We start from the raw sequence: 71400 nt of genomic DNA, 5'->3' as shown, positions 1-71400 counted from the left end.
AAACAGATCGATTCGTTCTAATTCAAACATTGGTTGAAAATTAACATTTTTGACATAAAAATTGATATTTTCATGGGTCAGGTCGGATAAAATATATGTTACACAAAATTTACACGTGAGATAATCTTATAATTATTTTTTATATTAATTTTAGTTTCAATTCATATATATTAAATAAAATTGTTTAAATGCTGTATGTTTATATACATGAAAAATGGAATGACATATAGAACAGAATTCTATACTTCTAGATGTTGAAATTGAATCTATAAAATCGAAATCGAATCTCTGAAATCCAGATTAAATTTTGTTATTGTCAAACAAGGGGAAATGACATACATGAAAAATATGACCTCAAGGCATCAAAATAAAGCGCAAGGACTTGTTATCTATCGCACGTAATTTAAAACAAGGTGCAACTAAATGTATATTTAATGGGTAGCTCTACTATGAGGTTGAATCACAATCTATATTTGTGAAACTGATCGACTCGATTCATATTTATGGTAAAATATAATATTTTTTACATAAAAATAATAATATTTTTTCCATGAATTAGTTCAGTTCCAAGACCCGTGATACAAATTTGACATATTAATAATATTATTCTTGAAATAAGGGTTTTTTTTTCTTCTTGTTTGTTTATTAAAATCATGTTCTTAAGATTGTACTAGGTTTGAATAAATTTATATGGGAAAATAAATTTAATTTGGAGCTGCTAAACTAAAATGGATTTTAAATGAATTAATTCAAACATAATAAGATATGACGATATACTCTGCTATATTTTATGCTTCAAATTGTCTCATAATTTGCTAATAAAAAAAACACCTTTGCACAAATGCTAATGAATTTACGTGGAAGGATTTATAATTCATCATTCCCATAATTTATTCAGATGTAATTATGCAATGGTGATTAGTTGAAGAGTAGGTCTCTTGTGAGACGGTTTCACGAATCTTTATTTGTGAGACAGGTCAATCCCACCGATATTCACAATAAAAAGTAATATTTTTTCATGGATGACCCAAATAAGAGATCCGTTTCACAAAATACGACTCATGAGACCGTCTCACTGAGTTTTTGCCATAGTTGAAATACATTCTAGGTAATTAGCATCTCAAATCTATCAAAAAATTTCGTTTTCAAATCAAATTATTTGATTGAAATAAAAGATCAACAAATAAATATAATGTTTGTAAAAGATTATTTTAAGTATTTTTAAATTTATGACCATTATAATATTTAAAAAATTATTATGTAAAAGGTACACTGTAACGTACCGTACTTTTACTATTCAAAATTTGCGGAAAAATTTAAAATTTTCTTAATTGAAACGTGAACATTCAAAATTCGATAAAGGAGATAAACTGTACGTCCCACAAGTTGTTGCAACAAAAGATTTGAAATTTAAAGTTTGACAAAAGTATTGAATGTTTTCATAAAACTTAAAACATGGCGGTCCTCGGGTCTAGCATCCCGCTCAGTCCAAGCCTGCTCCTTGGTCCCCACCTCCAGCCTCCTCATAAACATCCTCACCTGCATCGATCAAGTCTAGTGAGTCTAAAGACTCAACGCGTATAAACTTGGAGTAACAAATAATACGTAATAAAACCACATGCAACTTTAAAATAGAACGTACATACTTGAAACTTGAACTTACACTAAACATGATCATACGTACATAACTTAGACGTGCCATAACGTGAAAACTTTCATAAACATACTTGCATACTTGAACATACATAAACATACATAAACTTCATTATTTTGCGTAGAGGCATGTTTCAAAGCAAGTGACCCACAACATAAATCGTCTGATCAGACTAAACCACAGTACTGGGCTGACAGGGGCGAACCCACTGCCACATACATTAGATCCCCGTTCATGCTTTAACGGGTGGATTGGTCCCCGTTCATGCTTTAACGCTTTCCAATCCTGATCTTAACCCGTTCATGCTTTAACGGGGTGGGTTGGTCCCCATTCATGATTTAACGCTTTCCAACCCCATACATAAATTGGTCACAAGACATTTAGCATACCTCAAAAACCTAAAAATATTTTCTTGCACGTCAACATACTTACTTGGCGTTGAGGGATTCGTTGGATTTCATTTGGGGCCGCTGCTGCACATACTAACATGAATTTAAAAGCTTAACTTGCATAAATTAGACGTAGGTATTCGTACTTACGTTCAAGCTCAATCTTTTCCTTAGGACGTTCTAAATTCCCGTGACTCGACTTTGTTAAACATTGCACTAAACCATGACCTGAAATCCCAACTGACCCCTAAGAAAATTCCCAAAAGACTGGAGTACACGGACCCCGTGCACCCCTCCGGGTCCGGGTCCGTGTAGATATTGTGTCTGTATACTCGAAGAAAAAGAAGGGCACGCACCTCGTGTCAGGATCCGTCTAAGGGTCCGTCTAGGCTAGGTAAAAAGACACCGAAAAGAAGTGAGGACACGGACCCCATGCTAGGGTCCGTCTACGGGTCCATCTAGTCTCTAGAATTTGGCACCGCGAAGGAAATAAAGACATGGACCCCGTGCCCTGGTCCGTGAGGGGGTCCGTGTACCTACGGGAAGTGCAAACTCACGAAATTTCAATACACGCGATGCTTATCATTCTAGACTCGATTGTACAGGCCATGAACCGACACCCCGAGACCCATCCTAATATACCCTAATATTGAACCAACCTCGTACAAACACCCCAAATCCACAATATCCAACCTACGACACGATACAACTCAAAACATGGAATTTGACACCAAATTGTTTCCTACGACTCCTAACGAGTTCAAGTGCCTATTGACACTCACCAGCATACCAAATATCAACCCAACGTCATACTAAGCATACCTATATGCAGCAACGATCACCATCGATCCCCAACGAAGCCTGCAACAGTAAAATCTCAAGAACACGTTAATAAACATATTTTTCTGAAAATGCAGTTTGAGCAGTCCCACAAAAAACCTCATAAATCACTCAATTTTTATCCAAATGTTTCGAGTTTACTGTCAAATCGAAGGTATCGAAAAGTTCTACAATTTTCGTGTTGAAATTTTTCTCAAAAACACGATCAAAAAATCGCAATATTTAAAAAGACAGCAAAATTGAAAATTTTAGATCTAAAATGGTTTCAAAAGTGTTCTAAACATAATTGGTCAAACTTCTACGCATCACACATGTATTTTTACGTATAAATAACAACACAACACATAATATAACGAAACCAATGCAGCAATAACAGAATATACATGCCTTTTGATGATTTGAAATACCGTAACGACAATATCGAAGCGGGAACGAAGCGAGGCTTGATCCGGGACGATAGTGGCTCGATTTTTATTGCACAAAAATGACGAAAACTCGCTGGAAATTACAGAGGGAAGGGGCGGCTGCTGTATGAGGAAGAGCCCTAGGTTTCTTCTCTTTCAAAATAATAAAACTGAATTGGAATAGGTGTGTGTGTGTGTTGAACAGTTTCAGTGTGTAAAATGTGTGATTAGATAATTAGGGAGAGTAAAATTTGCTTAATCAATAATTAGCAAGGTAATTAAAATATTACTCCCCACTAACCTCTAATAAAATTATTTAATTTAAATAAAATGCACAAGTTTTAAATCTTTAAAAGTTTAAAATTCATAAAATCATTAATTAAATAAATTAGACTTTAAAATGCTTAAACTGTAATTAAACCTTTTAAAATGCCCCATACCCAACTTAAAATAAAATGACACGTTTTAAAATTATAAAAAAAGGTCCCCGTCTCATCTCCTCGACCCCGCCTCGAGTAATCGCCTGAAACATGAAACTTGAAAAAACATTTTAACGTGTATCACATAAACATTAAAATAATACAATTTAAATAAATCATGCATCACTAAAATTAATTTAATTTAAATAAATGATTTGAGCATTAAATAAATGCATGGATTTTACGTGTACTGATTTTTGAATGGGTTTTACTTGTAATGATTTTTGGACACCACGGTACACACATTAGCTAATTGTTACCAATAAAGACTGATGACCGAATAGCGACTTCAGAAGCCGTCGGTGATCGGACTTCGCTAATCGCAACTTCGAGTGTGCTCTTTATCCAAATTGGTGATGTTACAGCACGTCACCAACAGTATCCATGACGTCGTGATCAACGTCATGATTGATGTCTGTTTGGACATGGAAATTATCTATTCCGACGTTAACCTAAATCGATTTATTTTATTTTTCAAAATTGAAGTGGAGAAAATTTAATGAATATTGTTCAATTTGTAACCATGATATTGATGTGAAAATTTAATTAAAAAATATAGAAATCCAATTTGTCATTCAATTTATCCGTAAAACCCAACTAGCAAGTTGTCTGTGGGGTATGTTTTTCAAACTTCGAAAATATGATACTATGCCAAAAGTTCAAAATAATATGTTAAAAAATTATTTATGTGTCTTTTCTCACTCAATTTCAGTGAGACTTTCCTGTAAAAATTATCCAAAAATATTAACTTGATTTTTTTTCCTTTTTTCACGTACACTCATTTAATTATATATACATGAAATAAAAAAAATTGTTGCAAAAAATAAATTATGCAAATAACTTATTTTCTGAAGCTAATATTTTAAGGCAAAAACTTGTATGAGACGGTCTCACGGGTCGTATTTTGTGAGACGAATCTTTTATTTGGGTCTTCCATAACAAAATATTACTTTTTATGCTAAGACTACTACTTATTATTGTGAATATCGGTAGGATTGACTTGTTTTACAAATAAAGATTCGTGAAATCGTCTTAAAAAAACCAACTTTTATTGTATATAAATATAGATAAATATTTCATATAAAGGAAGCAATTTTATAATAATATAATAAATTTTTTTTGAGAGAATAATATAATAAATAATTCCTTTGTAAACTCCTATATATATTCACGCCACCACACAGCTATCCATCTCCCCTGTTTGCTCCCTCTCCCACAATAACATCAAGCCATGGAACAATCAATCTCGCACGGAATATTGTTTCCCACAGACACCGCCGTGGCCAATTGCTCATCAACACCTCCGCCAGCGACGGCCGACCCATGGGGTGAGGCGATAAACACCGAAAGTATTAGAAAAGTGGTGGCCGAGAATGCGGTGGTGGTATTTGCTAGAAAGGGCTGCTGCATGTGCCACGTGATCAAGCTTTTGCTGCATGGACATGGAGTCAAACCCGCGATATTTGACGTTGACGAGCAGAATGAAGCTGCCGTGACCAACGAGCTGTTCAAGCTCATCGGCGAAGTGGGATCTGGAAAAGCCGCCTATCCGCAGTTGCCGGCGGCTTTCGTCGGAGGAAAATTGATCGGTGGGCTAGAGAAAGTAATGGGCGCCCATATTTCTGGAGAATTGGTGCCTATACTAAAGGAAGCCAGAGCTCTATGGCTTTGACTCGGTCCTTTTTTTCGGCCGTCTGATAATAATAAAAAAAAAAAGTGTGAAGAAAACCCAAAATCATACCTTGGTTTTGTAATCTCGCAATTTAAAGAAGTCTCGAAAAAATTGAAGGGATAAGAATTGTGAAGCTGGGTTGGTGAAAATCATATCATCCGCATCTCTTTTCGATTTTGCTTTGTATTTGCAACTGAACGTACAGCAATAGTGGGCCTCGTATTATTATTCATGGTTTTGCGTTATTGCTTTATGTTTTGGATTATTGATTAATTTTATCGAGTTTGCTATATTCATGGTAAAAAAACTTCAACTCTCTCAGAACTTTTGCTTTCATTATATTAATTAAAATGTTTATCTGACTTCCAATATTTTTTTATTTTTATACATCAATTATTTTAAGCCTTGTACATTTTGAGGTCATGATGAAACTGGTAGTCAATACATTGGAAACTCGTTTTCTCTCAAAACTCATAATCAATACAGTGCTGTTCCACTCGGATTCGTGCTCCCAAGTTGGAGATATTTCTAACACTTAATATACTTACTCTGCTTATGAAAATCATGCGTTTAACATGTGCAACAACATCAAGCTTCTCGATGAGAAATATATCCACTTACAAATATGTTAATAGAATTAAAGAGAAATAAAAAGTTAGAAAAAAAGGAGAAGAAATCATATGTTATTTCGTGTTTGGGAAATTTGTAAAAATCTTCTTTGTATGGTTTTTAATTTTTGTTTCTTGTCCTGTAATTAAGCAAATATGTGTATGTACAATTTTACTTTTAGTCATTTTTTTTCGTCATAATAGGAATACGACATTGAACATTGTTGACGTGGTTGTCTGGCTATCATTTTGTCGGCACTCCAAATTAATCAAATATGTATATATATAATTTTACTTTTAGTCTTTTTTATCATAATACGAATATGTCTTTGAATATTGTTGATGTGGTTGTCTGACTGACATTATGTCAGCACTCCAAATTAATCAAATATGTATATATATAATGTTACTTTTAGTCATTTTTTTCATCATAATATGAATACGACTTTGAATATTGTTGACGTGGTTGTTTGGCACCACTCCAAGAAAAAAATGAAAAGTTTTTTTAGAAAGAGAACATATTATTTTACTATACCAGATTTTGACTACTTCCGATAAGCATGACAAAGGAACGACGAGTCTGGGTAATTCCAAGACCTGGTCCACCAAGAAAACATTGAACCCGCAGATCTGTTACACATTAAAAAAAATCTTAGAATCAATATATTCATCAAATTTAAATCCTAACCAAAACATTTTAAACAACAAAGACGGAAATATTGTGAATTAAAGTTAATTATTAGGACATTCATTATTTTAAACTCCACTAGAACTCGTTCTGTCAAGACCTGTTTGTAAACCTGTTTGATCAGGTTTCGACCTATTTCGTTTAATGCGTGGTTCGGTCATCCCTAATTACATAACTAAATATCAAAACAACTCAAATTACAAGTCTTTTCTTTTTCTTTTTTCCCAATTATTTGTCTTTTTATGTTCCTCTTTATTACGTAGTTTTTTTCAGGATATAATAGGGGGTATGAGATTTTTTCCTAACCAAACCCATACATATGTAAGCGAGAGGTGATTTTGTGAAGGCCAAATAAAAAATCACCAAGAAAAACAAACAAAATAGCATCACAACATCACATTTCATGCATATATACGTACTTAAAATTCTTTATCGACATATTTGATTACTACTACGTTAAAATTTTCAACCCTAAATTTCAACTATGTTACTGACACAAGAAACTGATCAAGTGGCTTCATGCGCATGTAATTTCGATTGTTATATTTTAATATTTTTCAATACCAAAATTTATGTCCGAATTTATACATTAATGTACTTTATTTTCTCATAAAATAAGGATAATTCGAGAATGAATTTGATTTGTTTTACATATTAGAAATAATTTTTGTAAATTCTCGTACTAAATAATATATGTTTAATTTTTTAGGGCATGTGTGGATTTATTTATTTATTTTAAAAATGAAGCTCAAGACATAAAGAAGTTTGCAGAGATGGCTGCCTCAACAATCAAATATGGAGACAGATAAAGATTGTTGAGTGTAACAAGAGAATGCTTTATATTTTCCACCATAGCACATTTTATGGCCAACAACACTGCCTTTCTCCATCATCTACACTTCTACTATCTTCACAATTATTTCTGTTTCTGTGCGTAAAATTGTAGATGAAATATAATTTTATATTATTCATTAATATTTAATTTTTGCGCTTTAAAATAAATAGAAATATATTATTACTGAAAATATAGTATTTCAAATTATAAAATAAAATTATAAACTATGAATTATTATAAATAATACAAAAAAACAACAATATTTACTCCTTTTTGAAAATCTGAGAGAAAATTTAAAAATAACAGGGATATTTTAGGTAAATAAAAATGAGCATGTCTCTTGTGAGACGGTCTCACGAATTTTTATCTGTGAGACGGGTCAACCCTACCGATATTCAAAATAAAAAGTAATATTTTTTCATGGATGACCCAAATAAATATCCGTATCACAAAATACGACCCGTGAGACCGTCTCACACAAATTTTTGTCAATAAAAATATATTCCACCGACCATATCAAGCTTATGTAATATAGATGTATTATTTGAAACCATTTTTTTAATTTATATATACATAAAAAAAAAACTTATTTGAAACCTTTTATTGTACAACTCCCACTAACATTCATCGACAACTTGTAGTTGACAGCACCACATGCTGTGAGATAAACCTGACGTCACAATAAAATTATTAAAATTGATACATTGTGCAATATTATATAAAATACGACAACATTGTGAGCAAAGAAGATGGCACACATGAGGTAGGTCCACAATTAACCTAATTTTTTTTCAACACTTATCTATGTGGTATAATAACATTAGACAAAAACTCGTCTGAGACGGTCTCACGGGTCATATTTTGTGAGACAGATCTCTTATTTGGGTCATCCATAAAAAAAGTATTATTTTTTATGCTTAGAGTATTACTTTTTATTGTGCATATTGGTAGGGTTGAATCGTCTCACAGATAAAGATTCGTGAGATCGTCTCACAAGAGACCTACTCATAACATTATCTTCGAGCATGTTTATAATTCATATGATATAATAATCCCGAGTTTAACATAAGATATCAGGTCGATATTCAATTATAACAAACTAATCTCTTGATAAATAAAAGATTACATTCGACGACACAAGAATCTCATAAATTTCTCAGCATTCTAATCGAACATTTAACAAGGTAACTAAACAAATTATATGTAGTAGATGTAATAACTCACAGCACATTGACCACCACGAGTTTTAAAACTCATAATGCATGCTGCTAATATACCGTCGACAAAAAGAACACTCAGCTCTAACCAAATCTGATCCGCTCGTTCAAATTCGACGTTGATGTCAAACAACCACCATTTTATAGCATAGATGGTAAAACGTAAAAGGGGATAGGAGCCAAAATCAGCTAATTGACGATGAAAATAGTGGTTCGAGATACGTCACATTGTCGAACATGTAAAAAAAAAAACCACAGAAATAGAGCAGATTTAAAATTCATTTGAATTATTTTCATCGGAACTAAATATAACAAGTAAGAAGCAAATTTAGTGGAAGTGTTAGACTATAGTAGGCCATGCCCAATTTCTGCAGAACCGAACTAGTCGAAGGAAGCCCAAAATGTTGGCATCTCTTTGACTTTTTGACAATGCACGTGAAATCAATTCTTTCGATCAACTAAAAAAAATTGGCCAATTATAATCGTTACAAGGATTTGAATAGTAAGGAATCGGATTTTTTTGGTTTAAAAATTGAAAAATAATGGTGGTAGAGTTACGGTATCCATACTGCATAGAAACTTTATTGTTTGAGCATATCTGGTAAAGCATATTTGTGGTATGGTATGGCAGTGATAAAGTCAGAAATATGGTTTTGTCCGGGTTAGAATTTTAAATTCTAAAATTTTTTAATATTTTAAATTGATCTACCTGATCTAATATCATATTTTTTCAAAATTATACAAAATTTACATATATATTTATTTTAAAAAAAAATTAGGTTGCCCGGGTATACATGCATGTGGCCACTGTTTGAGGGTATGGATAAATGATGTGTGTATTATAATTTTATACATATTCAATGTTAGTCTCGTTTTTGGGTGATTCCAAATTCATTTTATGACGTATCATAAGTTAGTCTTGGAACGAGTACGACATCACATATTTCCAATCAACATTGCGATAAATTTTGTCATTATGCTCATTAAAGGTAAACAAAAAAAATCTTACAAATTCAAAATTTCCAAAAAAAAAAAAAAAGAAATATAAACCAATGTAGAGATAATAATGTACAAAGATGGATAATATATTGTTTAATATGTTTTTATTTTGCAAGATTATAATGTTTAATATTTTATAAAAAATTTAAGTATTGTTGCAAAATCTAAATCAATCATAGTTGTCAAATGATCCGTAGAATTTCATTAATATTATTCTTATCATATGTTTATCATATTAGTGGAGAGAGAGATTTAATGCAACTGATATATGATGTTATTACTGTCGGCAGATCAAGTTGGAAATAATTATTGATGGGGTCAGGTAAATAAATTAGCACATATTTGTTGAATTCATCCCGTCAAAGAAACGTGGGTTGACCGCAGGAAAATTTGAAGATGAATTTTCATACACGTTTTTAACGCGTATTCACACTGACACAAAGTTCTATAAATAGAGCTTCATTCCTTCATTTCAAATTATCCCTTCTTCGAGTTTTCCCTCATCTTATAAGCATTTGAGTGCTTAGTTCTATAATATTTGTGAGGTGTTTTGTTCTCCTGTTTTAAGAGAGTGTGTTTTCTTTTTGGAAACACAGTGAGTGAGTTGTACACCACAAAATATTATAGTGGAAATCTTTTCATCTTGCCCGTGGTTTTTACCCTAATAATTTTTAGGGGTTTTCCACGTAAATCTCGGTGTTCAGTTTATTCTTTATTTTCGGCTTTTATTATCTAAAATTCCGCACGTGGGACCAACAAGTGGTATCAGAGCCTTGGTTTAAAATTTTTTAAAATTCTGAGTATGCTCTGTGGTTGCAGCCTAGACTGATCTTCCACATCAGAAAAGATTTTTTGAGATTTTTTATTTAAGGCGGGATTATTTTGTCCAGTCTACTAAAATTGTTGTAGACATAATGGCGGGAAGGTACGAGATAGCAAAGTTCAATGAAAGCACTTTTATGCTGTGGAAAATAAAGATACAAGCAGTTTTAAGAAATGAAAATTGCTTGGCGGCTATTGGAGATAGACCGGTGGAAGTTACGGATGATGGAAAGTGGAATGAGATGAATGATAATGTTGTTGCCAATTTACACTTGGCTATAGCAGATGAAGTTTTGTCAAGTATCTCTGAGATAAAATCAGCCAAAGTTATATGGGATACTCTGACAAAGATGTACGAGGTCAAGTCCCTACACAACATGATTTTCCTAAAGAGAAGGCTTTATACTCTTCGGATGGCGGAATCCTCATCGATGACCGACCATATCAACACACTAAATACTCTATTTGCCCAACTCACTTCCATTGGGCATAAAATAGGGGAAAATGAACGTGCGTAGCTTCTACTTCAAAGTCTACCAGTTTCATATGATCAACTTATCATCAACATTACCAACAATATTCTTATGGGCTTTCTAAGATTCGACGATGTCTTAACTGCGGTTCTCGGAGAAAAAAACCGGCGCAAGAATAAGGAAGATAGGTTGGTAACTTCGAAGGAGGCAGATGCTTTACCGATGATAAGAGGAAGATTTATGGGCCGTGACTCCAGTGGGAGCCAAAGACGAGGTAGATCAAAGTCCAGAAGTAAGAAGAAAAATTTTTACTGCTTCAAATGTGGCGGTAAAGGGCACTTCAAGAAAGAGTGTACGAGTATCGAGAAGAGTTCTCAAGGAAATGTGGCCAGCACTTCAGGCGGTGGTGAAATATTATTCAGCGAAGCGGCAACTGTTGCGGAAGGCAGGCACAAATTTTGTGACACATGGATTATGGATTCATGTGCGACGTGGCACATGACGTCTCGGAGAGAATGGTTTGATCATTATGAACAAGTCTCAGGAGGATCTGTATTCATGGGAAATGATCATGCCTTGGAAATCGCTGGGGTCGGTACTATCAAAATTAAAATGTTTGATGGCACAATTCGCACGATACAGGAGGTACGACATGTGAAAGGACTGACAAAAAATCTTTTGTCCTTGGGGCAATTGGATGACATCGGGTGCAAAACTCGTATCGAGAACGGGATCATGAAAATTGTGAAAGGCGCGCTTGTGGTTATGAAGGCGGAAAAAGTTTGTGGGGCCCTTAGCTCCTAATCGTTATTACAATGCAATCTGATTAGGGTTAACTAATTACAGCGGAAAACGAGTTTAAAATTTCTTTACAATGAGCCCAAAATATCTCTTCTATAACTTAAATACTGAAAATAGTATTTAATCTCAAATCATAAAACATGCCCACACGTAATCGAAACCAATCACATACAAACAACTCATATCCTCGGGACATGCCCCGGTATATAGATACATATACATATATACTGGGAACAATACATAAACATAAAACCTCAGCCCAAGCTGTGGCTCCCTCCAGAAGTACCCACTCCGGTCTCCTGAAATCCTGGAGTACCTGCCATTGTCCACACACAAAGACAACAACAGCCCCCCTTGGGGGTGAGCAAAGCTCCGTATGGAACAACCAATCATATATACCACAAGTATCTTAACAATGATATATGGTATGCAATGCATGTATGTCGTGGAGGTATCAGGTCAAATGCCCATCCACTGAGCATATGTCAGAATCAATCGAATCGCTATCAAATCAATGCTCGAGCTGGCACACCGGCCAATATGGGATACTCGTATGATAGCGTCGGCAAAGCGCCATCAAATCCCAAATCTCATATCCAATAATATGGGGCCACAATTTTCTATGCTTTATGGGTCATATAATACCGGCATAGCGATTGTGTTCACAAACCCCGGAATCCAATCCAATCATATCAGGGTATCCAAGGATCATAGCTCAACGTGCATGTCATGTATCGATGTATGCATAAAATGATGTGTGTTAACAAAACATTTATTTTATACATCGATATCTCAATCTCAATGTCATGTTTGCCACATCAATCGACAAATAAGGCATATAGACACATAATCTCATTCCAATCAATCAAATCAATCCGACATATATCATATAATACAGATACATGTCGTATGTTACCCGGTCGCAACATTCCTCAATTCTTCATTTCTAGTTGATGTAGCCTGAAGATATTGATATTACACTTTATCTACATCAATAACATACTCATTCCAATCAATAACATACTCCAAAATCATTAATATGAGTTTCAAATATCATTTGAAACTTCAAAAATTCATATCAAATTAAAATCAGATCATAATTCAATTCCGACTTCGAATATAAGTTTCTTGTCGGTTATTCTACTACATATAGGAAATTCAACTTCAAATACATGCTATTCCAGTAGTTTGATATTTAGAGCTGCTGGAACTAGAAGAAAATTACCTCAGTCAGAAGCCCTCGACGCGAAGATCACAAATATATAATTTGTTTCGCGTTTAGACAGCGTTTTGAAGTCGATTTGGAAGAAAGAAAATCAAAATCTCTCGTTCCTTCGAAGTTATGAAAAGATACAATGAAGAAATCGAATAGCAAAATCATTATTATCCTTCCACCGTTTCGGCGCTCGGGCGGTAGACTTCTCGCGCCCGAGCGCGAGAGGTTCTGCCCCCGAGTTTCAAATGCATCGCGCTCGGGCGGTCAAAAACTACCGCTCGGGCGCGGCATGTTCTGTCCGATTATCACTTGCATCGCGCTCGGGCGGTCGCAAACTACCACTCGGGCGCGACGTCTTCTGCCCGAATACTCAAAATTACTACCTTGGCGCTCGGGCGGTCACTTTCTACCGCCCGGGCGCCACATCTTCTGTACAAATATTGGCGTCCGGCTTCTCTACTCGAGCTCTTACCACGTCAACTCATATTCAATATTCATTTTCTCAATTTCATTGTCATAATATACATCAAATGTATAATCACATATCAAATACCTGAATTATCGATAATCATATGAGATTTACGATAATACGATACACGGTCCTTACAAAGTTGCTGCAAATCTGTACGTACTTTTGGGAGAAACACACAAAGAGGCAGAATTAGCAGTTGCATCAATTGATTCAGGAGAAGAATTAACAATGTTATGGCATAGAAAGCTCGGGCATATGTCAGAACGAGGGTTGAAAATTCTCTCAGAACGGAAGCTGCTGCCGGGACTTACAAAAGTGTCACTACCCTTTTGTGAGCACTGTGTCACCAGTAAACAACACAGATTAAAGTTTGGCACTTCTACTGCCAGGAGCAAAAGCATATTGGAGCTGATTCATTCGGATGTTTGGCAAGCACCGGTTGTATCCCTAGGAGGAGCGAGATACTTTGTCTCGTTCATTGATGATTTCTCTAGGAGATGTTGGGTGTATCCAATCAAGAAGAAATCAGACGCTTTCCAGATCTTCAAAGATTTCAAAGCGCGGGTTGAATTTGATTCAGAAAAGAAAATCAAGTGTCTGAGGACTGACAATGGAGGAGAATATAACAGTGACGAATTTGATGCATATTGTCAACATGAGGACATCAAAAGACAGTTTACGACGGCTTACACACCTCAACAGAATGGAGTGGCGGAGCGGATGAATAGAACCTTGTTGGACAGAACAAGAGCTATGTTGAGGACTGCAGGTCTAGAAAAGTCATTTTGGGCAGAAGCAGTCAAAACCGCTTGTTATATTATCAATCGTTCTCCTTCAGTGACGATTGATCTGAAGACTCCGATGGAGATGTGGACTGGGAAGCCGACAGATTATTCTCATTTGCATACATTTGGAAGTCATGTGTACGTTCTGTACAATGAGCAAGAAAGATCGAAGTTGGATTCGAAATCCAGAAAATGTATCTTCTTGGATTATGCTGATGAAGTAAAGGGGTTTCGCTTGTGGGATCCTACTGTTCACAAGCTTGTCATCAGCAGGGATGTTATCTTCGAGGAAGATAAAGTAAAGGGAGACAAAGGCACACCGAATTCAGAAACTACTATTTTTCAGGTGGAAAATAAGACGGACGAAGGTCAAGTTTCTTGTGAAGCAGTACCAGAGCACGAAGAACAAGAACATGTTGAGTCTGAGGTTTCTAATGTGAGGCAGTCAACTCGAGACAGAAGACCACCAGGTTGGATTTCAGATTATGTCACTGAAAGTAACATTGCATATTGTCTATTATCAGAGGATGGTGAGCCATCGAGTTTCCACGAGGCTACTCAAAGCTCGGATGTATCTTTGTGGATGATAGCAATGCAAGAAGAGTTGGAGGCATTAGACAGGAATAAAACTTGGGATCTTGTTACACTACCACGAGTGAGGAAATCCATTGGAAACAGATGGGTCTATAAGATCAAGCGTGATGGCAATAACCAAGTGGAACGGTATCGTGCTAGGTTGGTGGTAAAAGGGTATGCTCAGAAAGAAGGTATTGACTTCAATGAGATATTTTCTCCTGTGGTTCGGCTTACAACAGTCAGAGTGGTGCTGACATTATGTGCGGTATTTGACCTACATCTAGAACAGCTAGATGTGAAAACGGCATTTCGTCATGGAGATCTTGAAGAAGAAATCTATATGCTCCGGCCAGAAGGTTTTGCGGAAAAAGGCAAAGAGAACTTGGTTTGCAGGTTGAAAAAATCTCTGTACGGTCTCAAACAGGCGCCGAGGTGTTGGTACAAGAGATTTGATTCCTATATCATGAGCCTTGGATACAACAGACTGAGTGCAGATCCTTGTACATATTTCAAGAGGTCTGGTGATGATTATATTATTTTGCTGTTGTATGTGGACGACATGTTTGTAGCAGGCCCCAACAAAGATCATGTCCAAGGATTGAAGGCACAGTTGGCTAGGGAATTTGATATGAAGGACTTGGGACCAGCAAACAAGATTCTAGGGATGCAAGTTCACCGAGACAAAAATAACAGAAAGATTTGGCTTTCCCAGAAAAATTATTTGAAGAAAGTTTTGCAACGCTTCAACATGCAAGATAGTAAGTCAATTTCGACCCCTCTTCCTATTAACTTCAAGTTATCCTCCGAGATGTATCTTAGCAGTGAAGCAGAGAGGATAGAGATGTCTCGAGTACCATATGCATCAGCAGTGGGAAGTTTGATGTTCGCCATGATCTGTACAAGACCGGACATTGCTCAAGCAGTGGGAGCAGTTAGTCAGTATATGGCGAATCCTGGACGAGAGCATTAGAGCACTGTTAAGAGGATCCTTAGATACATTAAGAGTACCTCGAATGCTGTATTATGTTATGGAGGATCGGATTTTACACTCAGGGGCTATGTCGATTCAGATTATGCAGGTGATCCTGATAAGAGTAAATCTACTACTTATTATGTGTTTACACTTGCAAGGGGTGCAGTAAGCTGGGTTTCAAAACCACAGACAGTTGTGGCGTTATCTAAAACAGAGACAGAATACATGGCAGCTACTCAAGGTTGCAAGGAGGCAATATGAATTAAAAGGTTATTGGAGGAAATCAGACACAAACAAGAGAATGTTCCTTTGTTTTGTGATAGTCAGAGTGCCTTGCACATCGCAAGGAACCCAGCCTTTCATTCCATGACAAAACACATTGGAGTACAATTTCACTTTGTGCGGGAAGTAGTAGAAGAAGGAAGCGTGGATATGCAGAAGATCCATACGAAAGAAAACATAGCTGATTTTCTGACCAAGCCAGTGAACACTGATAAGTTTGAGTGGTGTAGATCCTCAAGTGGCCTAGCAGAAACGTAAGCAGCATGGAATGACAAGATTGAAAGGATGTGTGGAGATATGTTTGATTCTCAATCAATCTCCAAGTGGGAGAAATGTCGGCAGATCAAGTTGGAAATAATTATTGATGGGGTCAGCTAAATAAATTAGCACATATTTGTTGAATTCATCCCGTCAAAGAAACGTGGGTTGGCCGCTGGAAAATTTGAAGAGGAATTTTCATACGCGTTTTTAACGCGTATTCACACTGACACGAAGTTCTATAAATAGAGCTTCATTTCAAATTATCCCTTCTTCGAGTTTTATCTCATCTTATAAGCATTTGAGTGCTTAGTTCTATAATATTTGTGAGGTGTTTTGTTCTCTTGTATTAAGAGAGTGTGTGTTCTCTTTGGAAACACAGTGAGTGAGTTGTACACCACAAAATATTATAGTGGAAATCTTTTCATCTTGCCCGTGGTTTTTACCCTAATAATTTTTAGAGGTTTTCCACGTAAATCTCGGTGTTCAGTTTATTCTTTATTTTCGGCTTTTATTATCTCAAATTCCGCACGTGAGACCAACAATTACGAGTCAATCAATGGAACTGAGATAATATTAACCCAATTAGGGTTTTTTCCGACTCCTCGGCAGCGATTCAAGAAGTGCTAGCGGTGAATGAATTTCTAGGACCAAAAGATGTTTTGATTGCTCAAATTAAAGATTGCTTAGGGACAAAGCTTTTCTCGGTTTTTCTCATATGCGGCGCGAAGTTAATTCGGCAGCTCATGATAGACTAGCCATGTTTGCTTTTGATTGTGATCATGAAATGATCTGGAATGTTTGGACGGGTTTCCATGTTTGCTTACAGGAGATTGTACTAAATGACATGATGCATAATTTTTTATGGCAAAAACTTGTGTAAGACAGTCTCACGGGTCGTATTTTGTGAGACGGATCTCTTATTTGAGTTATCCATGAAAAAATATTAATTTTTATGTTAAGAGTATTACTTTTATTGTGAATATCGGTAGGATTGACCCGTCTCATAGATAAGGATTTGTGAGACCGTTTCGTCTCACAAGAGACCTACTCATTTTTTATTAGTTTCATGTTAATATATTTTTTAGTCATCTTAATTTCATTAATTTTCATTTGAAACGACACTAAATATAGATAGTATTAGACATCTTTTTTCGCTCTCATGATGAACATATGTTAAATATTATTTTAATGAAATTTTACAGTTACACTGTTTGACAATCATTGTAGATTTAGATTTTGCAAATACATTTAAAATATTTTAAAATAGCGAACACAATAATTATGTAAGTTTAAAACATTTCAAACAATACACTATTCATCTATATTATTTTCCATGTTTTATTACCCTTATTGCTCGTCTATTATTTTCCCAATTACGTTTTTTTTATGCACTTGATGAATGTGAGATGAAGTTTAGTTTTTATTCATATAACATGTCTCATTTTTTAGGCATCTGAATTCACCATTTGACATGTTATGACACTATATATAAGTTACATTAGACATTCATCATCGACCACATGACGATCATATGATAAATATTATACGAATCAAATTTTACAATTACACTATTTGGCAATCATGATTCATATAAATTTTACAAGGACATTTAAATTATTATAAAATAATAAACACATAATTATGTAATTTAAAAACATATTATTTATACATATTTATCCCTAATTTATCTTTTTATCACACTTATTTTTCATCACTTCCATATCATAATTGGAAGTAGAAAAGGTGTATATACTTTTATTTCCTGTAACTAAAAAAATTATATTACATTCCTTGTATACGATTACAAACAAGTCAACAAAAAATGTAGCCCAAATATCATAGACAAACAAATACTTAACGAAACAACTGATTTTCAGTTATTGTTTCTGAAATTAAAAAGGCTACTGATGAAACCTTTTCCGGAATTTATAATATGTTTCTTGAAAAATAAAAATAAATAAATTTAGAGGAAAAACAAGAAAGTAATATTAAAAATTTGACGCAGATCAGGTATAATTTTTATAATTTGGTTAGAGGCAACTAGGGATGTAATTGAGTCGAACCGAACTCTTGAATGCTTGAATTTGACTCGTTTATAATCGAGTTGAGCTCGAATTTTATTTAACAAATATATCCATGGCTCACGAGCTTTTATCGAGCGTAAACGAGTTGAATAAATACAAATTATAAATTTAAATTAAAACTGTAAAATTGAATTTGTTCATGAGCTAAAATAGTTTAAAGCTCGAATTTTTTTCATTTAACTTAACAAACCTCGTTAAACAAACTCAAACAAATTTTCATTAAATGGAGCTCCAAATTAATAACGGGTCGACTTGATTTATTTAGGCAACAGTCACTAGAACCAATCACACACTATTTTCTTTGTTTTTGTTATTGATGATACCCTCGGGATAGCCCAGGTTGTGCCCGAGTCATAGACGATTCTTGTGCACGGGGCATGGACGACCCAGGATACTGGATGGATGGCTAGAATCAGGACAAGTCGGCAGGAAGGGTTCATCAGGAGTCGGGCGGGTGAATGCCCGGGACGTCTCCTCCCCGGGTCACCGGACGCCCGGGCTCTCGTTCAAACTCCCGAGAACTTTCTGCCCGGGCCACCTCGATATGAGCACCGCACTCGAGTATACTAGCAGAATTGGATGTGGGCGACTGTTCCATCTCTGACACTAGGCCGATGGGTTGACAAAATGGATTAATGTCCCGAGCCATTGGACCACCCGGGACATGATTTCTCCAAGATGTGGAATACCCGAACTCTTCTGTAAATTAACCTGAGAGACATTCTGCTCGATCACCTCGATATGATTGAAGTATTTAATGCCGCCGATAAACAGTGTGTATAGCCGACCTCTCTCCGACACTAATGCAAGTGGTCAATGAATCAAGTAGTCTGGATGTGACAAGTGTGCGATTTGACATGTCAGAACAATAGGGTACAATCAGCCACCCTATTATAATTAATGCTCACACACAAAAAACGAGGTCATCATTGCATCATCTACTATAAATACCAGGTTCTTTACTTGTATTTACTCTCAATTCAGAAATTGAATACATATTAAATACTCTTATTGTTCCACACCAATTTCACAGTCATCACTTGGCTACATTGGTTTTATTGCTTGACTACCCTGCTGACTTAAGCACCGGAGTGGTCACGCCGGACACCCCTCCGACGCCCATTCACGTGGTCACTTTCTGTTTGCAGATCTCACGAATCGGACCGAGGAGTTGCGAGATTCAAACCAGGCGTCCAACTCATATTTCCTTTGATATTTTGATAGTTTACCCGGCAGAGTTCCCGACCCGGCTTGTCCATTTCGCCCGGGTTGCATCAGTTATGTTATTATTATTTTTTATATTATATTATATTATAATATTAAAAAGAGAGGGTGAAGGGTAAAAAGGGAACGCTGGTGATAAAAATTACAAGGATATGGGAAATTGGATTCCAAGGATTGGACAGGAGCAGCGCTTCCTCACGGACCTCTCGCTTCAGAGGATAAGATAAGAAAACCCCACTGGATTGGGCTTCTCGGCAAACGAAATTACATTTTTAACCCACATGCTTCATTATATAAAATAAAATAAAATAAAATTAGCGTTTCTTTAGATAATATGTATTTATTTTATCAGAAAACGAACATAAATAAATCATAACCTAACCATACTTTTAGCATAGTAAATTTTGCTGTAAATTATTTGAAATAGTTTTTCATGAAATTTTTACCATATTTGAAATATTTTTTCATGAAATTTTTACCTTTCACTTTTTTTATTTTTTTTAAATAAAATAATATTTTGGGAAAATAATTTGATATGTAGTTGAGATACTATAAATCATGATTAATGTAATTTTAATTTATGAAAAAAAGCACATATTCAAATCCCAAGTCATATTATTATATTAAAAATATATTTACAAAAATATTAAATATTCCAACAATGGAAGCCGTTTCAATATATGTGATCCGCTTCTGTGGATAGGTGTCACTCGAAGCTGCTCAGTGCAAGCTACGATTCCCGGCGGCACCACCCATCGTTCCTCTTTATGCAACTAACTTTTTGTTTCTCAAAGTTCTAATGGAGTCTCGCGTGATCAATGGAGTAGCCGTCCGGGGTGGTGTACTTACCCCAAAGCCGGCGGCGCGACTCTATGGAAACTGTGTTTTACCCACCATGAGGCTCAGCGGGAAGCTCACTGATGGAGGTAATTTGATATGGGGTAGGCAGCTCCGACCAGCGGTTCTGCTTGAGGCTTCTCCGACGACAGTGCCGATTTCATTGGTGGCCAAGAGGGAGGGTTTCCAACCGTGCCACGCGGCGGCTTCTTCTCCCGCAGAGGGTGGCGATTCAGTCGGGTGAGGTCCGTTTTTCGGTTTCTCTGACCAGGAAAACCTTGGGTTTTCTATCTTTTTTTGTTTCTGACCCGTTTTCTTCGCAGGGAGGCCAAGGTGGGATTTTTGAAGAAGTACCCGGCTCTAGTCACGGGCTTCTTCTTCTTCATGTGGTACACCTGTTGTTGTGTTTGACTAAGGCCGCGGAAACCATTATTTATCTGTTAGCGGGTTTTCTTCAAATGGTCGTGTCCTTGTTTTGTTGTAGGTATTTCTTGAATGTGATTTTCAACATTATGAACAAGAAGATCTACAATTACTTTCCCTATCCATAGTAAGAATTTTGTTAACACTGCAATAGCTCCGATATTGATATTATCGCACTTAAGTGAATGGGTGGAAAATGAACTGAATACGTTTTTGTGCAGTTTTGTGTCTGTGATACATTTATTTGTTGGTGTTATTTACTGCTTGATGAGCTGGACCGTGGGCCTTCCTAAGAGAGCTGTAAGTGATCTCTTACCGGTTTCTAACAGAATTAAGTTTTTATCGAGGGAAGAATCTCTTTTCATGAAAGATTAGTTTATTTGCCAAACCTGTGAAGCATGTGATAATCATTTTCATAACTTAACACTTTATGTGTAAAGCAGGGATCGGGAATAAAGGGACCTAATTAATATGCAAAGCTTAAACATGTATGTTCATCGAGTATTTAGGCTGTGAAGATGTTAAAAATTAGCCACTGAGAACAAATTAATGATATATAAAGGTGGAATACTCAAAAGAGAGTTTTAAACAAACTTGTGACCTAACTTTAGTTAGTTATAGAAACTACTTATCCCTGAACTTAGAGTCCTGCTGGAGGCGGCCTATCAATAATTATATATTATAACAAAGTCATGATTTACAGATACTGTAATGGAAGTGATTTGGTATCAAATTCAGTGGCTTCTGATTTTAAAGATGCAGTTGATTGGTAGTAAAGGAGTTTTGAGTTCCGTAAATTTTACTTCCTCTGTTTTTATTACTGTTCCAACGTTGGCGGTTATGTTTGCATAGCCAATGGACTCAACCCTCTTGAAGCTTCTCATCCCTGTTGCTGTATGCCATGCCCTCGGCCATGTAACAAGCAATGTGTCGTTTGCTGCAGTTGCGGTCTCGTTCACTCACACAATCAAAGGTCTCTATCAATTCTCTCAAATGATTAACTATGGAACTTTTGTGATACTGAAGCAAATTGTAATTTATACCCGTGGGACCTGTCATATCTCCCTATTGTTTTTATTTTGGATCAGCGCTCGAGCCTTTCTTCAATGCTGCGGCCTCACAATTCATTCTTGGACAGCAGATACCTTTTGCTTTGTGGCTGTCACTGGCTCCAGTCGTCATTGGTAAGATCTGTGTTCTTTGACTAAATGCTTCCTATTTATGATCGCGTATACTCATAGGCACCACTTGATTGTGTGGTGTGATGATAAAAAATGTATAATATGGGATAATAAATCGAAAGATATGGATAGCAGATCGATTCGAGCCGAACACTGATGAAACAAGGACGGGGAAACAATCCATGTCTAATTATTTTCACCAAATGGTGTCATAATAAATATTTCACGATGACTTGCCAAAGTAACTTCAATCTCGCTGGACACGAGTTTTAGCATGATCATGCATATTAAGCTCGAGATATTGAGTTCAGAACATGTATATATTGTACCACTCTCACTGTTAATTTTACAAATTAATGCAGGTGTATCAATGGCATCACTGACTGAACTGTCATTCAACTGGCTTGGATTTATTAGCGCTATGATTTCCAATATCTCATTCACCTACCGGAGCATTTATTCGAAGAAAGCTATGGTTATGAGATAATTTTTTACAGTATTATCTTATCAGGATGCTCTCACAAATTATGATACAGTTGGAACCTATCTACCTTTAATGTGATAATTGATTTTCCCGTCGAATGCTTTTTTGCAGACTGACATGGATAGCACTAACTTGTATGCCTACATTTCTATAATTGCCCTCATTGTTTGCATTCCACCAGCCATAATCGTAAGTACTAGAAGATAAATGACACTATTCTTCACCTAATACCCTTGTCTAGGTTGTATTTCCTCGGATATTTCTTTCTTCTTAATATTGTTCTTGCATCTTCTCTTCTAAGCAATCCCATAGTTGGAGGGACCTCAACTGATGAAGTATGGGTTTAACGATGCGATTGCTAAAGTAGGTTTGACCAAGTTCATCACGGACCTTTTCTGGGTTGGAATGTTTTACCATCTCTACAATCAGGTTAGCATCTTTGACAATCTCGAAAGGCTTTTATCTGTTGACTGAATGTCATAATAAGTTATTTTGGCATCACAGACGACCAAATGTGTACTTGTTTATCGAATAGTCACCTTTCACAAGCTCTAATAGCTTTATTTTTCTCCTATCTCAGCTGGCAACCAACACTCTAGAGAGAGTGGCTCCGCTCACACATGCAGTTGGAAATGTCTTGAAGCGTGTTTTTGTGATTGGCTTCTCAATCATAGTCTTTGGTAAGCTTACTACTCTACCTGAACTTGGCTCTTTATAGTCTATGAATTGATGTGATACGAAACTTATTCGTATTTCAAATCATACAGGTAATAAAATTTCTTTGCAAACTGGTATTGGAACTAGCATTGCAATTGCCGGAGTTGCGCTCTACTCCTTCATCAAGGCCAAGATTGAAGAAGAGAAACGAGTAAGCACGAATCTGTGAAATTTACAGTACACGTGGTAGTTGTTGGAATCTTTTGACACGCTTTGGCAAAACTTCTGATTAAAGAAAAATGAGCTAGTAATGCAGCAAATTTCTTAGAATAGGCTAGCAAACACAAACGTAAATTACCTGTGGGTAGATTAATAACACCAGGCCTAACTCCTAACCTTGAGATTCAAAACTCCTACTTGTTAATTTGTACGGGTTTTTTAGTTTGTGTCATTATATGATCAATGTTCGAAAATGTCTGACCAAGAAGAAAGGAAAAGTGTACTGCCTACTGATAATCGTTTGGAAATTATTGAGTACTCTTTGCATGACCCTGTATGGAAAAGCCTTGAATCTTTAAACGCCATGTGTTTTTCATCTTTAGCATGAAACAAATATACGGTTTACTTTCGATATGTTCTGTCAGTACCTTAATTCAATTTCACTCTTGTGGCAGCAAATGAAATCTGCTTGAATACTGATGTGAGGCTCGTGGTGGAAACCTCGATGTATGTTGCAACATTCTTTCATGCAAAACCGAATGAGCCATCAAGAACATTCTGCCATGTTGTGCAATTAGTTCTTGTATCCAGTCTCTCTATCTTCAAAGTTTCGGATATCCTGTAATTTCCGATGATTTCCTAATGTTCAGAATAATCTATGAATACCTCAAGTGGTTGGCATTTTGTAATCACTAGTTTTAATGAGTTTAAGTTATTTGAATGCTTATTTTGTTTCCTGTGCGTTTACCAATTTCTGTGAAATTCATTTTGTATACTAAAACTTGATTCAATATAAGCACGCTCCTCAAGAAATAATTAAAACTAAACGATCGAAAGTTGAGTTGATTGGTGGGTGGTACAAATAATATTTCCATCTGTTCGTTTTTTATAGTTCAATTTTATGAAAAATTAAATAACTGAATGCTATCCAATTTGAAAATCGCATCTGATCCAAGTAAAACAATGTGAAAGATTTGTGAAGATGAAACATACTCTTAGGTGAAGGTGGACATGCCATTTGAACAAACTCGGCTCGATATATATATATTTCTTTAATTGGAAATCAAATAGACTTTAAGTTCATACCTACCTACCTATATATATATATATATATATATATATATATATATATATGCAAAAACAGAAAACCAAATGAAGAAAAGGAACTGAGCTAAAACCTCCACTAAATAAATTAAAATCATAACTTTTTTCATAGGAATTAGTGTTCTCTAGGCAAAAGAAAACAAAGTCATTTAAAATATTAGACTGATAGATGCAAAGCCCAAAACATCTGGTTAGACCAGAGCCATTGAAATATGAGATTACAAGTCAAGAAAACCCCAAAATACCCAGAAAACAGATATGAACTTTCCGATCTCTTGGAATGAATCAAATCAAATCAAATCAAATCTAAAATAAAAAAGTGTCCGGGAGTCAAGTCAATTACACCACCCCATGTTAATTTTGAATCGTAAAATTTTTTTTAAAAAGAAGAAAAATGTTTCGTGTTAGAGGCAAGAGAGGCTATTCCTATTTCTACTATAATTACTGTTCCTTTTGTGTTGCTTTTAATTTCTAACATTTCGATTTATGTTATTATTATTCTTTTTAATTCAATTCATCATTGGATCTCGATATTCTATCGTTTGCATCTGCAATCACAACCGTCTCTATAAATTTCCAATCTTTATTCTTATTTACTTGCGATGATGTTCTTATTATTACTTTATCTCGCGTGGGTTGAATTCCAATCGTTTTTGTTTTCCTTCCTACCAAGATAGGGACGAATTTTATCGTTTCTTTGTTTTTTGGGCATCTCTAAAGTTCTAGGGTTTGATTGGATCCGGGATGGAGGCGGGTTCTGAAGGAGAGATCGATAGGAACGTCGATCAGAGCCAGACGGAGGGTTCCAAGAGGCCTAAGCGTCAGATGAAGACGCCCTTTCAATTGACAGTTCTTGAGAAAACTTATTCAGGTTTTTTGTTTTTTTTATATATTGTTCTTCATGGTGGTTTTGCTTTGTGTGTGAATGTGTGAATTGTGGGTTTTTATTTGTGGACTTTCTTGATGTTTCAAGTATTTTGTCCCTCTTTCTAAATTTGTATTTTTCTTTCTTGTTTTTTTTTTGGATGAAGATGCACAATTGATGGTATGTCTATTATTATGTCCTTATTTTTTTGTTCCCAATTTGATTGAGTTGTTCACAATGAGATTAAGTTAGCTACAATGTATATGCTAAATGTTTATTTTTTTGAGTCACTTGTGTATATACTGACTATGAGTTGGGCTGTGCGGATGAAAATCTATTTTTGAGTAATGTCATTTTGTCTTTCCTATGGATCTTTAATGCAGTGGAGATGTACCCATCTGAAGCAACCCGTGCCGAATTATCTGAGAAACTCAGCTTAACTGACCGACAATTGCAGATGTGGTTTTGTCATCGGAGATTGAAGGATAAGAAGGAGGCAGTAGGAATGGGAGCCACAAAGACAACGCCATCTGGGTCAGTTGGTGGTCGGAAGGATTTGTCCGAATCCCCAAAAGAAGAAAGGATGGCTGTTGAGCCAGGCAGTAGGCATGGCTCTGGCTCCGTCTCGGGCTCGGAATCGAGTTCGAGCCAGTTTGATAATGGTGGCGATATGCCTATGGTGGCAACAGGGTATTATGAGGCATCTAGGACAAAAATGGAGCACAGAGTGATAGCTTGTGTGGAGGCACAGTTGGGAGAGCCACTAAGAGAAGAGGGACCAATGCTTGGCATTGAGTTTGACGAACTTCCTCCCGGTGCATTTGGGGCACCCATTGGTATATTTATTTCCTACGGCTACTTGTCATCTTTTGAGAGATTATGTGTTGTCTAAATCGGTGCCTAGTAAATGATTTGATATTGTTTATTGAAGCAGCAGGTTCCTTTTTTGTAAATTACTCACTGTTGTAGAGTCTGTTAAAGCAAGATATTCTTAGACATGAGAGTCTGGGAGTCTCTCAAGATTCTTACTCTCTGTACAAATGTCAGATGGACCATTTTAATGCATAAGAATTAGCAAAAGATATTTTTACTGTTTAATGAAATAAGAGTCTAAGACTCAGCGCTAAATGATGGTTGATGTAAACTTGATTTCTTAAATCTTGCGTACAAGATTGTTGAATAAGATGAATGTGAGCAGTGCCAAAAAACAGATGCAGTGTACCCTGAATTGGCTCTGTACTTCAGCCGATGTTTTATACCATGTTCTAGTTTTATACAAGTATAGAAGAGTGTCCTGATGTGTATTGCTGATGTGACTCTTTGTTGTAAAACAGCGCCGGCAGAGCTGCAACATAGATATAGACATTCATACGACAGCAAGTCATATGGAAAATATGATGCGAAACACATCAAAGTTCGTTCTCTATCTTTATATTTGGATTTACATTTGGTTTATTAATATAATTTTTAAATGTGTATAGATAATGTTGGTTTACCTTCCTAAGTGAAGTCAGCTGACTCTCTTGATTGATGCACATAATCTATGTTTTTCCTCTGACCTGAAGGTCACACAATGTTGGTTTCTCTCTCCTTAATTGGACCATTTGTATTACGTGCATTTTTTTTAATCATGCCTGTTTCTTAAATAAGTTCCTTGCATTATTAGTGGAACTGTTATGTATGCATTTTTTTGTTACATTAATTTTTTCTACTGAAAGGAACACTGCAAGGCAAAAAAAAGAAGAATAATGGAGCATGTATGTTCCACTAGACTGCAGAACAACACATGCCAATCGAATGAACTGATGGCTTAAGTTTTGTCAATTTGATTTGCAGGCTTCATCAAATGGTCCCCATGAAATCATAGAGTCTCAAGTTAGGTCCGATGCGTACAGGAATGCGGCGCCTTCTTCCTACTATGACTCGCCTTTTGATGATGGCAGTACAGCAAAAAGTCTTTCAGTTGGCCATGAGAATGGGCATATACCCAGGGAATATGGTATTGGGGGACTGGTGTCAAGTGTTGACGTAATTTCTCAGTCAGACAGGCAGGTCAAGTTTGCCTCATCTCCGAGGAATTCTGGCTTCATTGCACATAATGATGATAATATGCAAATTGACAGAAAACGCAAGGTACTTTCTAGAAGATGGAATTTTTTGTTGCCAAAAATTTCTACATGATTCTACTGCGAATCATAGTTAGTTACCTTGTACAGAGTGATGACGTTCGAATCGGAAGAGAAGTTCAATCCCATGAAAAGAGGCTTCGGAAAGAACTTGAAAAACAAGAAATTTTAAGGCGTAAGGTTAGGACTTTGCAATTTATGCACTGGACAAATTATTATTTACTATTTTGCAAAACAGTATGTTAAAAGATTCTTCTTTGGCATAAATCTGGCACTGCATGTTTCACTTTCCAGAGGGAGGAACAATTGAAGAAAGATACGGAGAGGCAAGACCGTGAAAGACGAAAGGAAGAGCTGCGAATGATACGTGAACAGCAGCGGCAAGAGGAGAAATTCCAGCGTGAAGAAAAGCGTGAAATGGAACGGAGGGAGAAATTTCTGCAGAAGGAGCGATTACGAGTATTGTTGAACTATCTACTACTTTGTTTGCCTCTTCATTTTTACTTAATGTTATCTTTATTGGGTTCGTAATTGACTTGCTTCCTATATTCTCTCTCTCCAGTTGGAGCGGAAGAAACAAAAAGAAGATCACCGCAAGGAGAAGGAAGCAGCGAGACAGAAAGCTGCAGTGGGGAGAGCAGCAGCACGCAGAATAGCTAAAGAATCCATGGAGTTAATAGAGGATGAACGTCTGGAACTTATGGAACTGGCTGCTTCCAGCAAAGGACTACCTTCAATTGTTTCTCTTGATTATGACACTTTGCAAAACCTTGAGTCGTTTCGAGGTTGGTGTTGCTTTACTTGAATGTGAGATAATATCCTTTGAGTAATGATCCTAATGAGTGTTTTCGAGAACCACTTCGCTCTTTTTGCATTGTAAGCTCTGAAAGATTGGGATTGAAGGATTTTTTATGCATGTACTTTAATTTTCCATCTTTCACAGAATTTGAATTTCTTGTTTTCACAATCCGAACTTAACCAGGAATAACCTTGTCTCATACATTTTTGGAAGTTGTCTGAGATTCAACAACGCTGATAAGATATTTATTTTTAAACCTGTGAGTTTTTTGTGTTATGAGTCTCTACTGGACTTATGGAATGCCCTGTAAAACAAATCAAACATATGTTGTGCTGCTGTCACTTTTTCTTAAGACTAATAAGCTGATCACAGTCGTGTCCCACGAACTAGAAATGTTTATTTAACTTATTTATTGCCATGCTGACTTCTTTTTACGCTATAGATCAATACTTTGTAACAGGTTTCAGATTTGTAGCTGCATTACAAAATTGTATTCGTATTAAACTTCCAAGGGTGGCCTAGGTCCTTTATTTTATGTGTTTTCATTTCAGCTGTGTTTCTTTAAATGGATTTTTCTTGCCTTTTTTGCTCGTTTTAGTTTCTCAAAGTTTGTTGTTTTTAGTTTTTGAAATTTTGTGTGATTCAGATAACATGTGTGAGTTCCCTCCAAAGTCTGTTCAATTGAGACTGCCTTTTGCTACTGAACCTTGGGTTAACTCAGAAGAAAATGTTGGAAATCTCCTGATGGTACGCAAATTTGATTTTGTTGCAATCTGTTCTCTTAAAAAACACATGGATGCAATTTATCTGCTTTGAAGTACTGAAATGATATTGCTCCTTCAGGTCTGGAAATTCTTTGTTACATTTGCTGATGTTCTAGGACTGTGGCCTTTCACTTTCGATGAATTCTTGCAGGCTTTCCATGACTATGTGAGTTATTTGAATGCGCTTTGACTTCAATCCGATCTCCAGTTGCCCTTTGTCTTTTTCCCCCCTTTCATTTTAATTATAATGGTCTGTAGGATGTGTATTTCCCAGTATTCTAAAAAGCGGTAGGTGGTAGGCATCATCCACATCAGTTTACTACTTTACTACAACCGTTGTACAATGAACGGGCTGGGCTGCAGACAAATCACAAATGTCAAATATGTTTCCAACATTATTCTTTAAAGTATAATTATTATTTATTAATGTTATTATTTTGGTTTTTTTTTTAAAGTAGAAATCCGGCTAGGCGGTGATATGCATATATACTATAATTAGGAATATCATAATTTGTTTTTTTTAAGTGTAAACCGCCTAGGCGGATTTTTAATTGTAAAATCGCCTAGGCGGCTTTCGGCGGTCCGGGCGCCGCCCGATTAATATGGTGGCGCCTAGAAGTTTCGACTAGCCTAAAATCGGGGCGGTTTTGGACCGCCCAGCGCTTAGGCGCCGCCTAGGCGGTCCTAGGCGGGGATTTTTAGAACACTGGTATTTCCTGTGTGTAGAAAAGTGCGAGCTCCAATTTTTTCCCCTTCATCTCCCCTTGGTTTGGGTGCAACCCTCGCCTATGTTCTTTCCATCTGTCTCTCTCTCACTCGTTTGTATGTGGTCCAATCTCAGTTGTTTATGTTTCCTTCCATTTCTCAGGATTCAAGACTGCTTTGTGAGATACACGTTGCTCTTCTCAAACTCATTGTAAAAGATATTGAAGATGTAGTGAGAACTCCATCTGGCGGACCTGGTACAAATCAATACAGTGCTTTTAATCCTGAAGGTGGACATCCTCGTGTTGTTGAAGGGGTAATTGTTCCATCCTCTTCCATAGCTTCTAATTTCACTGTGTAATTCTTTTTGTTTTTTAACCCTATTGGTCTAATTATCATCGCAGGCATATTTGTGGGGGTTTGACATACGTAACTGGCAGAAGCACCTAAATCCATTGACATGGCACGAAATATTACGACAATTTACACTCTCTGCTGGATTTGGGCCCCGGTTGAAGAAAAAAATCAACGACCGTGTTTCTGTAAACGACGTTAAAGAGGTAAATGATTTGCTACGTTTATCTCAAGAGTTCTATAAATAATGGCCCCTTGTGTTTCAGTTTCATTTTCTTTCCTTGAAATATATTTTCAACTAATCTTCATACTTCGGAACATAATTATGGTTTCCATCAACTTTTCTTCACTTCCGGCAAATCATTTATATTTTAAATATTCTAAATTCTAATCCAACTTCTAATTTATTTATTTTTATATTATTATGTGATGCCACTATCTGATATTTTTTTGATAGTATTAGAAATCTACAGTAAAATTCTCTACAGTAATACAATATCAAGCATTCATCTTGTTTGCACAACATTTTCCTTAAACTCTTTCCCTAGAAGGCCCTGATGTTTTATTGTGTTCTCGGCCTAGAACATGACCCCTTTCTCATGAAACCCCTGCATTACCTCTGCACAACCATAGAAGCACACTGTTGAATGTGTAATCGTCACCATGATAACACTTGTTATCCTCAGAGTAAAAGCTGTGAAGACATAGTGTCCACTTTGAGAAATGGTTCAGCAGCGGAGAATGCCATTGCAATTATGCAAGAAAAAGGATTCACCCTTCAACGCAAATCAAGGCACCGATTAACGCCAGGAACTGTTAAATTTGCTGCTTACCATGTTCTTGCTCTTGAAGGAAGCAAAGGCTTAAACGTTATTGATCTTGCAGAGAAGATTCAAGTAAATAATAGCTAGTATTGTTGTGTGCTATATTTCCTCCCCTGTTTATCTAATTGTATATCTGTTGTAGAAATCTGGGCTTCGCGACCTGTCAACAAGCAAGACTCCTGAGGCCTCTATATCTGTTGCCCTATCAAGGGATCCCATACTCTTTGAAAGAATCGCTCCTTCAACATATTGTGTGCGGCCAGCATTTAGAAAGGATCCAGCTGATGCTGAATCGATAATTGCTGCTGCCAAAGGGAAGATACAGAAATATGCACATGGCATTCTGTCTGGTCAAAATGTTGATGAAGAAGAAAGAGATGATGATTCGGAAAGTGATGTTGCTGAGGGTGCAGAAGTTGATGTTGTGGCTACCCTATTTGATGGAAATGAAAACGGCGAATGCAACAATTTTGGATCCTTCCCTAAGAAAGGTAAAAACAATTCACCAATTTTGAATCGATAATTTGTTACTACTGCTGATAATCGAATAATCGTGTTCATGATTGAACAGTCAGTCTTGATCAAGATGTTGAGATTGATGAAAGCGGATCAGGTGAGCCCTGGGTCCAAGGAGTGACTGAAGGAGAATATTCTGATCTATCTGTTGAAGAGCGTCTCAATGCCCTTGTTGCATTAATTGGTGTTGCAAATGAAGGAAATTCAATTCGTGTAATTCTTGAGGTATGACATATTAGGATATTCTAGGTTGAACGGGAAATCGAATTCTAGTCTTATCTTGTTTCTCCCAAAAAAAATTTGTTGTAGGATCGGATGGATGCGGCAAATGCCCTTAAGAAGCAAATGTGGGCAGAAGCACAAGTAGATAAAAGGCGAATGAGGGAGGAGACTATTTATGATCTACAAACAACCACTTTAGAAAAGGATGTGTCTTCTGTTGTGGCTGGGGATGCTCATATTTCCATTGAAACTCTGGCTCAAGATGCAGCTATGGTTCAGTTTGTAACCCCTCTTCAGCAGAATGGGTGTTCATCAGAAAGGTCTTGTTCGCAGCTAAAGTCTTATATAGGTCATAGAGCAGAAGAAATGTATGTTTATAGGTCCTTGCCTCTTGGTCAAGATAGAAGGAGAAATCGCTATTGGCAGTTTGTTGCTTCAGCCTCTAGCCTAGACCCTGGTTGGGGCCGAATCTTTTTTGAATCATCTACCGGCACTTGGAGACTTATTGATTCTGAGGAGGTTTGTAAATTTTCAAATTTCTTTTATTATGTGTTTTTCCATTTTCCTGTTCTTTAAATGGGTTGGGAAAAAGGAGAGAAGCTGTTTTAGATAATAGGTATGATCAGCGTTTTTTTCTTTTATGTTATTATGTTTTAATTTTAATTACAGCTCTTATTTGTGTAGGCATTTGACACTCTTCTGAAATCTTTGGATGCTCGCGGGACTAGAGAATCTCATTTGCATATCATGTTGCAAAAAATTGAGGTCTACTTCAAGGAATGTGTTCAGAGTAATCAGTTCCTTAATCTTACGGACCAGAGTAGAAACGAGGGTGAAGATGTAGCTTTTGAAGTTATTTCTAGTGTAGCTAGTGCAAGTACTGAGAGTCCTAGGAGTGAATTTTGCGGTACTCAATCTGATTCCTGGGAACCATCTACTTCCTTCAAAATAGGTTGCAGAAAGAATGAGTCAAAAGAAAATAACCTTTTGAAGAGGTATGAAGAGCTGCAGATTTGGACATGGAAAGAATGCCTCAGTTCTGCAATTTTACGTGCCCAGAGGTATGGAAAAATAAGGCGCTCGCCTCTTCTGGGAACTTGTGATGTGTGCCTTGATACGCATGATGCTAAAAACGACCTCTGCCCTCACTGTCATTGGATGCATAGCCATGTTGACGACAGGGGAAATTTCACTGAAAACAATTTAATAGATAGGATCAATATAGGCCGTTCAAACTCAACTTCACCGATTATTAGACTGATCAAGGCCGTTCTAACTTTGCTTGAGGTACAGATCACATTGTTTCACATGAGTTTTATTTTGTTCTCGACTTGCCTAGCAGGCTGTGTGACTAATTACTCCCATTCTACTACTGCAGGCATGCATTCCCTCTGAGGGTCTTCATTCTTTTTGGACTGAAGAATGTAGGAATTCTTGGGGATTGAAGCTGCAGAATGCTTCATCCGTGAAAGATCTTTTACAGGTTTTCAATTGTATCAATGCTAAATTGGCTTATTTTTGAGGCTAACACATGCCTCATTTCGTTACATATTATGCCATAAACTTGTATCATATGCGGCAATCTTCACTCTCTTCTGTTTTATTCTAATTATTGTCAAGTAGAGAATGTCAGAAGGAGACTTATTGTGTTCCAACTTTTGTTTCAGCTCCTGACTCAGTTTGAGGGTGCCATAAAGCGTGACTACCTATCAGCTGATTTTGAGACAACAGAAGAATTATTGTGCTACTGCGCCTCATCTAGGGGTGCTACATATGAATATGTCTGTTCTGGGTCTGTTCCTCAGCTTCCTTGGATACCAGAAACAACTGCTGCTGTGGCTCTGAGGCTTTTTGAGTTAGATTCATCTATCTTCTACACTCCAAATCAGAAGGCCGAGTCTCATGAGGAAAAGAAAGTGGGAACTCTTACAGTTGAGTTTCCTCAATCTCTCTCCCTCTTCCCCCTCCCTCTTTCTCCTGTGCATTTTTTCTAAATGTTTTTTTGACTTTGACCTTTACTCTTTTTATGGATTTCAAATCTGTTTTGGGATTTTTATTTTCAAAGGAGTTTCAAAATCTTCCTCTCTCAATTTAAGTTCTTTTATTCATATTTGTGTGATGTACAAGTACACTCGATGTTGATTTCATTTGAAATTCAAACTCGTAATGATTCTCGAATCATAGCCCTTCTAATTATTTTCCGTCCATCGCAATGCAACCTTTGAAGAACTATAGGATAGTCCATGCAGTCACCAGGATTATATTTACTGCAATCACAAAAATTGCTTTGAGGTTTGCCATTTTAATGACCGACCTCAATATGCAAAACTTGTGGGTCCTAATGTAAAATTTTCTGGTTCTACCCATGACTTGCCTCCGTTTTCTGTACATCTTAGTTGGTAAAGAAAAGTAAAATTTCTCGTCTTTTCAACTATTTTCCTGAATTCATGTTTTCATCAACTTATTCTCCTGCATTCAGAAGTCAGCTTTAGGGCAAGCTTTCTCGAACGATGTTGAAAGGACTGAAAGGTTGGAATTCGATAAATATGGTCTCATAAAGGAGGATAGCTGTGATCGTCTTCCTGACACTCCGAGTAGCTTTGGATATAGGGACGTGCGAAAACGTGGGGGTGGTCGCCAATGTAAAAAGTCTCAAAGAGGAGTCAAACGTCCAACATCTCAATCTAGCAGGCGGAGTATGAAACAAGGTGAGACATTGACTATTCTTATGCAGCAGCAGGGAGTAAGAACAAATGGACAGAGGCATGGGCGTGGTCCAAGGACAATCAGACGAAGGAGAACAGAGAAGAAGGCTGTTGCAGAGATTCTACAGGATTGCTTAGATAATGAGAGCACCCTCAAGAATAAGGCGGAGAAACCTAGAAATTCTGAAAGAGAGGAGTTGGTTAATTTAAGCATTAAAAACGTTGGGATTGAAAATGATGACAATAGTATTGGCATGGAAGCTGGTGATACTGATGATGATTCCAACGAAAATCTGTATGAGATGGCAAGGTGGGGAACATCACCTTATGATGCTACTCCTAACAGAAGTAATGAAATGATGGAAATGAACGAAGAGGAAGAGGACGAGGAAGCCGAAGAAATTGAAAATGAAAATGGTTGTTACGAAGAGGAAGGTGAAAATATGGAACTCAATGATGATTCGGACAGAGATGGAGATGAGAACGGTGATGAGGAATCAGAATCTGCAGTTTCAGGAGATTACAGTGACTGAGGTCACAAAATCTTGGAGATCAAATCGTAGAACTTAACTGGGTGGTCAGGCAAGGTAAATCTGACGTTCCTTTTTATCGATCGCAAACTACCGATGAGTTTCTTGATATGTAAATTTGTATATAAGGCGAGGGATCAGATGCATGGTAACAGCAGACGCTACTAGCACAAAGCCATGGCTGGCTGCACTATTTGAGAGACTGTCGGTGTTGATCTGTTAATATGTCGGAACATCCGTCAGTTGGCTGCAACAAAGGTGAACTATTTGTTGTAAACCTGCTTTGATTATTTCGGGGCTATGTATAATATTTATAACTATAATGATGCAGTGAATCATATAACGTTTGTATCATATAAATTTTGATGGTATTAGAATATTATATAGTTTGACTCCATTATAGTTGAGAAGACAATGTTGGGGTATGGCCTCTTTCTTCTTTTTTTTTTTTATAAATAAACATCTTTAAATTTTACTACTAAAGAACTATAAATTATACATATTAAGAAATAACAAAATCAATTCCAAAAGGTTCAAATTTATGATTTTTTAAAATTTTGGTTTTGATTTAAAGTTATTGTAAAATGTTAATAATTAGAAACTATTTGTATCCGAATCGGCAAAAAATGAAAAATCTATTCAGGAGAAGAGAGAATGACATGACATATAAAGATTTGTCTTTTGAAAGAAAAGCGAGGGATGAAAGAAAAGTTTTTTTTTTTTCCATATTTTATAATTGTAATAATTTAAATTTTATTGCATTTAACGAATGAATTCCACAAGTCAGTAAAAACCTATTTAAAATTTGACTACTTCTGCACTTTTATTAAAAAAAATTAATTAATTTTTAAAAGTAACTATAAATATCACCTAATTTTTTAAAACTCTATAAAATTCTATTTTAGACTACAAATCTTTATCTATTGAAGATATCGCCCATATTGAGATTTCAAACTTGAAAGTATAAAGTACGTGTGTGGCCACTATGTTGCTCCGATCACAAGGTATATTCCTTGGCTTTTATACTCTCTATCTACAAAGCATAATCAGGGACTATAAGGTGCAACCGCTAGCAGTTACAGAAGAAAATATACAACAATAGATCACACCGAGTGCAAAAAACTAAAAGTTAAAAAAGAACGGCGAATTAAGGAGAGAGTAGTTTCTTGATTCCAGATTTCTGTTCGGCTGTCAACCTAGACGGAAACTTTATGATGAATTTGATCCTCAGATTACCCCTTTTTGTGGGTTCTTTAGGAATTGGCATTCCTTCACGAGGCACCACCTCTTCATAACTTGGATGAATCACATTGTTAATAGGTATGGTCAAGTTCCTACCGTCCAATGTTGTTAAGTGAACGGTATAACCTGTTAATGCTTCTGCAAGCGATATTTTCTGTGTCGTGACAAGGTCGTTACCATCTCTAGTGAACACGCCGTGTGGGTTCTCATCTATTATGAATACTAAATCCGAAGGAATGACATTTGGCTGTTCATTTCCTTTCTCTGGAAATGTGATCTTTGTTCCCTTCTTCCAGCCAGGTTTAATGTCAATTGTCAGAATCTCTTGCACTGGTAAAGTCTTCCTGTATAAAGAGAAAAATAAACATTCAGAATACCAACGAGGAATGAATGAAAAAATATTTCTGGAAAAATGCCAAGAACAATTAAAGATCTGTCAATTTTTACATGCTGGCAAGTTGGTTGTAAGGGACTTCATTATTTATAACAGCCTGTATTTTGCATTTTCCTTTTCAGGTACGGTAAAAAATACAATTTATTACAATTCATGGGGGTATACCTGACTTATCACAAGTTCCAAGTAACGTAAGAGCTTGAGTTATCCCTGGTGTAATCTGATTTTTTTTAAAAAAAAATTACATTGGAGGTGAGGTTTTTTGCTTTGACCTGGATTCGAACTCAGACATCTCCTCTATTGGGGGAATGACAGTCTTATAACATTGCGCTATAATCTGATGCTACAAAGTAGTGCAACGCCTAAACGAAAGGCTCGGAGAAAATGTTTCTTTATGACAATCAGGGATTTTTTTACATCTCGTAAGCCGGCTAGATTGCCAGAAGGCTAAACAACTTCCTCAAAAGGATAGTGCAACGACTAACCGAAAGACTTGGAGAAAATATTTCTTTATGACAGTCCTATAAAATTGCTTGGCAGCACTCTAATGACTAAAATGATTTTCGAGACATAAAACATTGTGGATGCTATCAAATCTACTAGTCTCACACCACTGTTCATACTTTAGAATGCCAGGACAAAACTCAATGTATAACCAACTGGTTTTCAATGTTCTCTCTATCCTGCTTGAAGGCAGATATTATTTTAAAACACGTTCCTTCCCACTAAGATGTCATAAAATAGAATTTTGTTACGACTCGGGCTTGGGGATCTTGTGGATTGGGCCAAAACAGTCTTGAGGAATTTAAAAGCCTCCTATATTGAAGGTTTAAGAAAAATAGGGTGCGGCGCTCGTGCAAGGGGACAAATAGGAGAACAGTTCACACGACGAATTTAGTAGTAACTGTAGTGATCACTAGCACTGCTAGGGTAAAGAGAAAACAGTCAATTAGTATATTTTTCCCTGCTCTTGTGACCATCTTCTCCAGAACAAATTTGGTCATTGATCCAATTGTTTGTCCTCTTTCTTTTACCGATTATATTTGGAAGAAGACCTAAGCTTCTATCAAACTTATCTCGGAACTCACTGCGCTTCCCCCTTGACTCTGGTAGCTCGATTCATTTATTTATTATAAATAAATATATAGACGTAAATTTACAGACCAATAATGTCTGTAAAAAAACGAGAAAAAGGAACAAAAACGTAAATAATGACATAACATGACAAACTGAGAAGCATAAGCAATTAATAGAAAATAACATACCCGCTAGCATCAGCTATCTCTCGAGAGATTTTCATTTTTCTCGTAGATCCTTTGTATAGCTCTTCTAAGCTGCAAGCCAACGTCTGCTCAATTGGAGGAGCCTTCCTTGGACCTGAGCTCATTGGTCTGCTTTCGCCTCCGAATGAACTAAACATATGGTCCCCAAACAGGGAACTAGAAAACCTCGGACCACCCCTCATTCCATTACCACTTCCCATGCCACCAAATGGACTTGATGAGCCAAAAAACTCTGCAAAAATGTCATTGGCATTTCTAGGATTGAATCTAAACATATTTGGATCCCGTTGGAAAAACGTTGCACCACCAGGTCCAGCAGCATCAGGCGGCGGCATTTGGCCTTTTAGGCCTTCTTCCCCATACTGATCATAAATTTGCCTCTTGTGGGAATCACTGAGAACCTGAAGAAAAAAGTCTAATATTAATGATGAAACTTTAAAATAGTTGCAAAAATACATGGAATCTTTACAAGCAATTACAACAGTAAAGCAAATGAATAAAAAAGGTAGATATTCCAGAAGGAATCCACAGATCTATAATAACCAAATTAATCTCAATCCCCAAACCCTTTCAGTACTTCTCTACATGCAAAATTTGAATGTCCGTGATCAACCCCAATATAATGATATTATCGTATTCTCCTTCAACCAAACCGAAATCGAGCATCGAGATCAAAATGCGAAAACATATGCGGTAATCGATCGTGATAGGTAGTAATAGCAGGTTCGGATTTTGATCAAGGAGCCAGGAATCCCAACATTCATGTACATACACCAGAAATTAATCCATACCTCATATGCTTCAGAAATCTCTTTGAATTTAGCCTCAGCCGCCTTCTTATCGTTAGGGTTCTTGTCGGGGTGCCACTTCATCGCCAGCTTTCGATAAGATTTCTTCAAATCATCATCGGTTGCATTCCTGTCCACCTGTAAAACCTTATAGTAATCCACACCCATCGCAAACCCTTATTTTTCCCCTCTAAAACTCCAATGAAAAATATCCGATCCGATCAAGCAAAGGAAAATCTGACAAATCTAAGAACTAATTATTGATTTGTCGAAAATATCAAAAATATCCGATCGGATAAAAAAAAGGAAAATCTAAGAACTAATTATTGGTTTGTCGAAGAAATCGCGTAAAAGATTGTTTAATATTGAAAATGAGGGGAGAGGGATATAGACGACTAGAGGAGATGGATCTGGAAATAGCGGTGGCCGACGGTCGAAGGATCTCGAACTTTCTAGATTCCGGTTTTATTTACCTACATCCTTCCAATTTTTTATTTTACAAACTTAGTGTTTTTTTTTTTTGGGTTCCAAATATGTAATCCTGTTTTTTTTTTTTTTTTTTTTATTTTAAAGTATTATTTTTGTTTTTTTTAATTAATGTTCATTTGTTATCTAAATCTTGGAAAAATTGTAATATTTTATGAATGAATTTAAAAAATAAAATAAAAAGTTTGTTTAAATAATCTCTATAAAAAAATAAACAAACTCATATATTTAAAAACATAGATAATATTTCTCAAACACATTAATATTTTTTCGTTTTTAGTAGCATTTGGTTATTTTTTTACATAAACTTTTAATTAAAAATACTTGTGATTGTCTTCTTATATCATATGATTTTTTTTAAAAAAAATAATGATACAATTGTATTAAGAAAATACTTGTGATTGTCTTGTTATATCATATTTTTTTTAAAAAAATAATACAACTGCATTAAGAGTATGTTTTTTGTGAGATGGTTTCACGGATCTTTATTCGTTAGACAAATCAACTATGTCCATATTTACAATAAAAAATAATTCTTTTAACATAAAAAATAATAATTTTTCATGAATGATAAAAATAAAATATATGTATCACAAAATTGATTTATGATATCTTTTCACTAGAATTTGTGTTGTATTAAACATACTAGTATTTAACCCGTGCGATGCACGGGATGATATTATTAAAAATTAAATATTATTAAAAAATAATAGATATTTAAATTGTAAAAAAATAATATAATTATAAAAAATAAAAATAAGAAACTATTTTTTCGTTAATTTTGAAAAAATTTCTTAATTATAAATGTATGTCGATTAATTGTGTTATCATAAGGCAATGACATGGTTCTTATCGTGTTTAAAGTATTAATGTCGACCACCAACCTAAATACATATTTAATTTTTTAATTTCTGAGGAACTATATATATTATTGTTTTTTAATATGTGATAAATAAATATTTTTAAATCAAATTTAATAAAACTAATGAGAAATACTTTTTTCAAATCATATCACAAATTAAATTGATTGATATAATCAATGCAAAAAATTTTAGTGTAGTAGACATGCCATTGAAAAACGAATTTACAATTTAACCCATCGCCCACAAAACAAATTCAACCGTTTCATAATATTTATTCAAATAATATGCATGCGTACCATGTACAAAAACATGCACCACCAACTTAGTTTCGCCCTCACATCGACAAAGATTCATCTGACAATATAGTAAGCAGAGAATATTTCACCTTGATCCTTATCATCCCTCCCTCGACACATAGCTTCGCGCCACTGACGACCCAACACCCTGGTAGATCTTCCGGGCCTCTCACCATTTCTTTCGTGTCGATAAAATGTGACATTCTGGGGGTTCGTGCAGGCAAAGGCGGGCCTCCCGGATAAACGGCCGAATTTAGATCCACCTTTGTTGGCTTCTCAGGTGGCTTCAGAGTAGTACTAAATGGTGTGCTCATCAACATTGAGATCAATCCTGATTTCTTGGATGAACTAGTGGGTCCATCCCATTCTGATCTACGGATTTTAGCCAATGCCACCATCGAGAATCCAAGCCTTAGGAAAAGAACCTTTTTCATGCTAATACTCTTGACCTCAAACCAGGCCATTGTCACGATTGAGGCGGAGTCATCTATGAGTGCTCCTTGATGCTCGACTGGAGCTGTGCATATGTGTGAGAAGATGCTCCATTTGACTGGTTCATAATATGCTCGGTGTGTTGAGTCATCGACGGGCTTATAGCTATGATCGTGTGAAAGGTGAAGAGACTGAGGAAGAGATGATAAATGCTGCAGATGGATAGCAAGGTGATTGCTCCTCCTTCCTTCCAAGTACAAGCGAATTCCAGTCACTGGCCGATTGACAGTATCAACCTGCATATGATTTTAGTCGGGAATAGTTGGATGGAAATATGAATAGCTAGTCCATAAAAAACCAGAAATGAGAATTCACCTTTACGGTATTCACATATAGCTTAGGACCCAATAATGTTAATTGAAGAGATGGAGACGATTTTTTCCTGCGGCGAGGTCCAAGAGGAAGATCATTGTAAGCTGGAGCCCATTGCCTAGGCAATTGATATTCAAAAAATTGAGCAAGTTCCTCTAATAATGGTTTATCTGCACAAAAATAAGCTCATCAGACACAAGCTTGTGATTTCCAGGTTTCACTACCAACATTTGAAAGAGAAACTCTCGAAGTACTAACATTTTATATCTTGGTGAGAGAAACTCTCGAAGTACTAACATTTTATATCTTGGTGAGAGAGTACTTACAACGTAGGTATAGATTAATTGCGTGACTTAAAAATCCACTGCCTGGAACACCACTTAAAAGAGATGCGATAGGCACAAATGACATCGATATGACATCAGGAGATTGTGATACGGTTGAGAGCCACTCGTTGTGACTTTGGCCACGATCCAAACCTCCCCTTCTGATATGAACACTCAACAGATCCTGCTCAATAAAAAAATCGGATAATTCATTGCAAGAAAGCAATTTTTTATGTAAGATAAGGAGCTGATAGAGGACTCACATCATTTTTTGAATGAGAAACAGCAGGTGGTCTCAGTGTATTTGGAAATGGCAGCTGAAGATCCCAGACTCCAGTTTGTTCAAACTGTGAGCAAAAGATATTTTGAAGCAGAATAGATTAGAAACTAGTGGAGTGATTGGTTTTCAAGTTTCTCGAATTCCAGAATGTTCTGAGGATCCCATTTAACACGCATCTTATACTCAATGTAGGATTTGATTTTTTTATTTGTCAATATTCACATGCCACCTCGATATTCAAACCATGCCTCGAGTCATTTTATGGAAAATTATTAAGTAAACATAGAAAATATATTTTTTAAATACCGTATGCATTATTGTATGCTAGCAGTGGTAAATATTTTTCGTAAAATTGATTCAAACTTCTGTATGGCCATTGAAAACTGACCGAACTGTGGTAATGAGGTGTTGATTCTAGTTTTGCTATTACCTTTGGCTTTCCTAATGAAATATGAGGGTTCTGTGTCGCGTTTATATTTCCATCTTCAGAGAATCTTTCATCGGCTAACTGCTTCAACAATGTTTGCACTTCAGTTGTCTGAAGGTTTGAATTTTGAAGCTGCTTTATATGAATTACGTCTTTCCCTCCCATTTTAACTCCAACAATAACATGAGTTCCATATTTATCAATAAACCTGTCAAATCATATCGTTCATACAAAGTTATTATATATTTAAATCAAGTTGTTAAGATGCTTTAAGAGAATAAACAGTTCGTAGTATACAAAAATCAGGACATAGTTTTCATAGTTAATCAAGTCCCTTAACAGCCTTATATCCATCCACTTTTACACAGAATTCACAGCGTGAAATTTGACAGACATCAGTCACTGTAATAGGATGCGACCAAGAAATGTTAGAAGTTTTATATTAAGAAAAATTGTCACATGCTGTAAACTGACCTGAAGATCACAGGCAGAGTGGGTTAATTACCCATAAAGTGATTTTTGTTATCAAGACTTTGCCACAAAAAATGGAATGAGCTTCGAGCTAAGGATCTTACTCAGTAAGAGCAGCAGGATCCCATGTAGGTGGCACTTCCTTTTTCACTTGATCAGAGAGCATTATATGAGTTTTTGCAAACTCAATCGTATAAAGGCTAATCAGCCAACCATCAAAAGCTAGAATTTTTGAAGTTGACGCATCCTTCTGCCAGCACCCCTTAAACCCGAACATTGCATTGAACAGACCCGAAGGTATTTTACCAGATAAAGCTAATTCCTGGTTAAATTGCTCTGACATCTGAAAATATATGTTCTAAATAGATTAAGGTCTTGAAACTTGTGGATTGAAGTGAAGGTTATAATCTCACTAAGATAGCATGCAACTTCTATCAAATTATATACTTATTGGAAGCTCCCAACGAGCATTAAAAATATGTCCACCCTATTAACGTAAGAAGTGCAGATGAAATAGATGGTTTTCAATAATAAATTTAATATTTTTATATTAAAATTCTACTTCTGATTCATGTACCAAGAACAAAGCAATCTCTCAGCTGGATCAGCAACTTCAACTCAAATATGTAGCCAGCCAATTTATACCAATAATGTAATAGTTGAATAGTTCTACTCGGATGCTGAGAAACACTTTCCTGATGACCAAATACTGAGCAATGACTAATATATCTCAAAACATCAGCTCTAAAACAGCAAATTGTCAAAAAAAACGGCGCATCACATGGATGAGATTGACTGAAAATCCAATCAATCAGCATTTTGTTGAACCACTCGAATTTCAGACTGAGATGCTCAGAGTTGACTTTCAGCTCAGAAACTGCAAATCAACTCTCTGTAATGAATAAAGAACTGGATTTCATACTTAAGCCACAATTCATCGGAGGCAGAGACCCCGTGATTTCAGACAGATGGGTTTTGTGAGACTCTTAAACAAGCTAAGAAAAATGAAGGCGAACATGAATTATGCGATAATTTTCAATCTTGTTCGCTACTCATTGGTTGTCTATCTGGAGTCTTGACATGATAAATCATAACATATCTTGCTTTCCCACTACGACGAGCAGTTGATAAGTAATTTTTCAAGAAATATAAGGCCATTTCATGGTCGACCCTGGTATTCAACTTCTAAACTATAGCGAGATTGTACATTCTTCTACCCCAGCCTTCGAGCATTATTAAAAGATAACGCCACCAAATTACAAAACAACCGATTTTCAAAACTCATACAACATTTCAATTTTCACCGAATGATCTAAATCTAAAAATAAACAAAATTCTACGAGATATATAAGCTAACCTGATTGAAGGGGAGTGCGTCGGAGTGAAACCTGGTGCGCTCGCCTTTGTCGCACTTGATGGAAGCGGGGACGTTTGGGACGACGACGTTGCCGGGCACCACGAGGTCCTTCTTCCGGTCCCGGTGCATCTCGATCAGACCCAACGATGATGGACCGGGTTTACACGCCGATAACCGAATATCCGAAGTCAGATCGTAGCCGAACCCAATGACAGACACCGCCTTCTCCGCCGCCGTCTGGGGGTCCATCCTAACACTGGTGTTGAAATTATACGCCATGGAATCAAGATCATTCAGATTCTTGGTGGGTTTTCCCAAAGGAAAATAATTTTGACGGAGAGCATAATATCCAATCTTGAGATGAATATAAAAAGCTTGGAGCCAAAGCTTCGTTGAGTAGTCAACGAGTGTATTGGATGCTTGCTCATCCGAGGGGACGAAGCACGACGGTGATTTTGTCAATGATTGGTTTGGTGCATTGCACATTTACTACTCGGTGGTCTTTTAGTATCATTTTCATATAATACTCAAAATATAATAAAAAAAATTAATATATTTTTTCATTCGATCAAATTAAAATCTCTCTCCATTTCCTTTATATATATTTTTTACTGTAATCTTTTGTTTTAAATGATATTGATATAATATAATATAATATAATATAATATAATTTTATTGTTTGACCAAATACCCCCAGGAATTAACGTAATGAATGGAATCAAAGTATCGGTTTTTTAACGTGAATCGTAATTAATATAATCGAGTAAAATATATGATTTTTTTTTTTAAAAAAAAGTTAGTTGGAAAATATTTATATAAGTAATAAAATTTAGAGTAGTCTCTTGTGAGACGATCTCACGAATTTTTATTTGTGAGACGAGTCAATTCTACTGATATTCACGATAAAAAGTAATATTCTTAGCATAAAAAGCAATATTTTTTCATGGATGACCCAAATAAGATATCTGTCCTACAAATTACGATCGATGATACCGTCTCATACAAGTTTTTGCCTAAAATTTATCTAACAAAGTGAGAGATCCTTAAAATAATTTTCTTAAAAAGCATATAATCGTGAAAATAAGGATTCATTTTCTCGAGTGGTATATGCTATTATCAATCTTTACCTCGATTCTTTAAGGTATTAGATTTTTTTTTCATATAATTAATGTAATCATTAAAATGAGTGAATATCATATTAAGGTATATATACACACACATGGTTTTAATATATTTTATTTTTTTGGTGAATAAAGCTATTATTATTATTTTTTTGACAAATGGTCGTTGACGAAGGATTACTCGGCACGCAGAAATTAGTATACCAAATTCTGAATCATCCTCTCTTCGTGAATTAAATGCATCGATTACAGCTTTAGAGTCTGATTCAAATGTTACCTCTTGTAGGCCCATGTCATCCACCCAACTGAGAGCCTCTTTGAAGGCCATTGCTTCAGCTTCTTTGATTTCCACTAGGCCTGGGATGGCATTTGTTCTGGCACTTATGAAGGAGCCCATGGAGTCTCGAAGCACCATTCCCATTCCTGTGTTTCTACTTTCATTCTGTAATGTTGCATCTACATTACATTTGAAAGTTGGTGCTTGTGGTTTTTTCCAAGTATAAGACTGGTTGGACTGTTGCCTATTAGCTTCATTTGATCCCTCAATGCCACGCACCCCCTTCCAATCAGATAGCAACTGCATCGCTGAATCAACAACTTGATGAGCTGTATTCGATATCCTGTTCCATAGTTTCTCGTTGCGAGCTCTCCATATACCCCATAACACCATTGCAATTTTGTCCATTGCAGTTTCCGGAGCCTTACTAAGGATTTGGAATAGCCACTGTACAAAGCCTTCTGCCTCATTTGATAAGGATAGCACAAGATGCCACATACCGATAATCTCCCAGCAGTGTTTTGCAAGTGGACAGAAAATGAAGAGGTGCCAGGAATTTTCCCACTCACTTCCACAAGTAGCACACGAAATTGGTACTGTTATGTGTTTCTTTTGGAGATTTCCTCTGTTCGGTAAAACATCCCTAGCTGTACGCCATAGAAACGTCTTTACCTTGGGTGGGATTTTTAGGTTCCACAGCTTCTGCCACTCTCCTTGGATCTTATTTTCTTCACTCCCCACTAGGATCTCTTGGGCAATTTTGTATCCTGAGCGTACAGAGTATTTACCATTATTCCCATGATGCCATATGCATTTGTCTCCTTCAGTGTTCAAGTGCATAGGAATGTTCAGTATTTCTCTAACATCTCGATTGCATAATAGACCTTGTAGCAGTTCTATATCCCATTGTTGAGCGGAGGGATTGATGAGTTCTTTTACTGTCATAGTTTCTGTGGCCATTGCTGGAGGAGATTCAATATAGAAGTTATGTGGATCACGTAGCCAGGGGTCCTTCCATACACGAATATTATGCCCATCTCCCACTCTCCAGCGGATCCCTTTATGCATGATAAACTTAGAGTTCCACAGGCTTCGCCAGATATAACTAGGATTGTGGCCAAGCGAAGCCTCCAAAAAGCTCGAGTTGGGAAAGTATTTCGCTTTTAGGACCCTAGCCATGAGAGACATAGGTTTAGAGATTAGGTTCCATGCTTGTTTACCCAGCATTGCTAAGTTAAATGATTCCAAGTTTCTAAAGCTCATTCCCCCATGAATCTTTCTAGTACAGAGACGCTCCCAGCTTAGCCATTTAATACCTCGATTTCCATCTGGCCGAGAACCCCACCAAAACGAGTTCATGATTCGCTGGAGTTCATCAATGGTGGATTTTGGTAATAGGAATACATTCATACAGTAAGAAGGGAGGGCTTGGGCAACCGCTTTAATCAGGACTTCTCTTCCTGCTTTAGATAAACATTTGCCTCTCCAGCTGTGAATCCGTTTCCAAAGTCTGTCTTTTATGTAGCTGAATATTTCTCTTTTATTTTTTCCTATGAGTGAAGGCAATCCGAGATATTTTCCAGCTCGCATATCTTTTGTAATCCCAAAGATGTTTGATAAGGTTTGTTGTTCTTCTCGGGCCAGATTGCTGCTAAACATGATACCAGACTTTGCAAAATTGATAGACTGTCCTGAGGCCTCCTCATAATCCTGCAGTAGTTGCTTCAAGATTCCACATTCTTCCTCCTTCGCTTTACAAAAGAGGAGACTATCATCGGCAAATAGTAGATGAGAAATGGTTGGTCCGCCTCTACTAACACAACATCCATGGATGGCTCCCCGTCTTTCCGCGTCAATGATCAGCGAGGATAAGCCATGTGCACATAGAATAAAGAGATAGGGTGATAAAGGGCATCCTTGGCGTAATTCTCGATGAGGTTGAATTGGTCCAACCACTCTGTCATTTATAAGCACCGAATAAGAGACTGATGAGATGCAGAGCATATAAGATTCACCCATTTTCTATCAAAGCCGAGTCTTGTCAACGTTTTTTCCAGAAATTCCCAGCTCAAGCGATCATATGCTTTGCTTACATCTAGTTTTAGTGCCACAATCCCTTCTTTTCCTCTGGTCTTTCTTTTGAGGTAGTGAATAATCTCAAATGCTACCACTATATTGTGAGTGATCGATCTCTAAAAGCTGATTGGAATTCTGAGATTATTTTGTTGAGGAGAGGTTTCATTCTGTTTGCCAGAACTTTAGCAAATATTTTGTAGAGGACATTACAGAGGGAGATGGGCCGATAATCCTTCATGCTGCTTTGATTCTCACCTTTGGGAATGAGTGCTATATGGGTATCATTAAAATGTTCAGGAAAGCAGCAGTTCATCCACCAGTTTGAAAACTCATTGAATACATCTTGTTCAACCAAGCTCCAAAATTTTTGGAAAAATGCGGGGTTGTATCCATCGGGTCCAGGCGACTTATCCCCATGCATCTGGAATAAGGCCTCTTTTCGACATTTTTTTAACTATGAAACTTGTTGTCGTTATCTTTTGATATGTATTGAGTAAATCATCAGATTAATGTTATCACGTCAATCTGTAAATCATACTGGACAAATTTTGTGTGACGTGCTCGTTCAAAAAAATGTTGTAGAAAGAATCGATCTTCACAGCATTGATCAAGAATTCAATTATTCCACATTGAAGAAATCTTTATTTGATGGACATGAATTTCATTCATTCTTGTAGGAAAATTACACAGGACGTAAGAAGATTTATGTAAAAAAGAATACAAAAGATTGTGTCAACGATTTAAAAGGCTTAAATTGAATTGTTTTTGTGTTGATAATGTGGTGAATTTCTATATTTGTGCAATTTCCTTTTCGTGTGGGGAGAGGTGACAGACTACCACAGAGGGTTTGAAACGTTGACTTTGACTGGTGATGTGATCGGGGTTCCGTATGTGAAAGCATTCATGTTCCCATTTTTGGTGGCGGAAGACCCATTCTCCTCTCCTGACTTGGCCTTTATAAAATAGTAGTTTTATTTAAATTTATTTACAAAATAAATCTCATCTTTTCTTTCTTTGTTTTTTTTTAAAAATTACCATGTTGATGGAAATTTTGGGAGACACCATTTAAGGTTAATGGGAATTGGCTAAGATTTATCTTCAATCCAAGGCTGATTGAAATTTTCAGATCAGGTTGAGCAAAGCTACAGCGTTGCGCCATTAGTAGCATTTTTTCCCTCGGATATATCTTTTATCATAATAATTATTGATAATTATCAAGAGATGTCTGGAATAACGATCGCTGAATCGAAATGGAATGTTGAATAATGTTTTTCAGGGGAAAAAAATGAATATAAAGGAATGACCGTCGATTCCTATTGTGAAAAGATTTGGATTTTTCCAACGATGATAACATGATAATCCAATTTAGGGGGAGATCATTTTCATTTGACTAGTGTCTACAACGTGATTTTAGGTTATTACAGATGAGACATACAATTAAAAAGTGAAGTGAGATATTTTTATGTCATTTTTTAGGACAAGCTCGTCGTACAGAGCTTATCCATTTCGATTTATCTGACTAAAGTAATTTGTAGGATATTGTATTAGTTTGAGATGTATCGAAAAATCGAAATATAATGAATCGGATGCAAACTCTCATATCATTTAAAAAAAAAAAAGCGAAGCGTGAATTATGTTGAAACTTAACTCGAAAAAAGAGATATTGAGGTAATATTTTGTTTTTATTTTTTAAAAAAAGCAAGAAGTGAGATTTTAGGTTAGTATCCCCACAAAATGAAACACTGAATCGTCTAATGAATATAACAAAAATAAAAACAGGAGAAAAAATATTTACAATAACTATATTTGATATTTAAAATACATATTTTTTTTCAAAATAATATTTTTTCATAAAAAAAGTCCATCCAAAAATAGGATTGTTTGATAAAAAATTTTGTATGGCGTGCCAAGTGTCGTCTACATGAATTGGAAAAAGAAATAAAAATCTAAATTCTAAAAATCAGAACGACGTGAATGGTGATTGAGTGGTGGTCCTCCTCCTACGCATCTCTCTCTTGTTTTGTATCCCCATTGGTTTAAAAAGAACTTCTCCCGTCTGTGACACATGTGATGGGCCAAAGCCTATTTTCTTTCTACTTTCAAAATTGGCCGTAGACTTCAAACTATTTCGGGTCTACAATTGGACAAATACAATTGGACCGATGAATTTTAAATTTGTGATTTTAAATCTATAATAATAATTCAATTGATTTTGATACCCAGGGATGAACCCATCAAGATCCGGCCCAAATTCCCGGCCCATCATTAAGGCCCACAGGTGAATGGCCCATGACAAGCCCAGGTATTCTTCTATAAATACCAGGTTGGAGCGTATGATTATGGAATTCACTATATTGTTTTCAGCAGCGCCCTTAGCTGCTCCCCCCATATATCCTCAGTCTCTGACTTGAGCGTCGGAGGGGCTACGCCAGGATACTCTCCTGGCCCCCTCCTAACGGTCTTATTTGTGATTTCAGGCCCAGGGTAATTTTGAAGCCCGTGTCTGGATTAGTGACGCTTGCGTGGATCGGACCCTAAATTTCCCGTGAGTATCACTTGGCGCCGTCTGTGGGAACTTTTGAGTTAAGACGTAGAGATGGTAGGGAGGAGAGGGAGTGGAAGAGCCACCTCAGCATCATCGCGTCCTCGGAGGGGACCCGAACCATCTCGCGCTGAGGCGGGACAGGAACAACCACATCTTGAGACGAGACAAGAACAACCTCGTCAAGAGGCCAGAACTGAGCAGCCCATCCACGAGACGAGGGCCGAGCAAACCCGTCCCAATGAGAATGTGGGAAACTTGACCCTGGAACAGCTGGGCCAATTTATCACCCGAACAGTGGATGAGGCCATGAAGAGGAATCAAGAGTCTATGTTTGTAGAGGAACAAGCCGCCCATCAGGAGCGGGAGGAAAATGTTGAGGTCCATCATAGCAGGGTTGAAGAGACGCAACCCCTCCAGAGTGGGGAGATTAGTGAGATGGGAGAGATGTGGAAAGAGATAAGGAGGTTGAGGGAGCAGGTGGGAAGCAGGGCGCCGGTACCCAAGAGAGGAAGCCCTTTTTCACTAGCCATCTTGGAGGAAGGGCTTCCTCCGAATTTCCGACAATCAAATGTGGGAGAGTACGATGGACGTACTGACCCCGAGGAACACTTGGGGAGATTTGAGAATGCGGCCATGTTACATCAATATTCAGATGGAGTCAGGTGCAGGGTGTTCCTGGGCACGTTGCTTTCTTGCACAGATTTGCCAGCAGCAAGAGGCACCAGAAAAATTATTTGACCCTGTTCGTGATGAAACAGCAAGAGAATGAAACTTTGCGAGAATTTGTCCAGCGTTTCAACAGTGCAGCGCTGGAAATACCAGCGGCTACCCCTGACATCATGATAAGTGCCTTCACACAAGGACTGAGGGGAGGGGAGTTTTTCAAGTCGTTGGTCAAGAAGCCTCCGTTGAGCTATGATGATCTGTTGGCTCGAGCTGAGAAATATGTAAACTTGGAAGATGCCCAACGGTACAGAAGGATGGAGAGCCGGCCCGGAGGAAGTAGAGTTGAGGGAGCGGAGAAAGGAGGAAGGAAGAGGGGTGCAGGGGAAAGAGAGGAAGACAGAACTAGTAGTAGAAGACAATTCTCATCCCATGTTCCCCTAGATAGGAGTCGGGACGAGGTGATGGAGGTGAGGGAGCCCGCGGGGAGGTGGGAGAAGTCGCGAAGGGTTGGGTACAGTGCTAGATTATCTTCACGGGATAGACGAGAAGGATCCTCATTAAGGAGTCGACAAAGGTCTCGCTCGCCCCCTAGGCGTGGTCAAGGCCCTCCATGGATAAATCAGAGGATGGGTGAGCAGAGAGGGGAAGGTGGATGTCAAGATGTCCTTCAGGAGCTCGTGGAACCGAGGAGGGGAATGAATGAGGATAACCACCCTACGAGAGGAATGATTCATATGATCTCGGGGGGTGCTACTGATGGAGACTCTGGGCGAGCTCGGAAAGCACATGGGAGAAAATTGGAGAACTTTGAGATACATAGTGGTGCAGACTTGCCAGAAGACCCCGTCATCAGCTTTGGGCCGGAAGACCTCCGGGGCGTTGTGACTCCACATAACGATGCCTTGGTGGTGACGGCCACCATTGCCAATTATGATGTGGCAAGGATATTTATTGATAATGGAAGCTCCGTGAACGTCTTGTTCAAGAGCACGTTGGATCAAATGAAGATGAGAGGATTTGAGTTTGAGCCGGTATCCACCCCGCTGTATGGGTTTACAGAACACGTCATCTTGCCTTTGGGTCAGATTGTTCTTCCCCTATCCTTGGGGACTGATCCTCGGCGGGTAACAAAGGTGATAGCCTTCACTGTAGTAGATACCCAGTCAGCGTATAGTGGAATTCTAGGACGACCAGCCCTGAAGGATTTTAGAGCAGTAGCTTCCAGTTATCATCAGAAGCTTAAGTTTCCTGTGGGAAGAGGAGTTGGAGTCCTGTGCGGGGACCAAAAAGTCGCACGTCGTTGTTATGAAAGAATCGTGAAGGAAGAAGAAAAGAGAAGTCACGAGCATTCGCATGGAAGCTTGAGCTCAGTCTTGCAGTTGTAGAGTCATTCGGAGAAGCTTCAAAATGGGTAACTTTGTCCTGTGGAGGTACAAGAGGAGCTGAGAGGAAAGTTGGAGAATGCGCTAGGTAAGGCTCTAAAGAGGCATGGGAACGCTTACCACCTTAGAGAACATCTTTACTTCATTTTTGATGTATTTCGTTCCTGAATTTGTCTTACGTTATCAGTTGATATTTAATAAAGCCAAGTTCTTATATTAAGTTCGTGGTTGTTCTTGTATTATGAGGATTATATGAATTTTATTTTACCTGCTTAGGCTGCGCCTAGTAGAGGAGAAGAGTGGGGGGGGAGAAAAGTTAAATTTTTCCTGCTAAGGCATCGCCTAGCAGAGGAGTAGAGGCTGAGGTGGAGAATATTTATTTTCCTGCTAAGGCATCGCCTAGCAGAGGAGCAGAGTCGGCGATGAGAGGAGCAGAGTGGAAGAGAAGAATTTTTATTTTCCTGCTAAGGTATCTCCTAGCAGAGGAGTTAGAGGGTGGAGGTGTTGATTTTATTTTCCTGCTAAGGCCCGGCTTAGCAGAGGAGTTAGGAGATGATGAGGTGAGAGTTTGATTTTTCCTGCTAAGGCATCGCCTAGCAGAGGAGTTAGAGGGTGGAGGTGTTGATTTTATTTTCCTACTAAGGCCCGGCTTAGCAGAGGAGTTATGAGATGATGAGGTGAGAGTTTGATTTTTCCTGCTAAGGCCCGGCTTAGCAGAGGAGTTAGAGGGTGGAGGTGTTGATTTTATTTTCCTGCTAAGGCCCGGCTTAGCAGAGGAGTTATGAGAGGATGAGGTGAGAGTTTGATTTTTCCTGCTAAGGCCCGGCTTAGCAGAGGAGTTATGAGATGATGAGGTGAGAGTTTGATTTTTCCTGCTAAGGCCCGGCTTAGCAGAGGAGTTAGAGGGTGGAGGTGTTGATTTTATTTTCCTGCTAAGGTATCACCTAGCAGAGGAGTTAGATGGAGGAGTTGAATTTTATTTTCCTGCTAGGGCCCGGCCTAGCAGAGGAGTTAGAGGGTGGAGGTGTTGAATTTAAATTTTCCTGCTAAGGTATCACCTAGCAGAGGAGTTAGATGGAGGAGTTGAATTTTATTTTCCTGCTAAGACCCGGCTTAGCAGAGGAGCTAGAGGGTGGGGGTAGTGAATTTTTATTTTCCTGCTAAGACATCACCTAGCAGAGGAGCAGAGTTTGGGAGGAGAAAAATGTTATTTTCCGTCTAAGGCATCGCCTAGCAGAAGAGAAGAGTGGATGAGGAGAATTAAATTTATTTTTCCTGCTAAGGTGTCACCTAGCAGAGGAGTTGGAGGGTGGAGATGTTGAGTTTTTATTTTCCTGCTAAGACATCGCCTAGCAGAGGAGCAAAGTTTGGAAAGAGAAAAATTTATTTGGTTAGTCGATAACAAAAGATGTTTAAGGGGAGCAGAGTTTACGGGGATCGACCTGCCCGGTCAGGTCGCGGGGATCGACCTGCCCGGTCAGGTCGTGGGGGTGTGGGGGCAACGCCCCCATAATTTTTTCAGAAATCATACAATCATTCGCAAGGGAATATATCAAATTTCTCAACGTATTGGACGAGGCGAAGGCGTGGGCGAAGGCGTGAAGGCGAGCCTGTGGCGCGAGGGCAAGCGAGTGGCGGGCAGGCAGGCTCTCGGCGAGCTGGCGTGGCGTGGCGGGGGCGAGCAGGCGCTCGGGCGAGCTGGAGTGGCGGGCGAGCTGCCGGGCGCGGGAGAGCTGGCGTGCGGCGCTCGGGCGCGCGGCGAGCAGACGCTCGGCGGGCGAGGGCGAGAGCGGCAGGCAAGGGGCTAGGGGCGAGCTGGAGTGGCGGGCGAGCTGCCGGGCGCGGGCGAGCTGGCGTGTGGCGCTCGGGCGCGCGGCGAGCAGACGCTCGGCGGGCGAGGGCGAGAGCGGCAGGCGAGGGGCTAGGGGCGAGCTGGTGCTCGGGCGAGTTGGAGTGGCGGGCGAGCTGCCGGGCGCGGGAGAGCTGGCGTGCGGCGCTCGGGCGCGCGACGAGCAGACGCTCGGCGGGCGAGGGCGAGAGCGGCAGGCAAGGGGCTAGGGGCGAGCTGGAGTGGCGGGCGAGCTGCCGGGCGTGGGCGAGCTGGCGTGTGGCGCTCGGGCGCGCGGCGAGCAGACGCTCGGCGGGCGAGGGCGAGAGCGGCAGGCGAGGGGCTAGGGGCGAGCTGGTGCTCGGGCGAGTTGGAGTGGCGGGCGAGCTGCGGGGTGCGGGCGAGCTGGCGTGGCGTGGCGCTGGCGAGCAGGCGCTAGGGCAAAGGCATGGCCGAGGGCTTGAGGGCGAGCCTGTGGCACGCGGGCGAGCCGGCGCCCAGGCGAGCGTGGTGCGCGAGGGGGCGAGTGCTTCGGCAGGGCGCCGGACGAGCTCGGTGAGGGCGTGGCGCGCGGGAGCTGTGCGGCCGCGCGAGGCGAGGGCGCCGGGCGAGCGCGCGCAAGGGCGGACGCACGCTGTTGGGGCTAGCGTGCAGGCGGCGAGGTGATGATGAAGCGGTGCTAGGATTGATATTTGATTTGTTTCCAACTTTTTGGAGACTGACGGAGGCCTGGAAGAAAATGCACAACTCACGTGTTGTAAACCGAGAACAACGCAATCAATCGAACTTTGAACCTACGATTCAGTTCAACTCGGGAGGGGGAGACTGGTGATACCCAGGGATGAACCCATCAAGATCCGGCCCAAATTCCCGGCCCATCATTAAGGCCCACAGGTGAATGGCCCATGACAAGCCCAGGTATTCTTCTATAAATACCAGGTTGGAGCGTATGATTATGGAATTCACTATATTGTTTTCAGCAGCGCCCTTAGCTGCTCCCCCCATATATCCTCAGTCTCTGACTTGAGCGTCGGAGGGGCTACGCCAGGATACTCTCCTGGCCCCCTCCTAACGGTCTTATTTGTGATTTCAGGCCCAGGGTAATTTTGAAGCCCGTGTCTGGATTAGTGACGCTTGCGTGGATCGGACCCTAAATTTCCCGTGAGTATCAGATTTGTTTTACAAAATTCACATGATAATAAAATTTAAAGTTCAACTAAATATTTTGTTCTTCAATCGATGCTTGGACTTAATTATTTTTAAAAACAAAAATTTTGCTTGGATGAAAGAATTTAATTTGGAGTAGATGGTTTGATTTGTGAATGATGGATTTGGAATGATTGGTTTTTTAGTGTATTTCAGATTTATTATAATTAAAATTGCATTTATATAGAGGCAAAAACTTGTGTGAGACGCTCTCACGGATCGTATTTTGTGAGACGAATCTCTTATTTGGGTCATCCATGAAAAATTATTATTTTTTATGCTAAGAGTGTTACTTTTTTATTGTGAATATCGATAGGGTTGACATGTCTCATAGATAAAGATTCGTGAGACCGTATCATAAGAGACTTACTCATATTTCAAATCTACTCAAAAAAATTTTTTTTTAAAAAAACAATCAAATATATGAAACTTCAAATAATTTCATCAAGTACAACTTTTAAAAATATTTCAGTCCAAGATTTCGAAATAATACGACTTTGAGTAATCACTATCATTTCACAATTATGAAGCAAGAGTACACAAAACAGCATCGGTGTTGCCACCATACTCGATCAATTAATAAAAGTTTCTAAAAATAATATTGGATGCCGTTCGAAAATTATGACAATAGGTACAACGTTAGGTAATAATTTTTTTCTTTAAAATAATATGGTCATATTCATTGTGATTAAATAATATAGTGGTTTCTTTTCGCAGACATGAGAACGAATATAATTAAAGACAAATTTGTATGTAAATACAAATCTATGTGATTGAAAGGACAATCTTATTTATAGTTTTTTTTAAAGAGTTAATGTCATTTCGTGAAGATTAGGTTTTGTGTGAGACAATCTTACTTAGATATATATGTTAGACGATTTCACGTATTCATGTTGGTTTATTCCAGACCTACCGTCAAAAGTAATCTTTTTGATATAATTTTTTTTTTCATGAATCGAGTAGAGTCGAAGATCGATCTTACAAAACTGACCTGACAGATAAACTCATAAGAGTTTTTGTGTTTCATATGTGAGGTGTTTAATTTAGCATATCTTCATCAGTATTATGTATTAGCGTGGATTAATGATCTGACTTGCATTCTTTCATAAACAACCGAGATCTTGTGATATGATGCTCTTAATCAGATGAATTCGATCATTTTGCTTTAATCTGGCCATTTAGTTTGGATTTCTTCATGAAAATCCACATTCTTATCGCTCACCGCTTCGATCTGATATATCTAATTGCAATCCAACGATTTCGACTTTGTCCATGTACATATATTTCCTATCCGATCCCCAGATTGTAATACAAAGGTTATTATTGAATGCTCCAAAAACTGTCTCTAATTCAATCCCACAGTCAGAGATTTGGTAGTACCTAGCCAGCAATCAACTCCACAATATCATGCCGTTTGGATGCTCATTGGACAACAGCATCTCATCTCTAGGTACCTCCTTCCCACTGCTACATTGATCATTGAGCCACTCCATTCATCTAACGAGAAGTTGAGTTCGTCATGAATTAGATTTGAAGAGTGGTGGTACCCTCGGAAGAGTCCGGGTCACCGGAAAAGCCCGGGTCATGGATGACCCGAGACAGTAAATGGATAACCCGGATCATGGTAAGTTTGCAGAAGGAGCTCATAAGTAGCCGGGCAGATAAACGCTCGGAACATCATTTACCCGTGCAATCAGATGCCCGAGCTCTCGGGCGAATTCCCGGGTGATGACTCTCTACCCGTGATGCCTCGGTAATTGTACCGCACTCGAGTGCGAAAGCATGTGATATCTTATCTCGTTAATCTTACCTGACAGAATCGTTCTGATTTGACGTGATGGAAATGACAGATCTGCGTGACAGAAACTTGATATTAGATGGATATAAATGGTAAGCAGGCACTTAAAATAAGGCCATTATTTTCTTCCTTCCTATAAATAACATGTTTTCTTTGCAATAAATTCATTCACATATGCACACCAGTGGCATTTATTTCTCTGTAAAGCTACACTGGTTTTCTTCATTCTCCACCAGCTAACTTAACCATCGGAGTGGCCACGTCGGACACCCCTCCGACGCCCATTCACTTGTTTGTTTTCCTGTTTCCAGGACATCATTTCAGCTTTATTCTGGGGAGATATTCTTGATTTATCTTTCTTCATATAAATAACAGATCCGGTGGATTGCCCGACCCAACCCACCCTATCTACCCAAATCACATCAAAGAGTATTAAAATAGAGTCCAACTGGAAATATTCGTACTAATCATAGGAATCACCCGATCAGACTAAAGAGTTGAGTGGGGATTGGAGTACTCCGCCGGCCACCATTGGTCCAAAGGCGGACGACACATTGGATTCGGTGAGGTATCAGAAGGAGGTCTGAAGGCAAAGGTTTTTGGAAGTGGATACGGTTCTTTGAGGCTATGAACTTATTCACACTTGGCCTATTTGTATATGGCCGTAGAAACAGACTTGGGACCTCGATTGTAATAAGAGTTCACTTGAACAAAGAGGTCTCTCATAATAACAGAGTTGGATACAAATTACGTACATTTATTTATTCTTCTAATCACGTAAGACATTGTCTGTATCCAAACGTGAACATTTATCAATATACACATGATATTCGCACTTTTTCAATAGGTCTCAAGAATAAATGTTACGAGAGAGACACATGCGTGAAGAAGGGAGACCAAACATGTATAATCTCGAGTCTTAATGTTTTTACCTTCAATATTCTAGAAAACATCAACAAAAATTTGAAAATAGTTAAACGCACGTTTATCATGGATGTAATAATGGAAACTAAGGTTTGAACTGAAATCACGTGGCTCCGAATAATATGTCGTATTTGGTCCAGTTCTTTGAAAACGCATAATGTATCGTAGCGGTCAATTCATGTATGTGATTTATATACAAACAATATGTGAAGTATAATTTCAAGATTTCGAAATTTATCATCTGTGTTGCAATAAATATAATAATAGAATATCTATGAGAAATGCTAAAAATAATAATAGTACATTTAAATATTAAAAGTGAAATTGAGAAAATATGTATTCTATACCGCAAAACTTCTGTAAATTAAAACTTGATAACATAATAATAAATAAAATATAATATTTTTTCTCGGCTCCGACTTGAGACTGTATGATAAATTAATAATTTCAATAGACTAATTAGATAATAATATTTTGGAATACCCGTACGTATAAATCTATAATCTTTTCAATATCGTAAATTAATATTTCTCTAAAATCATAAATATAACTAGTAAAATTTGGTAAAATATGATTATATCGTTGTTTGTTTTTCATGAAATTTAATTATATTGTTGTTCTTTATATGGTAAATTTATTTGATTAATTGATATAATGAATATTATTTAATTAATTGACATTGATGAAACACAAGACTTTTTATGTAATTAATCTATGTTTGTTGAATCAAAAAAATACTCCCTAGAATAATAAATTATTACTTTATCGATTAATTAATAAAATTTTATGGTCTCAAAATTATTGATTTACAGAGGTTTTAATGTATTTTAATTTTAATGCTAAATTAAAAATGAAATATTGTATTTGGAAAAAATAAAACAAAACAGAGTCTTGGTTTTCAAAAGGACAAAGGATTAAAGCAAATCTAGTATCAAAATATAAAATGAATACATTTTTTGTACGTCATCATATAATAAATTAAAATATATTTATGATATTTTGCCCATTTAACACGTGAATATAAAAAGAAAGAAATTAAGAGGACAGTTCCTTGAAAAAAAAATTACGAAGAGGAGGGGTGACAAACCACCTCCTGCTCCAAGAAATTATCGAATATTCAGATATTTCAAAATGACAAAAACTTGTATGAGTGACGATCTCACAGATCGTATTTTGTGAGACATATATCTTATTTGGGTCATCCATGAAAAATTATTACTTTTTATGCTAAGAGTATTATTTTTTTATTGTGAATATCGGTAGAGTTGACTCGTCTCACAAAAGACCTACTCTTCCAAAATACTATGAAGTATACGGAAATAGTCAAAATAGTTTAATAAGAAGATCACGGTGAATATAGCCTTTGGTATTGTATATTGTGTTGAATTTTCTATCATATTTCTATAGTTTGAACTCATATATATTATTCACACATCTATCTATACTGACAAAATATGATTTCCGATCCTGCTCTCTCTTAATAATAGTTAAAGTAAATCCATGATTTTTTTTATCTACTCATAAATAAATTGTATTAAAATAAAAAATAATATTTAAAAATTTATATAAACTATATAAACAAAATTAACAAACTTATATAAAAAATACGTGAGTTATCAGATTAACTATTATCCTAGGCCTTGAATTGATGCTAGTTGGTCATACACTAGAAACACTTGACGTGTTTGATTAACATTGGAAGTTGGAGCTCCACCAAAATCTGGAATTGAATAGCAAAATCATTTGATTAGTTTTTTAATCTTTTATTTTATTTTGCCATGGAAAATAGCAAATATTTTAGGTTAGACATGTCTACATCAATATATTATCAATATTTTGTTTTTTATCTATATTTTTGGATTAAGAGTATATGTGTTAGATTAGTAGTGAAATGACTCACCTCTTGATAAGTTTTCCTATGTCAAGTTGGTGATATTATGCCGCTTAATTGGTTGGATAAGTGGACCATAAAAAAATAAAGATATATTTTAACGGATAATATTGTCTATTCTAGGGATATGGTTTAAGGTATGAAAAGAGTAAAATGATGTCTAAGGGATGTGAGACGACATAACAAATAGACGCACACATCTCCAGACTCATGTGCCAAACAACCCAACTCGACCCATTAACACCCAAATATGTGTATTATGTACTGCCACGAGTATAAATAAATAAAGTTACGTCTTGGCTAACGGCTATAGATTTTGATTTAATGGTTAGCACTTGATCCCGAGAATTGTTATCATAGTGAGGTCACGAGTTAAAATCTCAAAATAAACATATTTTTATACTTCTTGGAGGAAAAATGTTGGGATAAGCTTGCATGAGTGATAGTAGTACTAAGATGGATGACATCTTGAGAAGTTCTCGTCGTCAAGCTCTTGACGTTGCGCAGCTTGATTTGGTTGGCTAGATGTGTCTTAAAAAAATGATGCTAGATCTCAACGAATAATATTGTCTCTGTTGAGGACAAAGTTGATGGTATGAAAATGGTAAAACAGATAAGGATATGAAACAGAACCAGCGGATAAACATGTACCTCTCTGGACTCATGAGCCTAACAGACTAATTCATTAACACTCAAGTATGTGCACTCCTCGCTACCATAATTATAAAAAATAAAATCGTATCTTGATTAACAATTATAGTTTTTGACATAGTTATAAACACTTTAACCGAATATAGGTAAAAAATGACTTAAACACAATTAGAAAAAGAGAATTTGACGGTAACTTTGAACTTTTACTTGTTTGTTTATAATTTTATTAGATACGATACCTCTTAATAGCTAAAAAATTATGAGAAACGTTATATGTACAACGAGAGTAACACGTATGATTACACATTGTTTTTTATATTACAAAACAATCTCAAATGTAATTTTGAAATTAAAGTACATTTAAAATAATTTTGTAATATTAAAACAATGTGTAACTGTGTATGTAATCTTTATTATATATATATATATATATATATATATATATATAGCATAACTCTAAATTTATATTTCGCAGGTTTTTAAATCAAATCCTTGTAACACCGGGGCATACGCTATTTTTTTTAATTAAAAAAAGCGTGTCTTATTTTGCATTTGAGATGTTTCTGTTGATTAATTCCACAAACTAAAGAAAATTATACTATTTTCATCCAAATTTAAAATTTTTTTACATTTGTCAATCAAAGCAAGTCAATGAATTATCATAATTCATCGATACAAATGAAATCTAAGAGTATTATTGCTTCCAAATGGACAACAATGTACGATAAAGAAAAATTATATGGGTTGCAAATGATTTTACTAATAATTTCGATATAATGACAGACAAATATGATTTTGACTATTATGTTGTGCATTTTTTTTAATATCACGCAAAAGAGAGTATAATTTTGGGTCTCGAGACATCTTCTCTTTATTGGAAGGTTAGTGTCACTAAGACAAATACATGTGACACAATTATGTTGTGCATTTGATGTATTGCATTTCTTTAATTTGTTTAATTTTCGTAATGATGCCTAATTGCCTACAATTAGGTGCAATCAATAGTGCAAATCTTAACAAAGAAATTATTCATAAATAAAACTTGAAGTTTTTTGTTGTTTAAACGTGATTATCTATTCTAAAAAGTAAGGAGAATATATTGAATAGAAGAAAAAAATATATAGACCCAGCCAACATGTAATTTTTATGGCAGTCACGCCGCCTCCAACATAGACAACTCGTTCACACTCCCCCACGTAATCCCAACCCCACCTTCTATATATTCGATACCCCCTTTCCTAAAAACTACCCGCACTAAAACTACTGATTATACATCACTATTCCTGCATGTGATGGCGGCGGAGGGGCGGCTATGCGGTGGTGAATTGCATTTTCGTGGGGTCAGGAAGAGGCCGTGGGGAAGATACGCGGCGGAGATTAGGGATCCGGGGAAGAAGTCACGTGTGTGGCTTGGTACATTCGACACGGCGGAGGAGGCAGCAAGGGCGTATGATAAAGCCGCCCGCGAGTTCCGAGGTCATAAGGCTAAAACTAATTTTCCTCAGGCAGATACGGTGGATGTAAAGAAAACCGACCATTTTCCGAAAAATAGGAGCCAAAGCCAGAGCAGCACCGTCGAGTCTTCTAGCCTTGTGTCTTACGCCCGAACGGCTGTGGCATCCGATTCCTTCTCTTTGGAACTCATTCTTGGACAGCCTCCTCTCAGAAATCCTTTCCAGAACCATCACAAATTCCTTCCGGCCGTCAGTTCCGCAGGATTTTTATCATATAACACAGAGGAGAAGACCACGATGCTCCACCTTCGCCCAGAATCGCGCGAAAAAATTGCTGATCTTATGAACCAAATGCGACCAGGCGGCGGGAACCAGAGTGAGTCGGATTCATCATCAGCGGTCTTTGACCAAACGCCGCCAAAATCACCACGTGGAGAAGGCATCAATCTTGATCTGAACCTTCCTCCTCCGGTAAACCTCTGACTTTGTCGGTGGGTTTTAGTTTGATATATATATTTTAGATGTTAAATTTTTTCTTAAAGTTGGATAATTCCCTAGTGGCCATCCACTTTTCTGATGACGTAAATGCTGCTGTAGATACATTTTATGGGAAAAATCATGATATAGTGGATTGAGTCCCACTGTTTCTTGTTTTAGTTATATAATATTTAAAATTTTAATTTTTATACAGTAAATTTTTTTTTCAAAATTATTAAATTCATCTAACATAGTTTATTTAACACCCAAGTCTATTATATATGACAAAAATAAAGTTTATATTATATACATTAAAAAATAAAGAAAATGAATGTCTCATTATTTTATTTTTCAATGTGTTTTTTTATCACATTAATTTAATTTGAGATTTATTATCTTGTGATAGAATCGATTTCAATTAAATCATGAATAAGTTTTTCGTGAGACGGTCTCACGAATTTTTATCTGTGACACGAGTCAATCCCACCGATATTCACAATAAAAAGTAATATTTTTAGCATAAAAAGTAATATTATTTCATGGATGACCCAAATAAGAGATCTGTCTTACAAAATACGATCCGTGAGACTGTCTCGCACAAGTTTTTGCTTAAATCATATTCGATAGATATAGTAATTTCGTACAAAAAAAATTATTGAAACCAAAAAAATCCAAGCTACTACTCAATAAAACCAAATTTTAATAAATTATATGATTAAAAAAATAGACTGGCTTATATCCATTTTAAAATATACGTCATAATATTTTTCTACATGCAAAAATTATAATCTTTTTATTACCATGAAATTAAATTATTAGATATTTACCCTGAAATTACGGTGGAATAAATGGAAGATCTGACCTTTTCTCTTCAATTATGGGTGCCTGGCAGGGAACCGGGGGGCAAATTCGGTGGTTTTGATTATTGCACGTGTGGGGCCACGTCAGTACGGACATATTCCAAGCTATAATAGTACATACGAATTCCGAGGGCTTTATATATTAATGTACCCTGCCGCGTCCGTATGTGCAAGAAATTGTTATTGTAATGATCATAGAATTTTTTAATTAACGTGATGTATTTATTAAAAAAATATAATTTACTTTTCTAAAATAAATAAATAAATAAATAGAATTTCCTTAATAAAATAAATTAAATTGAATGATTATTTTGAACGATATAATACAATATTTTCCTGTAATTAATTGTTTCTTTATAGCAACTTGAAGTCTTTGTTTTGGCGAATTAGGATATAATAATACTCACTGTTATTAAAGTGGGAAATATAAATAATATATAAAAAACATATAATTTCTTTATACATTTGTCAAACTTATTTATTTAAACATTTTATATATATCGTTCAATATTATAAATAATAAAAAGTTCATTTATCAAAATAATTTTTGAACTATTTAAAAAAAGAAAAAAAAATTAAAAGATAATGAAAACTATGTAACGGCAAATGGCAGGGCGGCTGCTTTATGAGCCACCCAACTTTCAAGTGGATATTTTTTGTGCCTCCTGAGGTGACAACCTAATCTCCCTCCGTTGAAAATTACCCGCGATTCACCTCGAACTAATGTTTTACTAAATAAATGAATTGGTTCTTTTTTCCCCCCTAAAAAAAAAAACTGTATTTAAATCATTTACCGGATAATTATTTTCTTTGATTTATGTTCTTAATTATTTAAATCCCAAAAAATAATAATAAATAATTAACCATCTCTGAACATAATAAATGTTCGGAATACGTTGCATAATTTATAAAATGCAGAATAAAATAATATTATTTTTGGAATTTTTTTTTCTGATTATAAATAATTTTAAGATAAAAGGCAGCTGGCAGCACTGAGGTCTCCGTTGTTGCCGACGTTATTCTATTGCAAAAAATAGTGGCCCATTTTGATTCTCCATATCTCGAACAACCACGTAGGACCTATTCTTGTTCCATTTTCTTTCAACATTTGCTGCTTGTCTATCTTAAAAAGTCTTCGTCTTTCTCTTTTTTAAATAAATACCATCCATATTGTTTCCAGGAGGAACTGTACCTTACCACATCACGATATGTGTTTGTTCATTATATACTCGAGTTCTTAATACGGATTTGGATCCTATGCCCTAGCTGAACCCGTACTGTGCTCTTTTTACGTCTGACAATTTTTCAAAGTCCATCTTGTGTAAAAAGTGCACAACACATAATACTGTGTTTTCAGACACAGCAGATGATCCAAATCTTATTAAAAATGTGTTTACAACTTTTAGAAATAGGATTATGAATTTTTCCTTCGCAAATGTGTAATATCCGTCCAGGTTCAAGCAAATTACATTTAGTTTAATAAGATAAGACACAGTTAGCGACATCTTAATTAGAGTTTTTAAATTTCTTTAAAAAATCAGATTTGATTCTTATATATAGGATAACTAAACTGAATCTGAACGATACAATAAAAATATAAATTAGTGCAAAGTTAAAATAAAAATGTTTATTTTGCACTTTAAGTGTAGTAAGTGATAATAACAAAAATAATCATCTAAATTTGTTTATTTGTGTTTTGGTACCATGAGGATTTTGGTTATATAATTTATATTGTGTTTTGGTTTTTTTTATTTTTTATAAATGGAGTGCTTACGTCTCGTTGAATATATCAGTATTTTTCGACATCTAATCATTATTCTATGATAATACATCAATATGTTTTAGTGTTACGTCTTCCCTCAGTAGAAAAAAAAAAAAAAAAGAAACAAAAAATAATCTAACTTACAAAACCAAAACACCAAATTAAAGATTAGTGTACTATGAAAAATGTGAATAAATACTTTAGGAGTTATGCATAAAAAGCCAACGATATTTAATGTTTATGATATTATGCTCGATCCCAATTATAAAACAATTTCACAGAACATAAATTTTTGTTAAGGGTACTAAAAATTCGAATTAAGTAAGCAGATTCAAATTAGGGACAAAATAATTCATTGGATTCCATAATTTATTATCCTTCCAGGTGCACATAACCTCTATATTTTCAAAGAAAAAAATTATATTTTCCAAATGATAATAAAAAAACTGGAGGATTTTATGCAACAAAAAATAAAAATAAAGAGACGCAATTTGTAGGGGGTCAATTAATTCAAACCCCCACGTGAAATCTCACCCGATGCATCCAAATGGAAATCCAAAGCAATGAATATACTGGTTTCTTACAAAATATCGTGTGCTGGAAAAGCAGAGACGGAACTTTGTACTGTTGAAAAGTACCTCGATATTGCAGAATATCGCAATATTCCCCACATTTTGATCTCCATATCCAGTTTCCTTCATCAGTGAAATAATAATAATCTTTAAATTGCTTCAATTCAACCAACTTTGCAAAAAGTAAATGTATAAAAATTGCTACTGTTTTAAAATTTAAAGATAGACTAGCATTTAATTATGTCAAGATGCAAAGATAAATTCTCATCTGTCCGTACTATAAAAAGCTAGAAAAAACACGGATTAAAAGCAAAGTTTGAACAAAAAATGTTTTGATTCGGGGAAAAATAAGAAAAAGACGGTGAATTTTTTAGATGAGAATTTTTAATTAATTTTAATTTATTTTTATAAAAATTATCTTTTAGATTCTAAATTTTTAAAAAATATAAAGGAGTTCCGTACTTTTTTTTTTTTAAATGTATCACATTTTGACCAAATTAACCTATCGGACAAATATAAGAAATTAAATTATAATTTTAAGTTTTACAAAACATATGTTTTTTGAAACAAAATTATAATGTTTTAACACACAGAAGACGAGCACCGAGATGTAAATAGATTCTGCTAAAGTTAGTAGTGTGTGTAATAATTTTTTTTCCTTAAAAAACAAAATTTAAATCCAGTTAAACACTTGAGATGAATGAACCCAAACACTATTTGCAGAAAAAGATCATCAATGGACAAGAAAGATAACAATGGCGTCATCCGGGATAACAGAACACAACTCCGAATGGTTTGATTCGATCCTAATAACTGATACTCTAGCCAAGAAAAGCTGTTTGTCAGAAGCTCAAAGCATTAACACACAAATGCTAAAAACACTCCGATCGACGGAAGAAAGCAGGCAACGGCAGCGAAAAAATGGCTACTTCAACAGAGATGGAGGTTCGTTCAAATCTATCGACAACCCGCGTGTCACAACCCCAAGATATTGTGGAGAACCGTCTCCCTTCTCCGGAGGAGTCACGGTTCCAGCCGCCGTGCGTCCTCCATTCCCCTGAGAGGGCACATCTCGGAGCACACTAGGGCGGATGACGTCGTTAATCATACCTCTGTCGGACGGGGATACCCATCGGTTGTCCGAGTTAAGACTGAGGTCTAACGAGAGTCCCGACGAGCTGGTCGCGGGAAAGTTAGTCTTTGCTTTGGCACCGCGAAGAGACCTAGCGGCGTCGTCGTATGCCAGAGCCGCCTCCTCAGGAGTATCGAAAGTGCCCAACCAGACACGGGTTTTCTTCCAGGGATCACGTATCTCCGCCGCGTAACGTCCCCATGGACGCTTTCTAACTCCCCTGTAGTGGGCTTCGCGCGTCGAAGCCATGAATAAGAGTGGCAAATTTTAGAGAGAAAACGACTAGGGAAACATTATGAGTTGCTAAGGTTAAAGAGGACACAAAAAGCTATTAGCGTTATGCGTCGCAGTAGCGTGTAAAGGTGGAGAGGCCCCAGATAGCCTCTCGTAAACGTCGGCACAAACAGCTCCCTTAAATATACACATAACTGCGGAATTACTCTTTGCCTCGACACTAGGTCTTTATGCGTGCCAACACTCTCGTTTTGACTGAATTTGGCGTCCCATTAAAATTCCCATATTTTATTTTTAAATGTATATGGAATTTAACTAATCAAAAGAGAATTTATTATGACTTGAGACAATAGACATTGATTGGTACAGCAAGGTTTCTTAAATGGCAGCTGTGGAGATTTGTGGTTTAGACTTTATCATCAGTGAGGTCCGGTGGGCCGGCTTATTCTGTTGGGAGACTTATCACTTGTTATTGGATCAAATGGTAATGAGGCCTGGAATATAAAGTAGCCCATTACGTTGAAGGAAAGAGATCGTCTTCATAACTGAAATCATTCGCGGTGGTTGCTGGTTGTTCAGTTGGAATAATAACTGAAGCTGAGAGAGTTGTGCGACCAATTTTTTTCGTTTCTTGTAATCTCAATTAAAGTGATAAGGAAAACTTGAGTGAATCACTGTAAAACTCCTTGATCTCAGTCGTGGTTAGTGGATTGATCCTTGATCAAGTGGACGTAGGACTGATTTATGGTCCGAACCACTATAAATTCTTCTTCTCATTCTTTTCGTTATTGCTTGATAAATTGCGGGAATAATCGGTTTCTTGCTTGATCGATTACAACAAACTGGTATCAGAGCCAGGTTTGTCAAGAAGATTAAAAATGGGTTCCGCAAGGTTTGATATCGAAAAATTCACAGGTAAAATTGATTTTGGGCTATGGCGGTTGAAGATGAGAGCTCTGCTAGTTCAACAAGGAATTGAAGACGCACTTCTTGGAGAAGAAAAATTACCTCATACGTTTAAAGACTCTGAGAAGAAAGACATGTTGGCCAAAGCACACAGTGCTCTAATTCTTAGTCTCAGTGACCGGGTCTTGCGTGAAGTCTCAAAGGAGCGAACTGCTGCTGCAATATGGGTCAAACTGGAATTGTTGTGTATGACAAAGTCACTGGCGAACAGGCTCTTCTTGAAACAGAAGCTATATACCTTCAAGATGCATTCCTCAAGATTAATAGAAGATCATGTAGATGATTTTAACAAGATCATTCTGGACCTGGAGAATATCGATATAAAGATAGAAGATGAAGATCAAGCTCTGTTGTTGTTGCGGTCTCTACCGGATCATTATGAAAATCTAAGAGACACCATGATCTATGGTAGAGAATCTCTTACTGTGGAGGAATACACTCAGCCCTGATGTCAAAAGAAATGAACAAAAGGACTGATGTCTTGAATGAGGGACAAACCGAAGGGTTGTTTGTGAGAGGCCGCACTGAAAGAAGAGAATTTAAATGAAGAAGCACCACTCGATCAAGATCAAGGAATAAGTTCAAAAAGAAGTGTTACTTGTGTCACAAAGAGGGACATTTTAAAAGAGACTGCCCTGAATTGAACAGGAGATACAAGGACAAATAAACTGATACTGGAGATGTGGCTGCAGTTCAAGATGGATATGAAAGTGCAGATGTACTCCTAGTTACGACTGACAGAACTGAAAGTGAATGGATTCTGGACTCCGGGTGCTCTTTTCATAGAAGCCCATACAAAGAATGGTTTTATGATTTCACCAGAATAGATGGTGGTCAGGTTCTCATGGGAAATAATGTGTCTTGCAAGATAGAAGGAGTAGGATCCATAAACTAAAAGTTACTGACGGATCCATTAAAACTCTCTCTGAAGTTAGATACATTCCTGGCCTTAAAAGAAACCTGATTTCTCTTGGAACTTTGGACAAACTTGGCTACTGCTTCAAGGCAAAAGATAGAGTTCTCACAGTAACCAAAGGCGCTCCGGTTATCATGAGGGGAAGTATAACAAATGGCTTGTATATGCTTGTAGGGAAGACATGTACAGATAACATGGCCCTCACAGCTAGGGATACAAGCAATAAGATAAAGCTTTGACACCTAAGGTTGGGTCATGTGAGTGAACGAGGGCTCCATGAATTAGACAAGCAAGGAGTGTTGGGAAAAGACAAACTCGGTAACTTGGATTTCTGTGAACATTGTGTCTTTGGGAAGCAAACAAGAGTTAAGTTTTCTAAGGCTGTATATAGGACAAAAGCTACCTTAGATTACATACACTCTGATGTTTGGGGGCCTTCCAAAAAATTTACACATGGAGGTGCCAAATATGGCTTTATACTATGAAGCAGAAGAATGAGGCAATACAGAAGTTCATTGAATGGAAGGCACTGGTGGAAAATCAGACAGGCAAGAAAATTAAGAGACTGAGGATTGATAATGGATTAGAGTTTGTGGAAATGGAATTCACTGAATTATGTAAGAAGCATGGAATTGCTAGACAACTTATGGTGAGGTATACCCCTCAACAGAATGGATTGGCTGAACGCATGAATAGAACCCTACTGGAGAGAATGAGATGCATGCTATCTAGTGCCAAGTTACCAATGAATTTCTGGGGAGAAGCTGTTAATACTGCAGCCTATCTAATCAATCGGTGTCCCTCTACTAGCCTTAGATATGAAAACACCCATGGAAGTCTGGTCTGGAAAACCAGCCACCTATGATCACTTGAAAATTTTTGGCTTCACTTCATATATACATGTGAGTGAAGGAAAGCTAAAACCAAGGGCAAAGAAAGTGATTTTCTTAGGCTACCCTGATGGGGTAAAATGTTATAGAGTATGGATGCCGGATGGAGTCTCTACAAGATCATTCCACAAATGAGCTCACTACATTGCCAAGGAATGAAAGAACTGACATTTGTCCTAAGGTGGAGTCTATGGAATCTTCTTCAGGCTCTGAGCAGACAAATCAAGCTGACCAAACTGAATAGAAAATTGAGGTTAACAAAGGTGAAAACAACCTTGATGATTATGTACGGTCGAGGGATCGAGAAAGGAGAGAGATAAGACCTCCAGCAAGGTTTGGCTATGCTGATTTGATAGCATATGCCCTGAATGTAGCTGAGGATATCTGTGGAGATGAACCAAGAACCTATGAAGAAGCAATAAGGTGTCCAGATAGGGAAAATTGGAAAATCTGCCATGGAGGAAGAGTTAATCTCCCTGCACAAAAACCAAACGTGGAAATTGGTGGAATTGCCAAAGGGACAAAAGTTAGTCAGCTGTAGGTGGATCTTTAAGAAGAAGGAAGGAATTCATGGTGTGGAAAAGCCAAGATTCAAGGCAAGGCTGGTGGCAAGGGGGTTCACCCAAAGGGAAGGAATTGATTTTAATGAAATCTTCTCTCCGGTTGTAAAACACACATCGATAAGGATCCTACTTTCCCTGGTAACCTCACAAGATTTGGAGTTGGAACAAATGGATGTGAGGACAGCATTCCTACATGGAAACCTTGAGGAAACTATCTACATGAAACAACCTCAAGGTCATGAGACACCAGGAATGGAAGAGAGGGTATGCTTACTCAAGAGATCTCTCTATGGATTAAAGCAATCCCCTCGACAATGGTATAAGCGGTTTGACAACTTCATGATTGAGAATTCTTTCACCAGAAGCAAATATGACAGTTGCGTTTATTTTAAGAAGACATCGAGGGGATGCAAAGTGTTCTTACTACTTTATGTCGATGACATGCTGATGGCTTGTAAAGATATGAATGAAATTCAGAAACTAAAAGAGCAACTGTCGAATGAGTTTGAAATGAAGGACGTAGGGCCTGCGAAAAAAATTTTAGGCATTCAAATTCAGAGGGATAGACACAACAAGAAGATGTACTTATCACAAAGTGAATACATACAGAAAGTGCTTGAAAGGTTTCGAATGGATAGGTCAAAGGAAGTCACAACTCTTTTGGCAACTCATTTCAGATTGTCGGGTGACCAATGTCCAAAAACACTAGATGAGCACGAATACATGATGAGAATTCCATATTCCAATGCTACAGGAAGTCTCATGTACGCCATGGTCTGCACAAGACCTGATCTTGCTCATGCTTCAAGTGTAGTTAGCAGATTTATGTCAAAACCTGGAAAGACGCATTGGGAGGCTGTGAAGTGGGTGCTGAGATATCTTAAAGGATCAGTAGATCAAGGCTTGGTGTATGGTGAAGAACAAATCACAACTGAAATTTGTTGGTGGGATACGTGGATGCTGACTATGCAGGGGATCTTGACAGAAGAAGATCCATTTCTGGTTATACGTTCATGTTGTATGGAAATTTGATAAGCTGGAAAGCAACACTTCAATCCATTGTTGCTTTGTCGACTACAGAGGCTGAGTATATCGCTATTACTGAAGCCGCAAAATAAGCCTT

The 71400-nt window shown here is 37.1% G+C and overlaps 7 protein-coding genes across 9 annotated transcripts; 4 read left to right on the top strand and 3 right to left on the bottom strand.

Annotated features, from left to right (window-relative positions):
• The first annotated feature begins 4997 nt into the window (after nt 1-4997).
• Nucleotides 4998-5438, top strand: LOC142522052 (glutaredoxin-C9-like). The gene has a single exon (XM_075625221.1). It carries the CDS (start codon nt 4998-5000, stop codon nt 5436-5438), a length of 441 nt encoding a protein of 146 aa, XP_075481336.1.
• A 14973-nt stretch (nt 5439-20411) lies between these two features.
• LOC142523277 (triose phosphate/phosphate translocator, chloroplastic) lies at nt 20412-24292 on the top strand. Of its 2 annotated transcripts, none has more exons than XM_075627015.1 (12): nt 20412-20831; nt 20915-20980; nt 21076-21141; nt 21236-21314; nt 21867-21987; nt 22103-22198; nt 22558-22670; nt 22791-22868; nt 22992-23108; nt 23260-23359; nt 23447-23547; nt 24011-24292. In XM_075627015.1, the coding sequence occupies exons 1-12, from the start codon at nt 20554-20556 to the stop codon at nt 24026-24028; spliced, it is 1233 nt and encodes a 410-aa protein (XP_075483130.1). In that variant the 5' UTR covers nt 20412-20553; the 3' UTR covers nt 24029-24292. The 2 variants fall into 2 exon arrangements, with proteins under 2 accessions (XP_075483130.1, XP_075483131.1); XM_075627016.1 differs by having other exon boundaries at nt 20684-20836.
• Nucleotides 24293-24854: 562 nt separating this feature from the next.
• Nucleotides 24855-35466, top strand: LOC142523276 (homeobox-DDT domain protein RLT1-like). The gene is made up of 19 exons (XM_075627014.1): nt 24855-25530; nt 25908-26360; nt 26859-26938; nt 27361-27657; nt 27741-27830; nt 27945-28109; nt 28213-28435; nt 29096-29196; nt 29293-29379; nt 30082-30234; nt 30323-30478; nt 30959-31168; nt 31239-31587; nt 31668-31837; nt 31922-32353; nt 32519-33121; nt 33213-33317; nt 33502-33765; nt 34314-35466. Exons 1-19 carry the CDS (start codon nt 25404-25406, stop codon nt 35070-35072), a joined length of 4824 nt encoding a protein of 1607 aa, XP_075483129.1. The 5' UTR covers nt 24855-25403; the 3' UTR covers nt 35073-35466.
• Nucleotides 35467-36057: 591 nt separating this feature from the next.
• LOC142522806 (uncharacterized) lies at nt 36058-39253 on the bottom strand. Its single transcript, XM_075626349.1, has 3 exons — nt 38780-39253; nt 37971-38389; nt 36058-36655 (listed from the first exon to the last, which is right to left on the bottom strand). The coding sequence occupies exons 1-3, from the start codon at nt 38942-38944 to the stop codon at nt 36217-36219; spliced, it is 1023 nt and encodes a 340-aa protein (XP_075482464.1). The 5' UTR covers nt 38945-39253; the 3' UTR covers nt 36058-36216.
• Nucleotides 39254-40375: 1122 nt separating this feature from the next.
• On the bottom strand, nt 40376-44577 carry LOC142522660 (MACPF domain-containing protein NSL1-like). Its single transcript, XM_075626181.1, has 7 exons — nt 44087-44577; nt 42834-43072; nt 42262-42466; nt 41815-41898; nt 41552-41735; nt 41229-41395; nt 40376-41149 (listed from the first exon to the last, which is right to left on the bottom strand). Exons 1-7 carry the CDS (start codon nt 44570-44572, stop codon nt 40460-40462), a joined length of 2055 nt encoding a protein of 684 aa, XP_075482296.1. The 5' UTR covers nt 44573-44577; the 3' UTR covers nt 40376-40459.
• Nucleotides 44578-61637: 17060 nt separating this feature from the next.
• LOC142523269 (ethylene-responsive transcription factor 11-like) lies at nt 61638-63487 on the top strand. Of its 2 annotated transcripts, none has more exons than XM_075627004.1 (2): nt 61638-62376; nt 63202-63487. In XM_075627004.1, the coding sequence occupies exons 1-2, from the start codon at nt 61744-61746 to the stop codon at nt 63241-63243; spliced, it is 675 nt and encodes a 224-aa protein (XP_075483119.1). In that variant the 5' UTR covers nt 61638-61743; the 3' UTR covers nt 63244-63487. The 2 variants fall into 2 exon arrangements, with proteins under 2 accessions (XP_075483119.1, XP_075483120.1); XM_075627005.1 differs by having other exon boundaries at nt 61639-62376; nt 63275-63487.
• Nucleotides 63488-66501: 3014 nt separating this feature from the next.
• On the bottom strand, nt 66502-66957 carry LOC142522050 (ethylene-responsive transcription factor 12-like). The gene has a single exon (XM_075625219.1). It carries the CDS (start codon nt 66955-66957, stop codon nt 66502-66504), a length of 456 nt encoding a protein of 151 aa, XP_075481334.1.
• Between the last annotated feature and the right edge of the window lie 4443 nt (nt 66958-71400).

This window comes from Primulina tabacum, chromosome 13 (assembly GCF_025594145.1).
Source record: "Primulina tabacum isolate GXHZ01 chromosome 13, ASM2559414v2, whole genome shotgun sequence".
Classification (NCBI taxonomy): domain Eukaryota; kingdom Viridiplantae; phylum Streptophyta; class Magnoliopsida; order Lamiales; family Gesneriaceae; genus Primulina; species Primulina tabacum.
This window is presented reverse-complemented; position numbering and strand designations above follow the sequence as displayed.

Bases quoted from the DNA above. Each gene is read 5' to 3' on its own strand.
- LOC142522052 (XM_075625221.1), top strand. From the start codon at position 4,998: ATGGAACAATCAATCTCGCACGGAATATTGTTTCCCACAGACACCGCC.
- LOC142523277 (XM_075627015.1), top strand. From the start codon at position 20,554: ATGGAGTCTCGCGTGATCAATGGAGTAGCCGTCCGGGGTGGTGTACTT. The intron at 20,832-20,914 runs GTGAGGTCCGTT...TTTTCTTCGCAG, and splicing joins GAGGGTGGCGATTCAGTCGG to GGAGGCCAAGGTGGGATTTT. The intron at 21,988-22,102 runs GTCTCTATCAAT...ATTTTGGATCAG, and splicing joins GTTCACTCACACAATCAAAG to CGCTCGAGCCTTTCTTCAAT.
- LOC142523276 (XM_075627014.1), top strand. From the start codon at position 25,404: ATGGAGGCGGGTTCTGAAGGAGAGATCGATAGGAACGTCGATCAGAGC. The intron at 27,658-27,740 runs GTACTTTCTAGA...TACCTTGTACAG, and splicing joins AAATTGACAGAAAACGCAAG to AGTGATGACGTTCGAATCGG. The intron at 29,380-30,081 runs GTGAGTTATTTG...TCCATTTCTCAG, and splicing joins TGCAGGCTTTCCATGACTAT to GATTCAAGACTGCTTTGTGA.
- LOC142522806 (XM_075626349.1), bottom strand. From the start codon at position 38,944: ATGGGTGTGGATTACTATAAGGTTTTACAGGTGGACAGGAATGCAACC. The intron at 38,390-38,779 runs GTATGGATTAAT...TTTTTTCTTCAG, and splicing joins AGATTTCTGAAGCATATGAG to GTTCTCAGTGATTCCCACAA. The intron at 36,656-37,970 runs GTATGTTATTTT...CTCTTTATACAG, and splicing joins GAGATAGCTGATGCTAGCGG to GAAGACTTTACCAGTGCAAG.
- LOC142522660 (XM_075626181.1), bottom strand. From the start codon at position 44,572: ATGTGCAATGCACCAAACCAATCATTGACAAAATCACCGTCGTGCTTC. The intron at 42,467-42,833 runs GTAAGATCCTTA...ATGATTTGACAG, and splicing joins GATCCTGCTGCTCTTACTGA to GTTTATTGATAAATATGGAA. The intron at 41,736-41,814 runs GTGAGTCCTCTA...TTTATTGAGCAG, and splicing joins TTTCTCATTCAAAAAATGAT to GATCTGTTGAGTGTTCATAT.
- LOC142523269 (XM_075627004.1), top strand. From the start codon at position 61,744: ATGGCGGCGGAGGGGCGGCTATGCGGTGGTGAATTGCATTTTCGTGGG. The intron at 62,377-63,201 runs GTAAACCTCTGA...TTAAATTATTAG, and splicing joins ATCTGAACCTTCCTCCTCCG to ATATTTACCCTGAAATTACG.
- LOC142522050 (XM_075625219.1), bottom strand. From the start codon at position 66,957: ATGGCTTCGACGCGCGAAGCCCACTACAGGGGAGTTAGAAAGCGTCCA.